Genomic DNA, 72,089 nt, shown 5'->3' on the forward strand with positions numbered 1-72,089 from the left:
ATCACAGATATCCTCAAAGCCATTCCTGCCCTGTTTGACAGGTAACAAAAACGAGCTTTTCAAGGATCCAGGGGAACATTAAATACATGTCCTTGATTTTTGCCATCCTATGGTTTTGCCGAGGGTGCAAGATGTGATTGGCGATGTACATGTGGCTCTGTGATCTCCAACAGGTTGAAGCGCCCCTTCCATAAATTGTGATGGTGCAGTAGCGGGCGGGAAAAGTAACGTTTTACCAGCTAGCCACAATGGCGGCTTTTCACGCCTTACCATCCCAAACCCACCTCATTAATCATGCTTTCCCAGGAAACACCCCCCATGCCATCACTTCGTTGCTTCCTCACATTGGCGCCATATTTAAAGTGCAGCTACAAGTACATCTGCTTCCAGCCTAGGACTGCTGCACAGAAGACATGGCCCCGAAAGGCAAGAAGACTGCAGCCCACTGAGTCAGTGACCACCCCCTGGGATGAGTTCTGGACACCATTGGAACCTGCCTCAATGTCCTCTACCCTCGCTCTGCCTGCAGGAGGACCATCAGTGTCACCACTCTGGCCTAGGAGGCGGTGGTAGAGGTGGTCAGTGCCAATGCTGTACAGAAGAGGTTCATCATCCAATGCAGAAAGAGGATGAATGATCTCATCCATGCCGCCAGGGTAAGGCAACCATCTCATCACTCTAAACTCACACACTCACAAGAACATCACATATTCATCTCATTCACTGCCAGCTCAAGGGACGTTGCCACTCACTCTCTCACACACACCCTCACATGTCCATCTGGCCTCATCTCCTCTGGAGACTGCCTCCTCAGTGCTCACCGTTTTGAGGCCACTTGCACAGATCAACATGTGTCTCCACACACACTCTGGGAGGCCCCCCTTCCCCAGTAAAGCCCTATCCCAGCAGCCTCTTCCCTTGCCTGAGGCCACATATCCCCATTCGCCAAGCAAGCCCTAACCCTGCAGCTGTTGAAAAGCCACCCCCGCCTTACGGTTGGTCCCGTAAGTAGAGACCTGTCCACGAGTCCCCACTAAAAGTGATGTTGTACTGCTTGCGACACCTGGAGCTGATGACCATGAGTGCTGCCTGAAGCAAGGCAGGCAAACAAGCCTCAAAGTCCCAAGCTAAGTGCAGCTCGCCAAGTGCATGGCGCTTATGATCAGTTGTGAAACACGCCAGCATGCAATCACGCTGATGTGCTCAGATGATGCAGCGTAGGGGGGATGATTCCAGTGAGTTGGGCTTATAATGAAATGCCGATGTTATTACAATGAAGTCCCCAAAGTGCGGCGGCAGGAAATGCAGCTCGCCATTGACGGGCAGAGCGGACGATTGCAAACTGGTTTCATGAAGTGATTTTTGGCCTTCTCGCTATATTATCCACTCATGCCTGCCATGATGCCAGTGCTAGCGGGCACGGAAAATTCTGCCCACAGCCTCTGCAGATAACACTTGCTATGTCCACATGGATAGAACTATCTCCTCCACGACAGTTGTGGATATTTGTTGGCCACATGAACTGAGATGACAAATTGATTAATTGTCACGGTTAGCCTGGCTCATCTGCGCTTAATTCATGTTCTCCAATGCCTCTGACCTGCGGCCTCTATTTCTAAACCCGTGTGAATTCATTTAGCTTTAAAATCCTTAAACACTGCCAGAATAGTTTTTATGAAGAAAAGTTAATCAGAAGTTTTAAAACTTTGCATGTGCCTGTGTTGATATCCTACCTTTGCTAAAAGTAGTTGGACAAACTAACACAAATTAATGCCTTTTTTAAAACAACAGCATAAAGCTTCTTATCATATTACTGGCTTAATGAAATCACTTCGCTGGGTCTTTCCTCCTTCCTCTTTAACTGTTTATGGTATCCCTTTACTATGGAGTAGCTTGTTCAATATCTGTATCTGACAATACTACCACAAATCATGTCATCACACTACATGGGGCCTCAGCCAGCTCAAGGGACATTGCCACTCACTCTCTCAAACATACCCTCGCATGTCCTCTGGAGACTGCCTCCTCAGTGCTCACTGTCTTGAGGCCACTTGCACAGATCAACATGTGTCTCCACACACACCCTGGGAGGGCCCCCTTCCCCAGTAAAGCCCTAGCCCAGCAGGGAATTTTTGGGAAACTTGTGGAAAAATATGGGTCTATATTTCCTGTTCATCATATTTCTCCTGTTGACTTTCCTGAGATGCAGGGACCAAGAAAATTAGCATTTCAACCTCATGTCTTCAGCATCTACGTACATCCTTTACAAACTTTGAACTCAATCATCTCTGCAACCTGAACTTTTGTTGTTTTTGCCCTGGTAATAAAAATGTTGGAATGTTGGGTGCACACTTCTTGAATATTGCTGCAGTTGCACTCATCCAAGTGAGCGGTGAGATTTCCATCACACTCCCAATTTGATCTGTAGATGGAGAGAAGGTGTTCAGGGGTCAGGAAGCAAGCTGCTGCCTGCAGAGTACTCAGCTTCTGTCGTGCTCTTTTAGTCACAGGTGTTATATGTTTGGTTCTGTTCAGCTTCAGGTCAGAATAGAGACAGTTTAGGACTTGGAAAATTTGGTGTTATTGAACATCAAGTAGCTGAGCTTTCTTTTATTCGATATGGGGGTCATTTGCTGATATTTGTGTAGTACAAACATTACATACCACTTGTCAACACAAATATGAATGTTATCCAGGTCGTGCTAGAAGCTGGCATGCTTCATTATCAAAGGAGAGGTGAATGGGACTGTATATTGAGGAACTGACAGCCAATAAACCCCACTCAGATCTTATGATGGAGGAAAGGTCATTGATGAATGGTTGATCCCGGGATACTGCCCTGAATAACTCCTACAGTGATATTCTGGGGCTGTGTTGACTGGTCCCTGTGAACCACACCCTTTTCCATTGCAGCATGTTCCTGATGGATTTCACTTTGACCCTCATTAACTTCAGCTTTGTAAGGTTCCGTGGTGCTGACTTGATGTTTACAATAGTTACTTTTTACCTCTCCAGTGGCAAATACCTCTTATGCCTATGTCTGGGCCACCATCTGGGGTTGCGTTCTGGTGGAACCCGTCCTGAGCACTGTGAGAAGATTAAAGGTGTGTAGGATGTCACTTGATGATACTATTGATGACTCTTTCCATTACTTAACTGATGACTGGGAGGAAGCTGATTGGGCTGTAATTGGCTGGGTTAGATTAATCCTATTTTTCATGACTAGGTCATACCTGGACAATTTTACATGTTATCAGATACATGCCAGTACCATAGCTGTAACATGTTGGCTAAGGGACTAAATGTGATAGGGCTAGAGAGCTTTGCTCGGAGTTATTGGTTGTGGAACTGCTTACCTCTGTTTATAATCTGCTGCTTTTAGTGTTTAACGTGCATGTAACTTCAATTGGTTGGTATCTCTAAGTTATGTATGGTGTTGCTCCTTCCCACCCTCAGGATAGGCCCACTAGAGGTGGGAAACAGCATTACAGTGTCACATGGGAGCAATCCTGGGAATCCTCAATATTGACTCCAAACTGCTTGATTTTATCAGATGTAGCTGTCACCGACAAGGTCAGGAAAGACTGAAACCCTTGTACCCTTTCCCTTACTGTCCATAATCAATGTGATTTTGGAGAGGAAAGTATATGTAGTTCTTAGCCCCCAGAATGTCTGGTCATTTTAGAAATAACAATAGCAAGATTTTGTGGGTTTAAATAAAGACGGCTATTTAATAACACAATCAACTTGAACATCTAAACACTACGTTAATCGCACCCACACACACAAAAAAGTTAAAGAAAATAGTATACTTTTACAGGTTGTAAACTAAAAGAATAGTTCATAGCTCATGTGTTGGACTTGTGGTAGAAGAAGTCACTGCAGGTCAAATAAAGAAAGTAGTCTTTATCAACTCTCGAGTCTTTCTGGGTCTGCAGGTAAAATTTGTTATCTCAAGCCAGTTTCAGTCACATGATCAATACTAGTATAGTCCACCCAGAATGGCTTAAAGCTGAAAGCCATTGCTATACAATGAAGATAATTGATGAGCTCTTCACACTTACTCAGGGTGAATTGGTTTCTCCATTGCATTCATTGTTAGCATATCATCTTGGAGACATGGAGTCTATACTTGTGTTCTGGGTAAATCCTCAAGCAATAGCAAGGGTGAATTCCATAGACCGTATTCATCCTGATATGTCCATTCCAGTGACAGGTCCCTACCCGAGGTGATGCAAATAGAAACTTTCCGGAAGCTTCAGGTAGTCTTTGTTGAAGTTGCAAAGGTCACCTGATCCTTGGTGGCAATCTTAACAGTTCATCAGTGTCCATTTTAATTAAAAGGCAGTTCCAGAAACTTCTATATAAACACAGAGTCCAGATTTAAAGTTATAAATGTGATGTGCTTTTGCTAGGCAAAACAGTAGCACAGATGGATGGGCATTTTTGCTGTCAAATGGGCAATTTTACATATTTTGGGGAACATTGAAGATGAAGGAATATTTTTAGGCTTCCATGTTTTTTAAACTGCATGTTAGATTAATTGACAATCCAGATTGATAGAATAACTTGGAGACAGCATGACCTGGCGTTTAAAAATTGACAAGGAAATTCAACTCAGTCAAATTGATTTAGCATCGTAATCCAAATCCAATCAAGCACATGGTTAAAAACATATTGTAGGATTTTTACTTCTATCTGCAAGATGTTAGTCAAGCTTATTCAAATTTTTACCACAAAATATTACTGAAAACTAGATTAGGCTGTGCAGTCAGACAAATGAAATGCATCACTTTTAGTTATTATGCAAGTGATTGGGATTCATCTGTCTTTCTACCTTCTCCTTGACTTTTAAAGATCCAAAATTTGGAATCAGTTGAATGCCAAGTGTCCCGCTGAGATGGCATGAAGAAAAGAATCCAAAAGAAATTTGTTTCTCTTCCATATTGTCTAATTTCTGTAGGTTTTTTTTTAAATGGACAAAGGCTAATACATCAAATCCCTGGAATGTGACACTCCTTGCATTGTATAAACATTTCAGCCAAGTCAACACAAAGGATACTAGACAAGACATCTGCACCAATCAGCTATGAGCAAAGGGAGAGCTATTTCTGTCTCCTCATCGCCAATGGTATGTTAATGGTTCCTTAGTTACCTGCTCAAAACACAATGGGTTTTAATAAGGGGCCTTGTTAGCGGAATGACACAACCTGAAACCACCCTGTCACATGACTGAGATATGAGCTGTTTAAATTGCTTTAATTATACAGTTTTTGGATTCAGTCTGCTGTTTAACGTCCGACTGGCAGGCCACACAGAAGCAAGCTTTGGCCAGGTTAGACAACTGGCCCCCATCTACCCTGACTCTGCTGGGACGATTTTGTACTATCATCTACAGAACCAATTCAATCTCTGCATGCCTACTTCATCTCGGGACATCAACACCACCAGAAAAGCGAATCTTACCCCACTGGTCTTCAGCCAGCCAATCTCTGTGAAAGAATTCCTTATTTGGCTTTGATTCTGGACCCTGGATTCATGTGAAACCATCCTTTTTATTTTCATCATGCTCTTTACCCTGAACCCATTTATTTCCCTTATCGCTCTTTTAATGTATGAATGCAAAAAGGGGTAGACTTTGCAAAATCCCTTCCTGCATTTTGTGTGTGTGTAAAATAAACTACCCCTCTTATGTTACCATATCTCGAGTTTGTTGTGGGGTTATTAATAGAGGATTGGATCACTCCAAACCGAAAAAAGGGGGAAATCAGAAATCAAAAACACCTTTCTGTTTACGGATGGGTACTGAGAGGAGAGATCAGGGCTGTTCTAATTTAAAACCCTTCCTGTCCACAACACAAGATTATACTGCCTGTTCAGCACCAGTGATTGGACAGGAAACCACCAAAAGACTACCAAAAAATGCAAGCACACCCTTCTCTCATTAAACCACCAGAAATCTGTTCATGACCCCTCCTTCAGCACAGAGAGCTAGCCTTAGATTCTGCAGTGTCTCTGTAGTATTTGCTGTAAAAAGCATTGATAACTGCCTGGGAGCAGATCAACCTCTTTTGTTCTCAGCAGCAGAATTTGCTCATGTGGACTGATGATTGAAGAAAACTTGCAAAGAACATTATGGCCTGAATTTTATGTTACGAGGGTGAGCACGCGCCCGACCTGAACGCACGTAAAATTGCATGAAATGACATCAGGCGTGCGTCCCAATGTCATCGCACACGCTTGCAATATTGAGGTCAGTGGGCACACGTGGGAGTCAGAGCCGACTATTAAAGGGCCAGTTAAAGCCAGTAGAAAGCCTATTGACCGAGATATTATGTTGCCTGTGCGATTTTTAGTATGTCACACAGGCAAAATGGGTGGGCGGAAATCACGTTTTAATAATGTCCTCATCCACAGGTGGGATAAAAGGACCCCAGAGCAGCAGCACTTTCTCTGTCATTGCCAGTCCTTTGCTGTGCAAGTACAGAGTGTCCTAGAGTTTCTATGCATCTCATTTGATTGTCAAGCCTGTCTTTCAGCATCTCAGGCCCTCATCTTCTCTGGGAGGTTCCCCTGAGTATTACAGCACGGAGCTCCTTCATTTTCAAGGCACTGGTCCCCTGCAACTCATCTAATGGGGATAGTGTATCCAGTGGAATCTCCTTAAAAGAGGGAAGGGAGGGACAGGAGGCGGTCACATGAGTGTGGGCAACATCCCAGGGGCAGACCTTTAAGAGGAGAGGCACGAGCTCAGTTGTTGCAGGGCCAGCAGGGAGGCTAAGGTGGGAGGGCACGCTGAAGATGCCACTATCCAGCGGCTAGAGTGCTCAGGCAGTGCTCCAATTACCTCCAGATGTCCGAGGTCCAGTGCAGGAGGAGGCTCCGCCTCTCCAGGGACACAGTGACAGCAACATGGTCACATGATAGGTCTGGAAATCACCTCCAACTGTGTGGGCAGACACCCCATGTCAGTGGTTTTGAAGGTCACAGTGGACCTCAACTTTTATGCCTCTGGTTCTTTTCAGGGCTCAGTGGGGGATCTGTGCGGCATTTCTCAATCAGCTGCACAGTTGTGTTAAGCTCGTGGCTGATGCTATCTTTAGACATGTCTGCACTTTCATTCAGTTCTGGACAGACAAGGTGAGCCAGGCAGAGAGAGCATGAGTGTTCGCAGCGATGGCTGTGTCCCCCCGCATCCAGGGTGCAATAGATTGGACTCATGTGGCCATCAAGGTGCCAGCAGATGAACAGGGAGCTTTCATAAACAGAAAGGGGTTCCACTCAATGAATGTTCAGATCATCTGTGACCACAGGACACAGATTCTCCAAGTTTATGCCTGTTACCCCAGGAGCTCACACGATGCTTACATCTTGCAGCACTCACAGGTACCAAGGCTGTTCATGGCTCCTGTACGAGTGGATGGATGGACTGTGGGTGACGAGGGCTATTTTTTGATAAGGTGGCTGATGACCCCACTCCATCACCCAAGAACTGAGGCCGAGGAGGATCAGGGATCATGCCTCCACAAGGACGGTGGTGGAGAGAACCATTGGGCTGCTGAAGATGCGCTTCAAACGCCCGGACCGGTCAGGGGGAGCATTGCAGTATCCTCCAGAGCGTGTCTCCCTCAGAGTCATCACATGCTGTGTCCTGCACAACCTGGCTCTAGCAAGGGGGGACCCACTGGTGGGTGAGGAAAGTGAGGCAGCTCCACAGGCCAGGGAGGATGAGTTAAGTGAAGGCTCAGAGGAAGAGCCTGGGGAGGTGCAGGGTGAGGGCCTTGAGGCAGAGGACAGGAACCTTCATGGAGGCAGAGACACCAGGGATGCTTTGATCCAGCGAACCTTCAGCTAGGCATCTGAGGCATCAATGCCTCGTCAAGCCAATGGCACTGTCTCCTTTGCTAACAATCATTAAATGAGAACCCAATCCAGTACACCAGCACCACACAATGCCACACTTTTACAAGCCTGTGCTGCATCTGGCACCTCAAACCATCAAACCATCCAGCAAACTCAGCCCAAATAAATGTTTATGTTAATTCCCATGAACATACAGAGAACAAAGTGTCCATCCCGAATACAAACGTCAAAATAATTAACGCAAATAATGTCACCCGTGACATGACCATGTTGTGCTCAAGGTGCCTTCAACCTATGTCTGCGGGTGCTGCGTCTTGGTGAAACCCCCCACCCCACCTCGCTGTCAGTGGCGTTGGAGGCAGTCTGCTGACTCTGCTGTCCTGGTGGCCCTGATGACCTTGGTGGACATCCCCTGGCCACCGGAGCCTGAGCAGGCTCCGCCTGGGAGGGTACATCCAGCCCCAAGGCTGAGCACTACTCATTCGTTGAGGCATCATCAGATGCAGTGGTCACAGCAGAGGAGCGGAGGAGCTGGGCCCCTCACCCAGAGTGCCCTGAGAGGAGCCCACAGGGACAACAGGCAGCTCGTTCGCCAGCGTGAGGTGTGTTTGCACCTCCCTGCTCACCATTGATGGACGGCCATACAACAGAGAGGCTAGGTGCCTTATCCATCTCTCATACTAGCAGTGACCTCCTGAGGTCAATGCCTGTGTTAGGGATTGCAGGTCCGAGTGCAACCCCAGGAACCCCTGAGTCTGCTACTGAAGCTGCCTCTCCATGAGAGTTGCCACACTCCTCCCATTGAGGAAACTGTGCAATCGGTGTAAGGGTCAATGCAGAACTCATGCCCCACATGGACTCCTCTATAATGGAGAATATGGCACATGGACCCTCATGGGTCTCCACAAGATCTCCCCTGGTTCAGGGAGATGATGTTACGCTGGTGCAAGTGTGATGTCTTCCCCGAGCTCAATGGGGGGTCCTTGGGATCGCCAGCAGCTCCTGTGGATGGCACATCTTCAGGAGAAAGGCAAAAGATCAGTACATTCAATCATCAAAGGCACTATGCATGCTAGGCAGGCTGAGGAGGCAGTGGAGACCTGCTGTATGGTGCCATCTGCATTGGAGCTTCATTGGGCTCTCTGGCTACAACAGTTCAGTTCCTGATGAGAGGAGCCCATTATGTTTCCAGTACCCACCGTACGTGCATCTGTCACCTGCACTCTTACCTTCACCTGAGACCCCCACCTCACCACAACCAGAGGAGCGGGCTGGCCAGTGGCATTCTAGCTCCAGTGCATAACTTTCATGCTTCGTGTGGATGCACAGATTTGGCACTCCTCCACCCGTTCTGCGGCAATATGACTGCTCTTCTCCTGACAGGGAAAAGTAGAAAGCCTCAGTATTGCTCTGTCTCCCTAAAGGCCCTTTCTGGTCCCCCACTCCTTGCCACCCCCCCTGTGCCACCCCCCACCCCCCCCCCCCCCCCAACCCACAGCCGCACTCACTCAGGAATTAGGCAGGCCGTGTCACTGTGATACATCTTACCCTGCAATGGACTGAGTCCAGCTATGCTGACATCCCAGCCTTGGCAGGGAAGGCAGGCGTCAGTGCCAGTTGGCATACACACTCTTAGACCCCTGAATGTTCCAAGCAACAGGCACCTGACTAAAGCTCTCCACACAGGTCCATGCACTTACCCTTGCTGATGGCAGATCATCATTGAATCTTTTGTGGCACTGAGGCTGCCTGTGGCACACCATATCGTGCCTACTGACCTGGATGGTGACCTCTGTCCAGGCCTTCTTGGTCAAGTGGGGCGGCCTTCTCTTGCCATCCCTGGGCATTAAGTTATGTCGCTTGGCACTGACCTCCTCGACCAGCACCCCGAAGCACTCATCTGAGAAACGGGGGGCAGAGTGCCCACCCAATTTGCCTTCCTGCCTTCCATGACCACCAGGTGCTGAGGCCATGACTGCACACCAGGACACTTCTAGGATTGCTTAAAAACAGCTCCCTCAGCTTCCCCCACAACTCCTGGCAGCCTTCAGGGAGCACCTCTTCCATTTTTGAACGCACGGTAAAAACAACCGGCAGTCGCATTTCACACTGGGTGGGCCTTAATTGGGACCAACATCCTTGCGGGGAGGTTTGCTAGTGCTGTGGGAGAGGGTTTAAACTAACTTGGCAGGCGGATGGGATCCTGAGAGGAGGTTCAGCAAGGGGAGATGCACAGCCAAAATTAGAAGGGAGAGAAAGTGAGTCTGGAAGGCATAGAAATTATAAGCCAGTTAAGGCACAAGGGAGTTTGGCAAGGTTGGATGGTATTTATTTTAATGCAGGGAGCCTGACGAATAAGGCAGATGAGTTGAGGGCACAAATTAACACATGGAAGTATGATCACAGAGACATGGTTGAGAGAGGGGCAGGATTGGCAGCTCAATATTCAAGAATATAGGGTCTTCAGGCAAGACAGAGAAGGAGGTAAAAGAGGAGGGGCTATCACAATATTGATCAAGGAATCAATTACAGCAGTAAGGAGGGATAACATCTACGAAGGCTCCTCAAATGAAGCCATATGGGTAGAACTTAAAAACAAAAAAGGAGCAATCACATTGCTGGGAATGTAATATAGGCCCCCAAACAGTCAGAGAGAAATAGAAGAGCAGATATGTAGGCAAATTTCAGAGAAGTGTAAAAATAATAGGGTAGTAATAGTGGGGGATTTCAACTTCCTCAACATTAGTTGGGTTAGTCATAGTGTGCTAGGTTTAGAGAAAGCAGACTTCTTAAAATGCATCCAGGAGAGCTTTTTAAACCAGTATGTAGAAGGTCCTACAGGAGAGGGAATAAAGCCAGGCAAGTGGTAGAGCATTTTGCAGATAGTGATCATAACTCTGCTAGATTTAAGGTTGTTATGGAAAAGGACAAGAATGGGCCAGAAATCAGAGTTCTAAATTGGGTGAAGGCTGATTTTAATAAGATCAGATGTGATTTGGCCAGAATGGATTCGGAGCAGCTACTTTTAGGTAAATGTGCATCAGATCAGTGGGACTCATTCAAGAAGGAAATAGGAAGAGTACAGGGCCAACATATTTCAGTGAAGACAAAGGGTGGGACCAACAAATCCAGGGAACCCTGGATATCAAGGAATTTACAGGATTGGATAAAGAGAAAAGGGAAGGCTTATGGCAGATACCAAGGGCTCAAAACAGCAGAAACCCTGTTTCGGGGAACTTAAAAAAGAAATTAGGAGAGCAAAAAGGGGGCATGAAAAAACATTGGCAGGTAAAAACAAAGGAAAATCTAAGTTATTTTACAAGTACATTAAGAGTAAGAGGATAACTAGGGAAAGAGAAGGGCCCATTAAGTACCATCATGGTAATTTGTGTGTGGAACCGGAAGACATAGGTAGGGTTCTAAATGAATACTTTGTGTCAGTGCTCACAAGTGAGAGGGACGATGTGGGTATGTAAATCAGGCCGAAGGACTGTGATATATATAACTAAAGAAATTAGCACAGAAAGGGAGGAGGTTCTAAGTGGTCTGGCAGGCTTAAAAGTAGATAAATCTCCAGGCCTGGATGAAATGTACCCCAGGCTGTTGAGTGAAGCAAGGGAGGAGATAGCAGGGGTTCTGGCAATAATTTTCAATGCCTTTCGGGCCACAGGAGAGGTGCCAGAGGACTGGAGGACAGTCAATGTGGTACCGTTAGTCAAGAAGGGAGGAAGGGATAAACCAGGGAACTACAGGCCAATCAGTCTAACCTCAGTGATGGGGAACCTATTGGAAGCAATTCTGAGGGACAGAATTAATCTACACTTGGGAAGCCAGGGATTAATCAATGACAGTCAGCATGGTTTTGTTAAGGGGAGGTCATATCTGACCAATTTGATTGAATTTTTCGAAGAGGCGACCAGGTGTGTAGATGAGGGCAATGCATTTGATGTTGTCTACTTGGGCTTCAGCAAGGCTTTTGGGTCCCGCATGGAAGACTGATAACGAAGGTAAGAGCCCATGGGATCCAAGGCAATTTGGCAAATTGGATCCAGAATTGGCTGAGTGGCAGGAAGCAGAGGGTGACGGTCGAGGGATGTTTTTGTGACTGGATGCCTGTGCCCAGTAAGGTTCCACAGGGATCGGCATTGGATCCCTTGCTGTTTGTGGTATATATAAATGATTTAGACTTGAATGTATGAGGGTTGATCAGTAAGTTCGTGGATGACACAAAAATTGGTGGGGCGGTAAATTGGGGAGGGTAGCCTTAGATTACAGGAGGATATAGACGGGCTGGTCAGATGGGCTGGTCAGTGGCAAATTGAATTTAATCCAAATAAGTGTGAGGTGATGCACTTGGGTAGGACTAACAAGGTACAGGAATCCACGATGGATGGTAGGACCCTGGGAAGTACCGAGGATCAAAGGGACCTTGGTATGCATGTCTACCGGTCCCTTAAGGTAGCGGGACAGGTAGATAAGTTAGTTAAGAAGGCATATGGGATACTTGCCTTTATTCGCCGAGGCATAGAATATAAGAGCAGGGAGGTTATGTTGGAATTGTATAAAACACTGGTTAGGCCACAGCTAGAGTATTGTGTGCAGCTCTGGAATCCGCATTATAGGAAGGATGTGATTGCACCAGAGAGAGTGCAGAGGAGATTTACCAGGATGTTGCTTGGGCTGGAGAGTTTTAGTTCTGAGGAGAGATTGGATAGACTGGGGTTATTTTCCCTGGAGCAGAGGAGATAGAGGTGTAAAAAATTATGGGGGGGCGTAGATAGGGTAGACAGGAAGGAATTTTTCCCCTTGGCGGAGGGATCAATAACCAGGGGGCATAGATTTAAGGTAAGGGGCAGGAGGTTTAGAGGGGATGTGAGGAAGAATTTTTTCACCAGAGGGTGGTGGGAATCTGGAACTCACTGCCTGAAAGGGTTGTAGAGGCAGAAACCTTCATAACATTTAAGAATTATTTGGATGTGCACTTGCGATGCCAAGGCATGCAAGGCTATGGGCCTAGTGCTGGAAAATGCAATTAGAATAGTTAGGTACTTGTTTGACCAGATCAGACTAGATGGGTCGAAGGGCCTTTTTCTGTGCTGTATGAGTCTATGAAAATCTGAAATGAAAGCAGAAAATGCTGGAAATACTCAGCAGGTAAGGGAACATTTGTGGGGAAAGAAACAGTTAATCGGGAAGAAACGTATTTATGTAGTGGCTTATGAAGCAGGAGCCGATGGGGGAGCTGATGGTGTTGTGGTATTGTTGCTGGACTAGCATTCCAGGGACCCAGTGTAAAGCTCTGGGGACCTGGGTTTGAATTCTGCCACAGCAGAAAGTGGAATTTAAATTCAATTTTTAAAAATCTGGAATTAAAAGTCTAATGATGATCATGAAACCATTGTTGATTATTGTAAAAACCCATCTGGTTCACTACTGTCCTTCAAGGGAAGGAAATCTGCCATCCTTACCTAGTCTGGCCTACATGTGATTCCAGACCCGCAGCAATGTGGTTGACTCTTAAATGCCCTCCGAGCAAGGGCAATTAGGGATGGGCAATAAAGCTGGCCTAGCCAGCAGCCCCACATCCCATGAATGATTTTTTAAAAATTGGCAATGGTATCAGTGAAAAATATCATGTCGGCTGCATAAGTAACTCCCTGTGGCATGCCTGTCCCTGGGGAATCAACATAGCACTGGACTATGTGAATTAATTTCTCCCCCAAATGCTTCTTTTCATCAGACAATGCTTACTACATGTTCACGACATGCTTTATGTCATCAGTTCAATTAGAATTCATAAGAATGCCAAGGGGAATTCTCTTTTGGTTTAACTAGACTTGTCCCTTCAGTAAGAATTCCAAAACAAATAATTCTGAGGCTGGAAATAATTTTTGGAATTGTATAGGAAATCTAATGCTACATGAAAAAAAATCTACATTGCTAAAGGTTTACAGTCAAATAGTTAAACTTTAAAAATATATGAATACGTTTCAGCGGCACCTTAGAAAGCGGTGTAGGTCACTACAATGACATTTGGTTAATTAAGTCACCTGATGCGACGTTCCTTTATGTAAAGGTTAAGGTAAATGAAATGAAAGATTTCAGTCTGTATTTTTCAAGCGGAAGTGTCTACAATGGAGCATTGACTCAAAACTCAGATGTGGTGGAGACTTATATCACCACCGTCAACACCTCTTTGTTCTTTTGTCTATGACATCTTTTGGCAATCTCCACCTATCACTGGCCCTCTATCCAGCTCTACCTGTCCCACCACCCCTTAAACCAGCTTATATTTCACCTTTCTTCTAGTTTTCTTCTAGTTTTGTTCTGTTGAAGAGACATACAGACTCGAAACGTTAACTATTCCTCTCCACAGATGCTGTCAGACCTGCTGAGTTTTTCCAGGTATTTTTATTTTTGTTTTTGTTGTGGTGGAGACTTGTTGCATTTGACCTTGGATGGCCTATCACAGAGGAAGGAAGAAGTGGTCAACCAAACTGCCTAAGCAAGAATTTTTGGTGAAAATATTTAGTGGTGCTGCTGGACCTTGTGCACAGTTGTGCTCTGGGAGTGCAAATGCAGGCTCCTCGACAGTGATTCTTCCTTGGCCTTCTCCACTGATGTTTAAATACTGGAATGTAGCAGGTGGCTTCAGCATTCAGTGTTCAATCAAAATAAAGGATGGGAAATAATGTGAGGGTCATATTTCTAATTATTTATTTTGCATATGTCAGTGGCCTCATTTTAGGCCACAGGTCTGCCCATTGGGAGAGTAGCAGACACATAGGCATAATTTTCCGGTCGGCGTGCGTCCCGACATCACTGCGCTCCACCACGATATTTTGGAAGGCGGGTGCGCTGTGAGTTCCAAGGCATGCCCACCATTAATTAACGGGCCAGTTAAGGCCCTTGAGGCAGCAATTGAAGATAATTTTTCACAGCCCATGCGATTTTCAGTGCGTCGCACGGGTGTAATGGGCAGGCGGGTAGGCCACATTTTTAAAAACCTCATCCACTGGCGGGATAAGAGGGATGAGTGGGCTCGCTGATGTGAATAGTTAGAACTTTAGTTTTTAACTTACTGCTACTTGCTTGTGTGAACAAAGCAACTTCATTTCTCTTCAGAGCTGCTTTAAAAGAAAGAACAGGCTTCAATTCAGGGCTCTGGAGGAATCATAACACTTGGGGCCTTCCAAGCATCAGGCATCCTTTCCTTACCCTGGGAATGGAGATTGTAGTCTCCGCTGGAGGCACCTCCTCTCGGGAGGAACAGAGGGGCAGAGGAGGAGACCAGGAGTCCATAGGGGAGCCTCCAGGGAAGCCACCTGTGGGAGGACAGGCGCAGGGACAAGGGGCACAGGGCCAACAGGAAGTCCAAGATGGAAGGGGGCTGCAGAAGATGCCACTATCATGCTGCCAGGGTTTACAGGCAATAATGCAGCTAGCTCAATATGTCTGAGGTGCGATGCCGAAAGAGGCTCCGTCTCTCAACGGAGACAGTGACCTCCATCTGTCAGATGATCGGCCCTGAGACCAGCTCTGACTGTGTGGGTGGACACCCCATGCCAGTGGTGCCGAAGGTCATGGTTGCCCTCAACTTCTATGCCTCCAGCTCTTTCCAGGGGTCGGTGGGTGATCTTCGTGGAGTCTCCCAGTCAGCCGTCCACAGTTATGTGAAGCTGATGACAGAAGCTCTGTTCAGGCGTGCATTGACTTTCATTCACTTCCGCTCAGACGAGGCCAGCCAGACATAGTGAGCCAGAGGCTTCGCAACGATTGCTGGCTTCCCCCACGTCCAGGGTGCAGTCGGCTGTACACATGTGGCTAACAATGCGCCAGCAGGTGAGCCCGGTGCCTTCATCAACAGGAAGGGCTTCCACTCCATGAACATGCAGATAGTGTGTGACCACAGAATGCAGGTTCTGCAAGTCTGTGCAAGGTATCCAGGCAGCTCCCAGGACACATACATCCTGAGACACTCCCAGGTGCCGGGGCTCTTCAGTGTTCCATCGGTCTTCTCAAGTTGCGCTTCCGTTGCCTGGACCATTCAGGGGGCGCATTCCAAGCGATAGCGATTGCATGCTGCGCTCTCCACAATCTAGCTCTGGAAAGGGGGGACACAGTGAAGGAAGAAGATGTAGATACAGACACCCTGGCTGCAGACGATGAGTCCAGTAGTGAATCCAAGGACGAGCACTGTGAGGAGAACATTGAGAGGATAGACGCCGACCTGGCGACCTCCAGGGAGGCAGTGACACCCGGGAGGCTTTGATCCAATGCTCCTTTAGCTAGCCTACCAAAGATGAACAACCAACACATGCCAGGGCTGCAAGCTCCATACTTGATACCTGACAGCAACATTTGCTTTGTCAGCAACATGAACTATGTGCCATTTCAATAAAACTCAATGACAAACAAGTCACCCATAACATCACGGGTTCCTCTTCACCTGCAGAACTCATGAAGCACCCAAAGGCTTGTTGAGAACCAAAACATTTGATGATTGGCAACTTGCATACAGAAATCAAAGTACATTTAAAGGTGTTGAACAGCACACCGATTTAAGAGCAACTTAAACGTGGGGCAAAAGAAAACCACTAGTGTTGTGGTGTTGTTGAAAGCCTGTGTTGTGCCTAAGGTGATTTACGTTTAAGCTTGCAGGTGCTATGTCTAGATTCCCCCCTCACTGGCACCGGCATTGGAGGCAGCCTGCTCAATCCGCTGTCCTGTTAGCCTTGATGATCTTGACGGGCATCCTCTGGCCCGTGGAGCCTATGCTGGCCCCCACTGGGAGGGAGTGGCTAGTGGCACGGCTGGCATCTCCCCAGTCCCTGCAGTCTCATCAGATGCCGTGGTCACTGGCAGAGGGGCGGAGGAGCCTCTGGAGCGCCCTCAGAGGAGCCCGCAGAGATGACTGGCAGCTCGTGCGCCAATGTGAGGTCGCTTTGGACCTCCCTGCTCGCCTTTGATGGGTGGAAACCTAGCTGGGGTACAGGGTGCCAATCCATCGCCCACACCGACACTGACCACCTGAGGTCATTGCCAGTGTGAAGTCTTGCAGGTCCGAGCGCCTCCCCAGGAAGCTATGATTGTTCTCCTGGAGGAGCCTCTCCATGAGAGTCGCCACTTTCTCCATGGAGGAGGCGTTGCGCTTGGCCATGAGGGTCATTGAATAGCTCATGTTCCGCACGGGAAGCCTCCAACACGAAAACCATGGCACGCATTCCCTCACGTATTTCCACCGGATCCTCCGGCACACCCTGCTGGACATCCAGTATCTGCTGCCTCAGGGACGACCCCAGAGGCTCATCATCAGCCACTGACTGAGCATGTTCCTGGTTCCCAGCATTCCTCCAACTGCTGGCGTCTGGCACTCTCTGCCTCCACCTGCACCTCAAGCGAGTGTGAAGTGCCCTCGCCGCTGTGCACTGAGATGCTAGCCGACGATCTTATTCACACCGAGGTGCTGGTACCTGCACTGGTGCCTGCCTGGCACAGAGGGTGTGACGCTGGTGCGTTCATGTCTCCTGTGCCCTCAGGGGTCAGTGGCAGTTCCTCTGTCTCCTGCATCCAGGCGTCCTCCGGTGAGGCTGAAAGGAAGAACAAGGACATTTAATTAGTTGAAGTCGTTACACTGTTAATGTGCATGCCTGGCACCTGGATCAGGATGCGCTCCTCCTTCCATTATCAATGGGGATCCCATGTTGGAGGCTGAAATCAATATACAGTCACCAGTGGAATGTTTGCACTGACAGACATTGTGACCTCAGTGCACGGCCCTCTTACCTCCCAGTGGCTCCCCAACCTCGCCGCGGCCGGTTGACCTGGGCGCATGGTGCCTCTCCAGCTCCAGTGCCTCCTGCTCGTATCTGGTCATTATGAGAAGGTGGGGCTGTCCTCTGCCAGTCTGCAGCCGCTCTGCATTATTGTGGGCTGTTTTCTCCTGAAAGGAGAGAGGAGCATTGATTAGTTCACCCTGTACCTGCATTGCCATTGCAGCCTTGCCACCCCCACCTGAAAGAAACATTGCAGGGCTCATCAGATTCCCGCTGACCTCGGGAGCCGTGATTTACGCTGGGCGGGCCTTAATTGGCCCGCCTGTGTAAAATGGCAGCATGGAGCCAATCACGGGCAGTGATCCGCTCTGTACACGCCCACACCCCCTCCTGCCCAGCCCTCCCGCCATAGGAAAAGTCCTGACCATAGAAAAGTGTATCTTTGAGCAAACACCTTCCATACTCAGCCAGAACTATTGAAACATCAGTGGAGGAATGAGAAAAAAAATATAACCCTCTGTTTTGTAATAAAAGATGTTAAGAAGAGCAGTGGAAAATTTGGAATACTCTCATTCTTAGGCATGGGAGCTGTAATTCACAATTACCCTACACCTGGTTCTATTGAGGCAGGCAGCAGGCATGTTTCAGTCTGCTTCTGACTGGTTGCATGCTAAAAGTTGTCCGAGCAGTGTGGCCAGCGTGTGTTTCAGTTAGCCCTCAGGTTTTAAAGGCAGCCTGCGTTCTTAAAGGGCACTCATGGTACAGAAGCTGTTGCTGAAACCTGTGGACAGCGTGGCTACAAGAAGTACGCCAAATTGAGCAGCAGGCAACAGTAAGGGTTCTCAGCGCTGATGCAGTGCTGGAGACAGTACAACAGGTTTAGCAGAAGAGAGAAGCAATGCTTTCACAGAGGGCCAGCAGGCCCTCAAGGCAAATCCTGAGAAGGGAATGGGAGAAGTTAACCAGGAAGGTCACTTCCTGGAATCTGGCTCAGAGGAGCTGACAGCAGTGCAGCAAGAAGTTCAATGACCATGGGCCGTCAAGCTCAGTGAATGCATCTCCCCAGGACATCTCCTACCCATCACACCAACAACTGCTCAATGCCACATACCCCATCACTTACCCATTAGCAGTAGCTACTCATGGCTGGAATTCAAAGCCTCTGAGTCAGATTTTTCAGTCCCAATTTTGAACCACATAGAGTCAGGCAGAAAAAAAAATGGCAAATGGGGTGTGGATCTGGAAGTCCCACTCCCACTTCTGAAAGGTAAATTAAAATGGTGTTGGCCCTTTACATTTCATTCTGAAATGTTGTAACTCTTTTCAAGTTAAAACAATTAACTAAATTAACAAAATAAGGGATAAATCAAGCACAGCCCCTAAGTCAGGTCAGCTGTAAAACCAAGGACAAAGTTTAAAGGAAACTTACAAACATCAAACCAAAATGTGATTAAAGGGGTCAACAAAACACCCCAGTCCCCACGGTGCCCACTGGGCACGGAAGGCCTCGAGAGTTCCGGCAGACACCACGTGCTCCCTCTCCAGGGACACCCGGCCGCGAACGTAGCCGCGGAAGAGGGACAAACAATCGGGCGGGACTCCCCCCTCGATCACCCGCTGCCTGGACCTGTTAATGGCCAACTTGGCCAGGCCCAGGAGCAGGTTCACGAGGAGGTCCTCCTCCTTCCCGACCCCCTTCCGCACCGGATGTCCGTAAATCAGGAGCGTGGGACTGAAGTGCAAACAAAACAGTAACAGAAGGTTTTTTAAATAACTAAAAAGGGAGTGCAGCCTATCACACCCTATGTAAACGTGGTCCATGGATTCCACAAGACCACAAAAAGAGCAGGTGTCCTGGGAGTCCGTGAACCTACACATTCTTCGATTGTATGGGAAAGGCATTGTTTAATTTTAGTGTAACGAGGACAGCGTTCGATCCAATACTAACAGCCGCAGGTTGCTGTGTATTACTGAACGCATCGCTGAATCCGGTGTGCTGAGAGCACACCTGAAATGTTGTAGCCTGAGTTATACCTATTTTTACTAAAGTGAGTAATAACAGCACTGTGATTGGAAAAGGTAAGTGACCATTAAATAATGTGGTTGCCAGGTTATTACTTCTGACAACCAATAATCTGTCAAGTGAAAGAACAGCATTGTAAGAGGGGGAAACTCTTCAGGTGCATTAGAATAGATTATCCACTGGATAAAGTACTATTCTACAGTGTACAATATTGAAAGTGCAGCATTGTGTGAGATAAGTAGCTAATTGTTGAAACCTTTCCCATAGCTTTCATTTACTCTTTACAGAGCAGCTCAGCCATCCGTTTGGCTCTTTGAAAGCTTTAACAGATGTTTGAGCTTATGGCTCCCTTATAAACCAGTAATGGATTCTGCACTGAAGGGTTTATTTATACAGCTGCCCTGGGGAATGTGAGCTTGTTTATTTTGATGGATTTATAAATTTCTGATAGGATAATGCTTTTCAACTGCCTATTCAAGTAGTGTGTGTTTATTTTTTCCAAATTTATGAGTTTTTCAAATGCTTCCAAATGTTATTAGAGGGCTTTTTAGCTCTGTTTATAAAGTGGATACTGGGTGATTGGGTTGGGGGCTGAGGGGGATGAAGGGGGTGAGGGGTGAAGAAGGTGATGGAATTGTTGGTTTGGAAGGCTGAAAGAGGTGAAGGGATAAAGGGCATGAGGAAGTGAAGAGGGTGAGGGATAATTGTGTTGGGGATGAAGGAGTTCAAGGAGGTAAAGAGGGATGAGGGAGGTAAAGGGGGTAGGGGATGTGAAGGGACATGAGGTTAGGAAGTCGTGATGAGGGGAGCTTTATATTGGCCTGCAGAACAGAGTCAAGTGCCTTGAAAACTGAGGAGCACCTTTATCCTGCCACTTCGGCTTTGTCCTGCCTCCGTCTCTTTCTCCAGTGGCAGGCCCATTTCCAGGCCATCACTGCCTTCCCCAAATGAAAGTCACACCAGGACAGAGGTGGGATCATGACTTCCGGAAAATTCCTGATTTTATGATTCCTGCCTCCATGATGAAAATCTGGCCCTCCATCTCACCCTCACACATGTCCCAATGTTGCCTGTCTCTCATTCACCTCTCGCTGCTTCCACATACATCCAGTTATTCAGCTATGATAGGCACAACACTCAAACACTTTTGACACAGTCATGGATATTTTCCTACTCTCTTGCAGGGCAAAGTGGCCCATAGCAGGAGGAAGTAAAGCAGAGCCAGAAAGGAACAGGACAGGCACAGGACAGCTGGTCTTCAAATTCCTAGCAGCCAGGGATGTGCCCCCAGGATAGTGAAATTGTGGAGGACACAGCAGACCACCATAAACTTGAAAACCAGTTCTGATGAGTACTGAAGAGCCCCCAACAAACAGCAGAACCAATGCTTCAGAACAGCAATGTTCTTTCTGGTTGAGTGGCTCTCATTATAGGCACATTGTCCTCAAGTGGTTGACAGAGGCAAGTAATAGGTCAGATTTATAGAGGTTATCTCTTGTCACAAAGCAGCATCTGTTTCATCGTGGTGGCCAAACAATGGTGGCAATGGCTGACTGCCTCAGGATGAAGGCATCGTGGGCGTTATCAGGATAACGAGTATTCACCAACAAGATGTTCTGTATGTGATCACACACTACTTGCATATTCATTGCGTAGTAGCCATTGCAATTTTGGTATATTTCCCCATTTAGTTTAAACATGGGGCCCGCAGATCCGTGTGCTTGCAGTCAATGGCTCCCTGTCTCCCTCCATTGGAAATCCCATTACACTGGCAAAGCCACATGCCCACCCCTCCAGCTTCTCCGTGGCAAGGGAGGAAATTATGAAGTGCCCTCTACTAGCATACCGGGTCTTTGTCACATTCCTGATGCAGCGATGGATTGCTAACATTGAAACATTGGCCTAGGTCACCTGCACCCGCCTGCAAGGATCTACTTCCTTAGAGCTGAGGGCAATGGTGACCTTGCTGGCAACTGGCAGTGCCATACTTGCCTTTCTGTGTGGCTGTGGAACCTGTTGGTAGAGTTGCTACAATTCAGTGGCCATCTTTTTGGTCAATCCTAAGCATCTCACATTTTCTTTCTGACTGAGGAAGGAAGAACAATGCTCCCTGATGATTCTTGGTGGGTAGGGACTTCTGTTGAGAACCTTCCTCCTTCTCACTCTGCGCATTCCCTCTCTGTTGCCTCTGCTTCATATTATTGTCATGTTGCAATGCAGGATGGACTGCAGCTATGACCCCCAAAACTCCAGCAGGCTTTCTATACATGGGGCAGAAAACTCAGACCTCCCTGTTGGAGTACAGGAACACTGTCTTTATGATCTAACAAATCACCAAAACTCTTCCAAGAACACTACAGTTTTTTCCACAAACATCGCAAGAGCAAAAGCAAGTCAAAAGCACCTCAACTGCAAGTTGGATGGATGTCCCTTTAAATAATACTAGTGGGGGATCCCTTGTTCAGCTGTGAGCGAATAGGAGTGGCGTTACCTGAGTGTCATCAGTCCACATTGGTGTAACATGCATCAGAATCAGTCAATGAGGCTGATTAACCCCACATTTGCCCACTCTGCTTGTTTCTTGCATGTGCATGGTGAGGTCATACTGCATTGGACATGATGGAGGTGACTGGAAGCATTCCGGATGCCATTATTTATCTTCAAGGCTTGTGCTACAGAGCCCAATTGCCCGACCAAAAGCTCAGTCTCAGATTGACTCAGAAACTAGTCTCACACAGACTTGCTGTGTCTCATTAACAGTTGTTATGAGCTCACTAATATACGAAGCTTCAGCTTAGCTTAGTTCACTCCGGTCTGTCCATCTTGCATGACTGCTTGAATATCAAGAAGATTCAGAATCTAAATTGTTGTGGCATAAGATCAAAGCACCAAGAGAAGTGACATATAGCAATTAACAGAAAGTACATGTCAGCTTAGATAAGGAATTAGGCAAAGACAAAGGCTCACTGCCAAGACATCCGAGAATTGATTCCAGAGATTCAGTGACAGGAACAACAATGACTAACATTACTATTAGTCAGCTACTCAAGTCGAAGTTATAAGTTTTTATGCTTAGGTCAAGACTCAGCTACTGACCTCAAATTTCCATGGGCCCAGTCATGCAATTCTGGCCCAAGTATGATGGGAATGCAGCAGAGAAGAGGGAAAGGTTGCCCAGGAATTGGATAGGCCGGGTACTGGATCAAGTTGTGAGTTTCTGTCAGGGCCTGTTTGGGATATCACCTCCTTCCATCTGAAACATGGCTCCTTGTAGTAATCTGATGTGTAAAATACCATTAAGACAAATGTTGTAATGTAAGATCAGATGATCTTGCTACCCAATAGCAGAGTAGCACAGGCTACCTCTTTAGTCAGTAGTCTTGAGTCAGAGTCTGAAGAGTAAAGACAGAGATTTGAGTTGTAAGCACACAAGTGTAGCTGTTGAGAATGTGTTTCTTCTAAGAATGGTCTACAGATCTTCTCTGCTTTGGTACCAGCTCGGTCACCCTGAAGCGTGCAACCTGGATCCTTTAGCCCCAACTAATCAGGGCACTGGATTCAACAAAATAGCAACGAGAGTAAAAAGCAAGAAAAGACACGAAAGGATGAGGTAAATAGCAAAAAAGAATGAAGGAAATCAGAAGAACCGAAATCAGGCCGTACCTCGCACGGTAGTTGTAAGTAAAGAAAAATTTCCTTCCTGATTGTCGAAGCGATCCCCTCAGAACATGCCGCAATTTGGAAGAGTGGAGCCTTTCGATCCAACCTTGGACGACTGGTCTGATTATGTTGAACGTCTCGCGTTCTTCTTCCAGGCAAATGACATTGCTGGGGAGGAGAAGAAGCGCGCGATCCTCTTATCCAGGCGTGGGAGTAAGATATATGGATTAATTTGAAATTTGTTGGCACCCAGATTTGAAAAGTTTTGATGACTCAGTGAATCTCGTGAAGAATCATTACCAGCCCAAGCTGTCGGTGACGATGCAACTGTTCAAATTTAACTCAAGGAATAGAGCCTCAGGGGTGATAGTTGCTTGTTATATGGGAAAGTCTGAAACAATTAACTGAATATTGCAAGTTTGGTATATCTATCAATGATATGCTTAGAGATCATTTGTTATGCAGTATAAATGAAGATCCGACTGTCTGAAACAAATTTAGATTTTCAGAAGGCATTGGAAATTGCTCTGGCAATAGAAGGCGCAGTGTGAGACTCGAAAGCCATGCAGGGAGCACAAAGTGGCGCCGCCCTCCAAGTTTGGCGTGGAGCCTCAACCAGAAAGAGCACAAAAGTGCAAAGCTTCACTCAGAAGCAGGAAGCAGCCACCGCTAGCAGACAAATTAAAAGAGATAATTTAGCAGCAAAAACATGGCATAATGGTAACAGAGGTGGAAGCAGACAGCCTTGTAATTAATCACAGTTTAAAAAGATTGAATGTTTTTTCTGTCATTGAAATGGACACCTCATGAGACATTGTAAAGATAGAATCAGGCAGACTTTCAGACAAAAGCAAAAGCCCAATGAGATTAACAACGATGAAAAGCCTGAAGTAATAGATTCAGATACTTATTCGTTATATAATTTAATGGTAGGAAGAACAGTACCTATCTATGTAACCATGTGAGTGAATAAGAGACCTATCGGAATGGAGGTGGATACTGGAGCAGCCACGACAGCGATAGGTGAGCATACTTTTGAATACCTGAATCATGGGGAATGTAAAATAAATTTGGAAGAAACTGATGCCAAATTGAAAACTTACACGGGAGAAGACACACAAGCCAAGGGCATATGTAAAGTCACAGTGCATTATGGAGGTCAAACAGCAAGATTACCCTTGATGGTAGTAGCAGGTGAGAGACCTAGTCTCCTTGGACGAAACTGGCTGAAGGAAATTAAATTGGAATGGGCTGAAATCTTCCAACTGAGAACTACTGGGTTATCAGAGCTACTACAAAAACATGCCTCAGTTTTCAAGGATGAACTTGGAAAGATTGAGGGGCTTTAAGCAAAAATTCATGTAGACCCAGAGGCAACACCAAGATTCATAAGGCAAGACCAGTACCTTAAGCCATGTAGGAAAAGGTAGACGCCAAACTGGACGATTATAAAAACTGAGAGTGATACAACCAGTGCAGTTTTCAGAATGGGCAGCACCAATTGTAGCTGTTCTCAAACCTGACCAAAGCATTTGAATTTGTGGGAACTACAAATTAACAGTCAATAAAGTGGCTAAGTTGGACAGACACCCCATACCAAAAATTGAAGACTTGTATGCTAAACTGGCAGGTGGAACTGACTACACGAAGCTTAATATGAGTCATGCTTATCAACAATTGGAATTAGAGAAGGCCCCTTCAAGGTTTGTCACCATTAATATACTCAAAGGGTTTTACCAATCTAACCATTTACTATCTGGCGTATCTTCAGCTTGTGCCATATTCCAAAGAACCATGAAAGTTTACTACAGGGACTGCCCCACATTGTAGTTTATTTGGATGATGTTCTCGTGACTGGACTCACTAAAAAGGAAAATTTGATAAACTTGGAAGAAGTTTTGAAGCGTTTTTCGCAGGCTGGAGTGTGGTTAAAAAAAGAAAAGTGCACATTCCAAGCGCAAGAGGAAACTTACCTGGTTCACAGGGTAGATTCACAAGGCCTACATCCTGTTGAAGAAAAAGCGAAAGCCATTAGAGCAGCACCAGCAGCAAAGAATACATCTGAACTGAAATCATTCTTGGGGATGATCAATTACTATGGACGCTTCTTGCCTAATTTGCCGACAGAACTGGCACCCCCTGTATTACTTACTCAAGAAAAAAACAGCGATGATCTTGGCAAACGTCACAGGAAGAAGTTTTCACAAAAGTGTAACAGTTGTTACAATCACCTACACTTCTAGTACATTTTGACCCAAAAAAGAGTTGGTATTTACGTGTGACACATCTCCCTATGGAGCGGGAGCAGTGCTTTCCCATCGAATGGGTGATCAAATGGATGACAGATCAGAACGACCTATAGGATATGTATCGAGAACATTCAATACAACAGAAAATGGGTCCTCTGAAATAGAAAAACAAGGGCCTGTCAATCAGTTTTGGTGTTAAGAAGTTTCACCAGTATGTACACGGTCATTATTTTACTATCATATCGGACCACAAGCCATTATTAGGATTGTTCAGACAAGGCTACACCCACTATAGCCTCAGCAAGAAAACAAAGATAGGCATTGATCTTGGCAGCGTACAAATATACTTTCATTGCCAAATTGCAAACGCAGATGCACTCAGTTGTTTGCCCATGCAAGTAAAAGGTGAGGATGTTCCAATTCCTCAAGAAGTCATTTTATTATTGAACTTCCTGGACTCATCACCAATATGTGCTAGACAGATTAAAGATTGAACAAATCGAGAACCCAATCTTATCCAAAGTACGAGATCAAGTTCTTCATGGTTGATCACAAGAACAAAAATCTGATGAAATGAAACTGTGTTTCCAGAGAAGATACAAAATAACCAGCCAGGAAGGTGTCTTACTGTGGGGAGCACGAGTGATTGTTCCACCAAAAGGACAAAAGCCATTGCTGTCTGAACTTCACAGTGCACATCCCGGAATTTCCAAAATGAAGGCATTAGCACGCAGCTATCTATGATGGCCTGGGATGGACGGAGAAATAGAAAACTTAGTGAGAATTGGAAGCAATGTCAGTGAATACAAAAATTACCTTCAACAGCTCCGTTATGTCCCTGGGAGTGGCCAGGAAGGCCATGGGTGCGATTACACATCGACTATGTGGGACCTTTTACGGGAACAATGTTTTTACTTATTGTCGATGCTCACTCAAAATGGATAGACATATATGAAGTGAGGTCGCCGACATCTTCCGCTACAATAGACAAGCTACAACAAAGTTTCACAATCAATGGACTGCCTGAAGTGGTCGTATCAGACAATGGAACAGTATTTACTAGTGCTGAATGTCACCAATTTATCAGCCTCAACAGTATTACCCATGTGAAAACTTCACCATACCACTTTTCTTCAAATGGACTGGTTGAGAGAGCAGTTCAGATGTTCAAATCTGGTATGAAGAAATTGTCTGGAGATTCTATAGCAACTAAATTAGCATGTTTTCTTTTCCATTATAAAACCACCCCACATACGACAAGAGGTGTCACATCTGCGGAATTGTTGATGAAGCGTCATCTCCGATCGAGATTGAACCTAATAATGCCAAACATAGGTGGGGAAAGGTGAAAAGGAGTCAAGGAAGTCAGAAAATTGGACATGACTGTCACAGTTGTGACAGGACATTTAACGAGGAGAGAAAGTATTTGTGAAGAATTTAGAGAAGGACCAACATGGTTGTTTGGTGAAATAAGTGCAGTAATGGGACCTCTTTCCTACCATGTGAAAGTGGAAGATCGAGTCATATGGAGATACGTGGATCATATAAGAAGAGAAACAAAATGCTTCCACCAGCTTTCGTGAGTGAATCAACGTCTCCTCTTGAAAGAACTCAATTGGGTACAGATGTGCCTAAAGGGCCGACTGTACTTGAGAGAGTCGAAGAAACAGACTTGCAGAAACCTATTGAAGAACCAGATGCTCAGACAACTACAGTGAGGGTTGTTCCAGATCAAACACCAGAAGCCATAGAGCTGAGACATTCTACACTCATGAGGAAACCCCCAAAAAGACTGACTTTGTAAATTATTTATCTGTGTGAATAATTTGATATTTTGAGAAAAATTGTAAAATATATTTCTGAGTAAAGGGAGAGGGATGTAGTAATCTGATGTGTAATATACCTTTAAGACAAATGTTATAATGTAAGATCACATGATCTTGATACCCAATAGCAGAATAGTGCGGGCTACCTCTGTAGTCAGTAGTCTTGAGTTAGAGTCTGAAGAGTAAATACAGAGTTTTGAGTTGTAAACACACAAGTGTAGCTACTGAGTTCCTTTTGTAAATAAACAGAATGTGTTTCTTCAAAGAACGGTCTACAGGTCTCTGTCTTGGTACCAACTCGGTCACCCCAAAACAAGCATGCAACCTGGGTTCTTTAGCCCCAACAAACCGGGGCTTTGGATTCAACACCCATGTCCTTGAAGAGGTAGGACAGGGTGGAGGGAGGAAATTTCATGCTGGGTGTTTCCATGACTCCAGCTTCACTAACATCAAGCAACTTGGATGCTGAGATTAAACGGGCATACAAGTCTGCTTAACAATGTAAGCAGGCTCCAATGTGGAGTTCATGTCTGGGTTATGGTCTGGAACATCCAAATTTTGAGACTAGTATGATAGGGCAGCTGAAAGTAAAATTTATTGTCTGATGATGCCAACTGGAACATTACTAGGTGGCCTGTGCTGGTATTTCTGCCTCTCGCTCTGACAGACATCCAAACTGCGCCCAGAATAGCATAATACATGTCATGCTATGTTAATAAGTTAACCTCCCACTGACCCCAGATAATCTGGCAGGGTCAACAGCGGAGGTCACTGTCACCTGCTCTACCAACAAAGCTGGTGGTATGGACCCAAGGAATTTCTAATATATGATTTTGAACCTAAACTCAAACTACACCATATTGTAACCCTGGACATCAAATGTAATCCTATTAAACCATTATTAATAGAAAGTTAACTAATGTTGACAGTCCTCACTGCTTACACCATTCATGGTTATCCCATCCAGCTGTCTATATGGGGCAAAAAGCATTAAACATTACCGTAGGCATCTGGCACCTCCTAAAATGTGTCCATATTTCCTGATTTAAAGGCTGTGCTGATTTCAGGTAAAGTCCAGTCTTCAATCAGCTTTTTGCACTATTAACAAAAGCAGGAAGTAATCTAAAGTGGAACCTTTGGCAACTTTATTCCGATGGTTTTACCATCCATCACAGAGAGCAGGCAAATCACACTAGCACAATGCTCACATTCTAGGCATTGGGGACTGTATCTTGAAACTTATAATTAAGTTGCTGTTGCTGTTATGTTATTTAGATTCTGTTAATGGACATTAGGAGTCAATTTACTTTTATTATAAAGCTCAATGCTTAACCTTATAATTACATTTATCACATCTATGCAAGTATAGATAGTAATATTAGTAATGCAGCCCAGCTTCTACTTTAGTTTTTTATGTCTCTGGCAAATAAGAATAAAGTTGCTCTTCACACAGCACTGGACTCTAGCCCTGATGTTGATTAATTTAGCTCAGTCATCAATTTATATTTTTGAACTGAGTTATGTAGTAGCAGTTCAAAGTAAGCCAATGGCAGATGGTGTACATGTAAACTCTAGACATAATATAGGAAACCTCAATCTAATTCTCGGAGGTGAGCATATCAGTAGAGGGATGAAGAAGAATTTAATATTCTGCCACTAATTTAAGCTACCTACTGGGATTCCCTAACACAATGCTTTCAAATCACTGAGGTTTTGTGTGGGATTCATATCACATTAGTCACAGCTGTACAAAAGAATTGACCTAACCTAAAAGCACCACCTGGGGTTGGTGGGGGGGGCGGGGAGTGGGTGGGTTTCCCCTGTGCATCCCTGGTGATATCACCCTATATCTACCTCAGAACTGAGTGCCTTAAGTTAGTGTATACAAATGCACAACAAAGCTGCCAATGTTCCCACCCGTAAATGCTGTGTTGAGAATAAACATGAGTACTATATCATTGTGAAAACTAGTGTATGGCTCAGAACTTCTGATCTCTGGAATGTCATATCTCGGAGTACCCCCAAGATGTGCTGGGAGACCCCTCAGAAGTCCCCACGCACTGACTACGCAGGAATTGCCTGGGAGATTTGGATTTCCAATAAGTAATTCCCCTGGGTCTGGAACCCTATGAAACTCTGAGTTGGAATCGGAGACTCACTTAGCAGAGTAGTTACCCAGCAAAGGTTAGAAGGATGAAAACCATTTCTAACTCCTGGGTAACTATACAATTGAACATTGAACCCCCAATTCCCCACTGGACCACCCGGCCACCCCACTACCCTCAAGACCATCAACTACCCCCCAACCCAACTAACCCCCTGACCAACTGACTACCCACAAACCTCCACCCCCCCCCCCCCCGATTAGACCCCCCAAGATCCTGACTACCCTTTCGACTACCCGACTACCTCTCCAACCCAACTGCCCCTGAGCTTCCGACTGGCCCCAGCCACCCAACTACCCTCCTGAGCCCCCGACCCACCCTACTCCTTCACCCACTTACCTGCCACCCTACCCATTTACTTGCCAACCTACCCCCTCACCCACCTGCCACCATCCCTCTCACCCACCCAGCTGCCACCCTACCCATCGCCCACTCACCTGCCACCCTACCGCTAACCCACCTGCCACCCTACCTTCTCACCCACCCACCTGCCATCCTACCCCATCACCCACTTACCTTCCACCCTACCCTTCACCCACTTGCCACATTACCTCATCAGCCACTTCCTTTACACACTTACCTTCTCTCCATAGTTTCTTAAACTGGCTTTGGGAACTTTTAACTTATTGGAATACAGCAGCTGGAGATTGAAAACAGCGTGAGAGGAGAGACAGTCGGGAGATTGAGAACAATGTGAGTGGAAAGACAGTGGGGAGATTGAAAACAGCGCGGGTGCAGAGGCAGCCGAGAATCTGAAAACAGTGTGAGTAGAGAGACAGTTGGAGATTGACAACAGTGACAGTGCAGAGGCAATTGGGAGATTGTGAACAGCACGAGTGGAGAAGCAGTCGAGAATCTGAAAATAGCGTGAGAGGAGAGGCAGTCAAGATTTTGAAAACAGAGCGAGTGGGGAGGTATTCGGGAGATTGAAAACAGTGCTGATGGAGAGGCAGTCGGGAGCGTGAAAACAGCGCAAGTCTTAAAACACATGCCTGTGTGATTAAGAAACAGATAACTTTTAGTTGTATTTGTGGGTGGTACTAGCATTTAATAAGCACAGTAAATTGTAGTATACATAGGAATTGTTCTAAATTAATTAAGAAAATATTTAAAATAAATTAGTAAATGAATACTGTTGCAAATGCTTTATATAAAGTTTAAGACAAGTCAATGCAGCTCAGCCACGTGGAACATTTATCCTGCGGGATGTGGGAAGTCGTGCAGGCACAAAGTGCCCTCCGTGACTATACCTGCAGGAAGTGTCACCAGCTGCAGAAACTTGAGCTTCGAATTGCGGAGCTCGAGTGGCAGCTGGAGTCATTGTGGTGCATCTGCAGGTCTGGCAATTACCTGGATAGCACATTTAGAGAGGTGGGCACACCACAGCTAAGACATACACAGGCAGACAGGGAATGGGTGACCACCAAAGTATCTAAGAGAAACAGGCAGGTAGTGCAGGAATCCCCTGAGGCTATTTCGCTCTCTAACCGCTTTTCCATTTTGGATGCTGGTGAGCGAAATGGTTTGTCATAGGGCTGTAGCAAGAGACAAGTTTGTGCCACCACAGCTGCACAGGAGGGGAGCAGGAAGAGTGAAAGTGCTTTGGCAGTAGAGGATTCCATAGTTAGGAGAGCAGGCAGGCATTTCTGTGGCCGTAGACGTGACTCCAGATTGGTATGTTGCCTTCCGGCTGCCAGGGTCAAGGATGTCAAAGAATGGCTGCAGGACATTCTCCTGGGGGAGGGCGAGCAGCCAGAGGTTGTGGTCCATATTGGGACCAATGAATAGGTAGGAAAAGGGATGAGTTCCTGAAAGCAGGTTTTAGGGAGTTAGGAAGGGAATTAAAAAGCAGGACCTCAAAGCAGTAATCTCAGGATTACTCCAAATGCCACATGCTAGTGAGCATCAGAATAGGAAGATTGAACAGTTCAACATGTGGCTGGAGGAATGGAGTAGCAGGAAGGGCTTTATATTTCTGAGGCATTGGGACTGGTTCTGGGGCAGGTGGGACCTGTACAAGAAGGACGGGTTACACCTTAACAGGACTGGGATTAATGTCCTCATGGGGAGGTTTGTTCGTGCTATTGGAGAGAGCTTAAAGTAGATTGGCAGGGGGATGGGAACATGAGGGGAAATTCAGAGTGGAGAGGAGAAAAACTGGCAGTGGGAAGTAGAGAACTATCAACTGATAACGAGTATATATCAGTGAGTAGTATCAAGGTAAAGGGAGTGCTTCGAGGGTCTGATAGAATTAGAGTGGGCAATAGTAAGTCATTAGATGGGGTCAGAAGAAGGGGGAAAGTAAAAAAGCTTAAATCAGGGCTAATGTGCGTGCATGTGAACGCACAAAGTGTGGTTAATAAGATTGGTGAACTGCAGGCACAGGTTGACAAATGGAATTATGATATTATTGCTATAACGGATACCTGGCTCAAAGAAGGGCAGGGCTAGGCATTAAATATTCCTGGGTACAAGCTGTTTAGTAGAGAGAGGAAAGGAAAAAAGGGGTGGGGGTGGGGGAGTGGCAATATTGATTAAAGGTGGCGTTACAGCATTGGAGAGAGAGGATGTTCCAGAAGGGTCAAGAACGGAATCTCTCTGTAGAGGTAAGGAATGAAAAAGGTGCAATAACATTGATTGTGTGGTATATAGACCATCTAGTGGGAGGGATGTGGAAAAACAAATTTGCAAAGAAGTTACAGAGAGATTCAAGAATTATACAGTAATTATAATGGGGGAGTTCAGTTATCCAAATATAGATTGGGATAGGAATAGTGCAAAGGGACAAGAGGGGCTAGAGTTCCTGGAATGTGTTCATGATAATTTTCTGCAGCAGTATGTTTCTGGTCCAATGAGAGTGCATGCACTTTTGGGCCTGGTTCTGGGGAATGAGTTGATCCAAGTGGATCTAATATCAGTGGGAGGGCATCTAGGGTACAGTGACCATTGTATCATAAGATTTAGGTTGGTCATGGAAAAAGACAGGGTACAATCCAGAGCAGGGGTAATTAATTGGGGAACAGCTAATTTCAAAGGAATAAGATTGCACCTGAGTCAAGTGGGTTGGAATCAAATGTTGGCAGAAAGGACGATGGCTGCACAATGGGCCACCTTCAAAGAAAAGGGATCACAAGAAATGTCAAGGTATATTCCCTTGAAGGGGATAAGGTAGGACAAATAAATCCAAAGCACTCTGGATGACGAGAGAGATAGAGGTGAAGGTGAAAAGGAAGAAATGCGTGCACAGCAGATGTCAGGTAGAAAATACAATGGAGAATCAGGCTGAATATAGAAGGACCAGAGGAGAAGTGAAGAAACTAGTAATAAAAGCAATAACAGAGCATGAAAAGAGCCTGGTAGCTAACATAAAAGAGAATCTCAAGGTCTTCTATTAGCATGTAAATAATAAAAAGGTGGTAAAAGAAAGATTAGGGCTGATTAAGGACAAAAAAAGTGTGTGGGGGCTGGAGAAATAGTGGAGGTATTGAACCAGCACTTTGTATCTGTCTTATAAAGGAAGAAGATGCTACCAAGGCTCAGGTGAGAGAGGAGGTAACTGGTGCACTGGAAGAATTTACAATTGAGAAGGAGGAGATGTTAGAAAGACTATCTATATTTAAAATAAATAAGGTACCAGGACCAGATGAAATGCATCCAAGGGTATTGAGGGAAGTGAGTGTGGAAATTGCAGAGGCACTGATGATAATCTTCCAGTCTTCCTTAGACACAGAAGTGGTGCCAGAGGACTGTAGAATTGTGAATGTTACACCCTTGCTCAAAAAGGGGTGCAAGGATAAAGCTGGCAACTATGGATCCGTGAGTTTGACCTCAGTGGTAGGCAAACTTCTGGCAACTATAGTTTGGGATAAAATCAGTAGTCACTTAGATAAGTGCAAGATAATGAAGGAAAGCCAGCATGGATTCATTAAGGGAAAATCATGTTTAACTAACTTGCTGAAGTTTTTTGAGGAGGTAACAGATAAGGTTAATAAGGGAACGGTGTTGATGTGGTGTACATGGATTTTCAAAGGGTATTTGATACAGTGTTACACAACAGGCTTGTGCGCAAAATTCTAGGTCATGGAATAAAAGGGAGAGTAGGCACTTGGATAAGAAATTGGCTGAATGACAGGAAACAGAGAGTAGGAAGGAAGGTTGGAGGAAGGTTTGTAGTGGAGTTCCCCAGGGGTCAATATTGGGACCCTTGCTCTTCCTGATATATATTAATGACCCAGACTGCGGTGTGCAGGGCATGATTTCAAAATGTGCAGATTATATGAAGATTGGAAATGTCAGCTGTGATGAGGATAGTCTTGAACTTCAAAAGGACATAAACATGTTGGTGGATTGGCCAGACAAGTGGCAGATAAAGTTCAATGCAGAGAAGTATGGGATGATCCATTTTGGCAGGAAGGATATGGTGAGACAGTATAAAATAAAGGGAAAGATGTTAAAAGAGGTGCAGGGACAGAGGGACCTCAGTGTATATATACATAGATCAATGAAGATGGCAGGGCAGAGGGAAACCTCGGTTAAGGAAGAAGGAAGACATGCCAGAAGCGTCATTTTGGAAAGTGACATCATCAGAACAGATGAGATGGAGGCGAAGGAACTGAGAGAATGGGATGGAGTCCTTATAGGAAGCATCTGTTCCGATGATGCCACTTTCCAAAACGGCGCTTCTGGCATGTCTTCCTTCTTCCTTAAACGAAGCTTCCCCCCCACTGTGGTTGACAGGGCCCTCAACCATGTCCAACCCATCTCCCACACCTCTTCCCTCACATCTTCCCTTCCCTCCCAGAACCAGGATAGGGTCCCCCTGGTCCTCACTATTCACCCCACCAGCCTCCGCATTCAAAGGATCATCCTCCACCATTCTGCCAACTCTAGCGTGATGCCACCACCAAACACATCTTCCCCTCACCACCCCTGTCAGCATTCCGTAGGGGCCGTTCCCCCCAGGACACCCTGGTCCACTTCTCCATCACCACCTACACCTCTACCTCCTCCCACAGCACCTTCCCATGTAATCACAGAAGGTGCAACACCTGCCCCTTTATCTCCTCCCTCCTCACCTTCCAAGGGCCCAAACACTCCCTTCAGGTGAAGCAGCACTTCACTTGCACCTTCTTCAATTTGCTCTACTGCATCTGCTGCTCCCAATGTGGTCTCCTCTACATCAGGGAGACCAAACGCAGACTGGGTGACCGCTTTGCAGAATACCTCTTGTCTGTTCACAAGCATGACCCAGACCTTCCAGTTGCTTGGCATTTCAACACTTCACCCTGCTCTCATGCCCACAGGTCCATCCTTGGCCTGCTGCAATGTTCCAGTGAAGCCCAACGCAAACTGGAGGAACAGCACCTCATCTTCCAAACAGGCACTTTACAGCCTTCTAGATTTAACATTGAGTTCAACAACTTCAGACTATGAACTCTCTCCTCCATCCTCACCCCTTTATTAATCCCCTTTTTTCTACATTCATTTTTATTTTTCATCCACTTATTTTTATTTTTATTCAATTATCTATGGTTTTATCCTCTTTTCTATCCCATTTCTATCCTTTTTCCTCACTACCACCCCCTCCCCCACCCCATCTCCCACAGGGCCATCTGTTATTTGTTCCATGTTGTTCTTTCACACAATGCTACCCTTGTTCTCCTATAATCACCTTCTGCTTTCTTATCTTTATGCCACTATCAGCACCTTTTTTAGCACTAACCACTACCATCAACACTCCCTTTGTCCTTCACTTCATGACATCTTTGTCAATCCCTCCTTTGTCCCCACCTATCGCTGGCCTTCTATCCAGCTCCACCTGCCCTGTCCCCTCTTAAACAGCATAAATTTCAACACATTTCCACTTCTCTTCAGCTCTGTAGAAGAGTCATACGGACTCAAAATGTCAACTCTGTATCTCTGTCCACAGATGCTGTTAGACCTGCTGAGTTTTTCCAGCATTTTCTGTTTTTTGTTTCAGATTTCCAGCATCCGAAGCATTTTGCTTTTACCTGGCTTTAATTAATGCAGGCTAGCTTTAAGTAGTGCTAGCCTCGCACAAACTGGAGCCCCCTGCTGTGGAGCACAGCCATTCAGCAGCATGTTTGCAGCTGGGCTGTGTAAATTTTTAAGTGCATTATGTTAATGCTGTGTTACTGTAAGTGCCGTTACTTTCTTGAAATGGTCAAGATAACCATCTTCCTTCCTAATGCTGCTTAATGTATCATAGAAAATGGCAATGAATATCAATCAGAGTCTGCATAGGCTTACAGACAGCAGCAGGGACTGCTGTGAACAAGGTCAGCCAGGCCCCAGTAACCTACCTCATGAAGATTTTGTCTGGATTGTGAGAGGCCTGAGCTTCAAACTGTCTCCTCATTGAATGATATGCTGCAGAGTCATGGTGTGCATCAGGTTAAAAGCTATCTGGGTAACAGGATATTTTCTACCAGGAACTAGACTGGTTTTAGGAATCATTGTCACGGACAACTGCAGTAAACTATTTACTGGATCACTGAGAATTTGGAAACAGCACCCCTGGGATATATCGGAAGGCTCAGAATATATGAGAAAGCTGGAGAACCATTCAGTTCATATATTGAAAGAATGGATAGGTTTTTCAGAGCAAATAACATCTTGGAATTCAAAAGGTAAAAGTGAATATGCCATGACTTAGAATGATGCAATTCTTGAGCATTGGAAAGCAATGTTGCTAACAAAAGTGTATGGCACACTAACAAACCTTCTTGCTCCCGAAAAGGCAAAAATCATCATGAAGTTGAGAGAACAATTCAACACTTGAGAGTTAGTGGAAAACTACAAATTTAGAACGAGAAACCAGAAAGGAAATGAAACAGTTGGTGAATACATTGTAGCATTGAAGAATTTATGGCTATACTGCAACTTTGGCACATTCTTAGACTGTGCATTACATGACAGATTTGTGTGTGGATTAGTGGACCAATCAGCTTTGCTAAACACACAAAATCTTACATTTGAGTGAGTGTGTAAGATTATTTTTACCATGGAGATGGCACCAAAGAATGTTATGGAATTTTTCCCTATGCAAGTGACTATTACAGCTTCTGTCCACTGTCAGAAGGTTTCCACCAAGCCTAAAATGGAGAAATCTAGGCAGAAGAATGCTGGTGATAGTGCTTTTGTGACATGTTATCACTGTAAGAGCTACCACATGGCACACACATCAGTACAGAAATGCCAAATGTTTTAATTGCCCAAAGAAAGGCCATATTTCTCCTGTTTGCCAAGTGAAGGGCAAAGCAGGAATAGAATTTGTTCCCATAGGAATGGAAGACAGCAACACAGGTGTTCAGTTCACAGTCTTGAAGTGAACTTGAGTGCTTAAGTGAAGAAGAGCTAAGAATGGACAGCATTTATGTCACTAGCAATCACTCAAATGCCAGAGATTTTTATGCAAAGGTGTTGGCTAATTAGCAGCACATCAACAGGCAATGATATAGCTACAGATTGTCCCATTATGAATGGAGACATGTATGAAAGCAAATTCAATGATGTACCTTTAACTGAAAGCACAGTTCAGTTGAAATCCTACTCTGGTGAGGTGTTAGAGGTGCATGGACAAATGGAGTGCAATGTCCAACATAAGAACAGGTCCCTCAAATTACTCGTGTTGTAGGAAGTTATGTCAACAAACTGATGTTAATGGGCAAAGACTAGCTTTGTAAGCTGACATTAAACTGGAAGCATGCTTGCCAAATTGAGATGACCAAAAGTTTAATCAGCTATTGGATTGTTGCAGCAACGTGTTCAAGGACAGCTGTGAAGGCATAATTTGTGAGGAAGCATACATCCAAACCATTCCTGATGCAAGACCAGTATATTGCAAGGCTAGTCCAGTTCCTTATGCTCTCAAAGCCCAAATTAAGGAGGAGCTAAAGAAGCTAGAGAGAAATGGTGTGCTAGTGAAAAGTGATCACGGTGATTAGGCAACACAAATTGTAGTTGTGTCCAAGTCAGGCAAAACCGTAAGACTTTGCAGAGACTTAAAGTCACAATCAACCAGTGAATGATGAACAGTATCCACTGCTGACCTCTCAAGTTTTGTATGCAGAATTAGTGGGATCCAAGATATTCATGAAGCTGGATTTGTCCAATGCTTATCCACAGATCAATGTGGATTGAGACAGTCAGCAGCATTTCATGATAAACACACATGGGGTTATACTCCTACACAAAGATTTCCTATGGTGTGAAGTTTTCTCCAAAAATCTTCCAAGCTACAATGGATAAGATTTTGTAAGAAGTGCCATATGGCTTGTGCAATCAGGATGATGTGTTGATTGCAACCACAACAGAGGAAGAGAACTTTCAAATTTTGGATGAAGTATTAAAAAGACTCAATGATCATAATGTGAAGTTGAAAAGGAGCAAGAGGGCATTTGTGCAATCTGAGGTAGTGTACCCAGGCCTTAGAATCGATGCAATAGGGCTACAGATAGTGAAAGAGAAGATAAAGGCTTTAGTCAATGCCCCAGAGCAAATATGTATCTTGGGGAGATGGTGGCATAGTGGTGATGTCACTGGACTAATAATCCAGAGGCCCAGCTTAATGATCTGAGTACACCAATTCAAATCCCACCATGGCAGATGGTTAATAAAACCTGGAAATGAAAAACAGTCTCAATAATGGTGACCAAGAAACTATCATTGATTGTTGTAAAAGCCCATCTGGTTCACTGATCCCCTTTTAGGAAAGGAAATCTGCCGTCCTTGCCTGATCTGGCCTACATGTGACCGCAGACCCACAGCAATATTGTTGACTCTTAACTACGCTCTGAAATGGCCTAGCAGGTCACTTCAAAGGGAATTGGGGATGAGCAACAAATGCTGGCCTTGTCAGCAAAGTCCACATTCCATGAAAGAATAAAGACAAAAAAAAGCTGAGATCTTTTCTAGGCCTGGTGCTTTCTAGGCCAGCTTGCAATTGCTGCCTGAGCTTGCAATGATGCTAGTTCTACTATATGGGTTGAATTTTGCCATTGGCGAGCAGGGGGCGGGGCCGCTCGCTGGTGCACCGGATGACATCGGGGGGAACCCCCAATGTCATCCCACCCCATTTAAATCTTCAGGAAGGCGGGCCCGCAGCAAAATCAGCTGCGAGCCCGCTGACCTGTCAATGACCAATTGAGGCCATTGACAGGATCATTAAAACAATTAAAGGACCTGCCTGTCCAACCTTAAGGTTGGTGGGCAGGGCAGGAGCCCTAGCGGCAAATAGAAAAAAACATGAAACCTCATTCACCAGCGGGACGAAGTTTCATGTAGGGATTTTAAAAGTTTAATAAAGTTTTAGTGAAATTTATGAACATGTCTGATCTTATGTGACATTGTCACATGAGGGGGACATGCTAAGGATTTTTAATTTTTTAAATTTTTAATGTTTTCACAACCGTCAGCGATCTCCCTGAGGCAGCACTTAGCCTCAGGGAGATATGTGCATGCGTGAAAGAGCGCACTGTCGCATTTGGGGAATCCCCCCCCCACCCACACAGGAAGCGCATAGCGCTTCCCACCGGGCATCACGATGGGCGGGCCTTAATTAGCCCGCCCACTCAAAATGGCGGTGGGGCCCGCTTCTCCAGTGGGGATCAACTCCCCTCCCGCCGGAGATTGTGCCGGGCTCGCCCACTCGGTAGGCAGAAAATTCTGCCCCATGAGTTGTGGAAGAGAAGTGTGAAATGGAAATGGTTTAAAGCGTAAGATGTTTATGATGCACGTAAGAGAATCTTGACCAGTGATGCACCACTTCACAACAGGAAGATAGTACGTGTAATGACTTGACATACCGAACAGGGTTCTACTTGAAAAAGATAACTTTATCTGTTACAGAGAGCTTTTCAGAAGCTACATGCTTGAACCAGGTCCTCGACAAGAAAGTCATGCCCCCCGATTACCCGCATTTAGGGCTCATTGGTCAGAGTCTGCAAGAACAATCAAGTGACCCCTGATAGGCAGTAGGTGTCTGGTCCCTGGTTACCCCAACATCTATAACAGATTAACCTTGGAGTCATTAGGCCTTTTCATTTTTCTAGCAGCAGAGATTGCATCTCGCTTCGCTGCTGTATCTCTGGTTTTCACGCCACACCCGGTGGCAGGTTCCCATTCCACATGAAGAACAACGTCATTTTGTACGTGTTGTAAAGCCTGCAAGTCTCTTGCAGCACTTTCCATGGCTTGTGCTATTTCCACGCTTCAAATCGATGTTGACTTCTGTATGTAAACGGCACTGAATGGCGTCATCGTGAACTCCACAAACTAATCAGTCCCACAACATATCATTGAGTGTGTCTCCGAAGTCGCAGTGCTGAGTCAACTGCTTCAACTTCACTATATAGGTTGAGATGGACTCTCCAGGGTCCCTTACTCTGGAGTTAAACTTAAACCTCTGCATTATTACAGATGGCTTCAACTGAAACATGTGACTCCAGACCCACAGCAATGTGGTTGACTCTTAACTGACCATTGAACAAGGGCAATTAGGGATGAGCAATAAATGCTGGCCTAGCCAGCGACACCCACATCCCATAAATGAATAAAAAAAAGAAAATGCATTTTCACGACGTCTACCAATTTGTTAAAGGACTTAGAATTGGGCGCATTCGGGGCCGTCAGATGTGGATGAGATTGTATGTCTAGCTACCACAGACACTCAAAAGGATTGCTTTCTGCTTCTCCTCCGCGGTTATTTTGTTCGCCACAAAATAAAAACCAAGGCGCTGTACATATTGGCTCCAGTCTTCCGTAGCCACGTCATAAGGATTGATTCTGCTGAAAAGTGGCATGACTGGTGAGCATACTTGTCTTTTTTCTCTAAAGATCTGATGTGCTCACATTCACAAAGCGAGGTGCAGCATTGGAGTTATTTTATCCTCGTCGCCAAATGTAATGATTCACGTACCAGACAGGTTTCTGCGTGAAACAGATAACTTCATTACAGAAAGCTTTTCAGAAACTACATACTTGAACCAGATCCTCGACTAGAAAGCCACGGTCCCCGGATTACCCAAGCTTAGGGCTCATTGGCCAGAGTCTCCAAGAACAATCACGTGACCCCTGATAGGCAGTAGGAAAAGTTATACATTCAATTACTACAGTATGTAACACTTCAAACAATGGAGTTGGGCAGTGATCTGTCATGTCATCATGGATGATGGACAAGAGAAGCCCATAGCAGTTGTGTTGTGTAAACTGACCAAGAGTGAATGCAACTGGGCAAAGATAGCGAGGGAAACACTTGGAATCATCTTCAGAATAAAAAGGTTTCACCAGATTTTGCCAGGTAGAAACTTCACACTAGTATCGGATCGTAAACAACTTGTAGCTACTCTGGGACTTTCTGAGCTATTCTGAGCCTTTCTGAATTTGCAGTACAGACAATGGCAAGATCAAGGGTGCAGCGGTGGGCTGTGCTTCTCGTACAGTACAGCTACAATATGAAATATCACTGTTATGTCTTGTGGTTTCCAGAAGTTCAAATTAATCACACTTTTTATACACAAATGCTGGAGTTTCATCAAACATTTCTCAGATCACACCATGTGTTGTGGATTGATATATTGCTGCTCGGTACCCTGGCTGCAAAGCAAAAGTAATTGATAAGGCACTCTGGATAGCTGTGCATACATACACATGAACATATATTTCCCAAGTCATATTGAAATAATATAATAATATAACATCCCTCTTTCTTAAAAAAGTGCCTCTATATATCAGCATAATTGTTCCAATCATTAACTTTTTTATGTCTACTGAAACTTTTTAAATTAAATTCAACACCTTAAGAGTCTTTTATAGTTTGTTTTCTTTTCTCAATGACATTATTCATGATATTGCTTAGGTGGCAAATTGTTGTGCCTCTTCTCTGACCTAAAGCAGCGCATTGCAGTCAGTCATTGGCCTGGCAGTACTTCTCCTCATCTCTGTGTTACGATTCAGCAGTTTATGTTTCTCTTCCAACCACTCAATGCACCTTTTTTCCACCAGTTTTTCAGCTTCCTGCTGTAACTGTTCTGCTTGGCTTCTTGCATTCTGTGTTTCCTCTCTTAAACGCTCTAGCGTTTCTTGCAGCTTGTTATTGGTCTCCAGTAAATCATCACAAAACCGCTGAAAATACTCTCCAATGAGCTGCCTAGGCCTCTGTTCCCCTACAAAACTTTCAAAGGCTTTGTGCCCTTCTTCAAAATGCTTGATCAGTCAAAGTGTCTGGAAAATATCAAATGTCTGGTGTAGAATCTACCAAGACCCAAACGGGACACCATGAACACAATGTTTATACAAATGAAAAAGGTGGTGGCAGCAGGGGTCTGTGTAAAACCCAAGCATTATAAACAAACTTAACGCTGAATTAGATTGAGAAAAATCAATCCAAATTAGTGCCAGAAAGGGTGAAAAATCTGAATCATGCAAAAACAAAATGGCCACCACTACAGCAAAGAACCCACAGCCTCGGCTCTGGATGAATTGGGAGGCTGGTGATGTAGTAGATGCATTTGAGAAGTTTTCACCAAAGTACAGATTGATCTTTAGTAGCTTTCTAAAAGGCAATAGAGAAGAGGAAAAGGCCAACTACATCATTTTGTGGTCAGGAGAGAAATGGTTTGATTGGAGATGAATGAGTATGGCAGTAAAAATCCAGAAGAAAGCTGAGAAACTTATCTACAGCGAAAATCATTCCATTTGATTCACCAATATGTATTTCAAAGGTTAGGCAGAAACCAGGTGAGCCTATTGATAATTTCTTAATGAGATGAAGAAATGGAGCCAGCATGTGTAAATTCAGAAGAACAGGTGAAAGACTGGTGGACCAACTTATTTGGGCCTCTGCACACCCTGATGTACAAAAAGCACTGATTGGAAAGGATAAGCTCACAATAACGCAGGTTGTAGACACACTGCCAGAGCACATAAAGCTGTGAGTATACAAATGAAGATGCTGACTACCCAAATGGCTAGCCTTCAGTTAAAGTCAAGGGAAAGGCAACAGAGTTGATGCAGTGAAACAGCAACAAAATAATGCAGACCAAACAGAGAGAAAGATGTGCAAGAGCGGTGAATAACTACAACTCATGAACTCATCAAGACAGAAGGAAACGTCCCAATGTCACCATGTTATACCTTGTAGTTCTCAGCAGTTCAAAATAATCATGCTTTTAGACACAAATGCTAGTGTCTCATCAAATATATTTCTCAGATCAAACCATATGCTGTGGACTGATACATTGCTGCTCGGTACCTGACTGTAGTACAGAGGTGATTGATTTGGCGCACTGGATACTTTTATATACACACACGTATGAACATATAGTGCCTAAGTCATATTAGAATATTATAACAATCTCAGTTTGAAAGAGAATGCTATCACTGATGGAATGCCATATTTACTTGATGCAGACTCAGAGGTGGCCTGTGAAGCTGTAATTTTCATAATTGATGTAGCAGATAAAGACTTTCCAATGACTACAACTGAATTTGCAGCTGAAACTCAGAAAGACTTAGGGCTGAACTGTCCACTCCCATTGGCGGCTGGTGCCATGGCAGGCGTGAGCAGACAATATGAAGGGAAGGCCAAAAATCGATTTCATGCCATTGTCTTGCAATCGTATGTTCCGCCCGTCAATGGCGGGCCGAGCTTCCCGTCGCCGGACATTGGGAGCTTTGTTTCAATACATCTGCATATCATTATAAGCCCAGCTCAACAGAATCATCCCCCCGTGCTGGATAATCTGAGCACAGACGCGTGATTGCGCACCAACGTGTTTCACAACTGTACATAAGCAATGTACACCTGGCAAGCAGCACTTCGCTCCAGACTTTGAGGTTTATTTACCTACCTTGCTTCAGGCAGCATCATGGCGGGGGTAAAGGACATCATGGCGAGCCTCCACAGTGTCCCAAAAGTGTTCCAGGGATGCATCACTGAATCAGGGGGCTGCAGTCTTTTAGGACCATGCCTTCTGTGCAGTGGTCCTGGGCTGGAAGCACTGAGAGGTGTGCGTACAGATGCACTTTAAACAAGTCACACATGTGGGGTGTGGGAAGAGTCATGGAAGTATGTGGAACCAAAAGATACTTGTTTGAAACAGATAGAAAATTGAGAAATATCTATGTAGATTACATGATCCCAGCAATTATGGATGAACCAAAACATGAGCATGATCTGTTTGAGCACAAGCTCGCACCGGAGTGTGAGACAGTTCAGAATTCAGTGGCTGAAGTATCAAGTTCTCAGGAAGAAGCAGGATGTTCTTTGAGGACTGAACTGAAACCAAACAGTCCAAAACCTGACTCTACATCATTGGTAGGACAGATCCAGTAAAGGTGGCAGAACAGTGGTATACAGTCAGGAGGAAGTTGTCCTGGGAATCCTTAACATTGATTCTGGACCCCATGATGCCTCATGGTGTTAGGTTGAATATGGGCAAGGTCCCCTCTGGCTGATTATGACCTCTGCACCCCACCCCCACCACCCTCTCTTTAGCTAATGAGTCAGTACTCCTTCATGTTGAACACCAATTGGAGGAAGCATTGAGTGTGGCAAGGGCACAGAATGGCTCTGAGTGGGGGACTTCAATATTCATCACCGTGAGTGGCTCAGTAGCACCACTACTGACTGAGCTGGTTGAGCCCTAAAGGACATAGCTGCAAGACTGGGTCTGCAGCAGGTGGTGAGGGAACCAACAAGAGTGAAAAACCTGCTCATCCTCACCAATCCACCTTTCGCAGGTGCATCTGTCTATGACAGTATTGGTAAGAGTTACCACCGCACAGTCCTTGTGGAGATGAAGTCCTATCTTCACACTGAAGAAATTGTCCATTGTATTGTGTGGTACTACAACTGTGCTAAATGGGAGAGATTTCAAACAGATCTGCAACTCAAACATGGGCATCAATGAGGTGCTGTGGGCCATCAGCAGCAACAGAATTGTATACAACCACAATCTGTAACCTCATGGCCTGGCATCTCCCCCACTCTACCATTACCATCAAGTTGCGCATCATCGCTGGTTAAATGAAAAGTGCAGGAGGGCATGCCAGGAGCAGCACCAGATAGACCGAAAAATGAGGTGTCAACCTGGTGAAGCTACAACATAGGACTACTTGCATGCCAAACAGTGGAAGCAGCATGCAATAGACAGAGCTAAGTGATCCCACAACCAACAGATCAGGTCTCAGCTCTGTGGTCCTGTCACATCCAGTCATGAATGGTGGTAGGCAATTTAAAAATTCACCATAGGAGGAAGCTCCATAAATATTCCCATCGTCAATGATGGGGGAACCCAGCCCATCAGTGCAAAAGTTAAGACTGAAGAACTTGCAACCATCTTCAGCTAGAAGTGCCGAGTGATGACCCATCTCGGCCTCCTCCTGAGGTCTCAAACAACACAGATGTCAGTCTTCTGCCAATCCTTTTCACTTCATGTGGTATCAAGAACAATCTGAAGGCACTGGATACGGCACAGGCTATGGGCCCTGACAGTATTCCGGCAGTAGTACTGAAGACATGTAGTTTAGAACTTGCCGTGCCCCTAGTCAAGCTGTTCCAGTACAGTTGCAACACTGGCATCAACCCAGCAATCTGGAAAATTGCCCAGGTATGTCCTGTACACAAAAAGCAGGACATATCAAACCCAGCCAATTACCGGTCCATTAGTCTCCTCTCAATCATCAGCAAAGTGATGGAATGGGACATCAGTAGTGCTATCAAGCAGCACTTACTCAGTAATAACTTACTAATTGATGTTCAGTTTGGGTTCCACAAGGGCCAGTCAGCTACTGGCCTCATTAAAGCTGTGGTCAAAACGTAGACAAAAGAGCTGAACTCCAGAGGTGAGATGCGAGTGACTGCCCTTGACATCAAGGCAGAATTTGACCAAGTGTGGCATCAAGGAGCCCTAGAAAAACTGGAATCAATGAGGATCAGTGGGAAAACTCTCCACTGCTTGGATTCACACCTAGCACAAGGAAGATGGTTGTTGTCGTTGGTAGTCAATCATCTAGCCCCAGAACATCACTGCAGGAGTTCCTCTTGGTAGTGTCCTAGGACCAATCATCTTCAATTGCTTCGTCAATGAGATTCCCTCCAAAACAATGTCAGAAAAGATGATGTTTGCTGATGATTGCACAATGTTCAGCATAATTCATGACTTCACAGGTAGTGAAGCAGCCCATGTCCATATGCAGCAAGACCTGGGCAACATTTAGGTTTAAGTAGATAAGTGTCAATAAACAGTCGCACAACACAAGTGCCAGGCAATGACCATCTCCAAAAAGAGAGAATCTAACCATTGCCCCTTGACATTCAATGGCATTACAGTTGCTGAATTCCCCACTATCAACATTCTAGGCGGTTACCATTGACCAGAAACTGAACTATACCAGCCATGTTGTTATGATCCTCAACTGAGGTTACCACTGGACAAGCCTGATCCCAGGATGGAACCCAACTGATAGATCCTGACTTTTATTTGTTTGTTTAGATACGTGGAGAGTAGCTACTGAATAGAGTCACAGGAGTCAGCTGATGAACATTTAGTAAAAGAATAAAACATTTATTCAACAAGAAAAGATGAACTATTTTACAATACTCCTTCACGTACAGCTATGCCTTTACAGATATATACAGATTTGTAAGGATAACACAAGTACAAAAGCTATCTTATACTGTAATGTCCACAGTAAGTACACAGTACCAAAGGCACCCTGTAGTCAAACACACAACACTCTGAAACCAAGTGACAGATGCCACCTCAACCAGGTGTTATGGACCTCTCCTCAACTTCCCGCAGACACTTGTCACACCGTAAGCCAACCAGTCTCACTGAACTCCATCTTTCACACAAGGTTTTGCAATCTCCACTCTCCAAGTACTCACTTTGGAATCTTCTCACAAACCAACACTTTCTCTCAGAGCCTTCCACAAGTGTTCACCTCCAGGGTTTCAAATTCTCCTTCCAATGTTCCTCTTCCCTGGGTCACCACATGCAGTTAAGCTATCTTCCATGCACTCTCTCACCGATTGAGCTGAAAACAGCACACCATTGCTTCACATGCCTATAATAAAGAGTTACAGACCTTCAATTGTCTCTTTGGACGTTCTTGCCTCTTGCAAGCTGTTCTCACTTTAAATCTGCTTTCTGCAGTTTTTGTCTCTTTCTTTCTTTCTCTCTGCCCCTCACTCTCAACTTCACTTAAAGGGACCTTTTCCAGGTTCCTGTCCTACCTTTGACGAGAAGATCCTTTTTGGACTTTCTCCTCTTCCACTCACTGGATTTTTAGGGTTTTTTCTTTAGCTTGGGACTGGCTACCTGTCCCCTTTGCTCCAGTTTCTCCTGGCAGCTACTTTCAAAAAACCAACTGAACTCCACAGCTTCCAAATCAAAACTGCTGTTTCTCTTCTTGCGTGTGTGTGTCTGTGAGATGGACCTGCCCCTATGACCCCCTGTTGCTCGGCAGCAGTCCAATTCTTCCACTCTTGTTCATTTACCTTTACTTTAGGAGTCATAAAACTCATTAGAAATGCAGGCACCTTTTTAAAGTGAAACTAAAACTCAATTTGACCTTTCTTAACACACAGATACAGAAATACAAATCAAACCCAAACACCAAAGCTAAAACTCATTCCTAACACTCAAAAAATACAAATATAGCTAACTTAAACTATCTCCATTTCCTAACAATATAAATACTGTGGCTACAAGAGCAGGTCAGTAGTTGGGAATTCTGTAGCAAGCAACTCATCGCCTGACTCCCCAAAGCCTGCCACCATCTACAAGGCACAGAAGTGTGATGGAATGCTCTCCACTTACCTGGATGAGTGCAGCTCCAACAACACTCAAAAAGCTTGATCATCCAGGACAAAGCAGCCAACTTCATTGGCACCCCATCCACTACCTTAAATATTCACTCCCTCCACACCAATGCACAGTAGCAGCAGTGTGTACCATCTACAAGATGTATTGCAGCAGCTCACCAAGGCTCCTTCAACAACATCTTCCAAACCCGCGACATCTACCACCTAGAAAGCCAAGTGCAACAGATGCATGGGAACACCACAACCTGCAAGTTCCCCTCCAAGCCATACACCATCCTGACTTGGAACTATATCAACGTTCCTTCACCTGTCACTGGGTCGTCAAAATCCTGGAACTCCCTTCCTAACAACACTGTTGGTGTACCTGCACCACCTGGACAGCACTGGTTCAAGAAGGCAGCTCATCACCACCTTCTCAAGGGCAATCAGAAATGGGCAAAAAACGCTGGCCGATCCAGCAATGTCCACATCCCATGAAAGTATACAAGTGAAACCTGAGATCAGAAGTTCAGGGAGACTTCGTAAACCAGTTACTAAATTTGATTTGTTGATATCGTTCAAGGAGAAAAAGAAAGAATACCCACAATGCTTTTATTTTTGTAAAAAGAGAAAGGAGCGTAATGAGGCGAAATCTCTTCACTCAAAGGGTTGTGAATCTTTGAATTCTCTAGAGTGTTGTGGATGTGCCATCACTATTTAAGGTGGAGATGGACAGACTTTTGGTCTCTCATGGAACTAAGGGATATAGGAAGCAGGTGGGAAAGTGGAATTGAAGCCCAAGATCAGCCATGATCATACTGAATAGCGGAACAGGCTTGACGGGCATATGGTCTTCTCCTGCTCTTATTTCTTATAATCTAATATATTTGAACATTATGCTAATAGTATAATGACATAATAAATGCCTTTTTGTTGTCCATCTTCCTTTCTAGTGTCACCCAATAAATTACAGGCCGCATATCACTATGATTTAAATTAGTGCTCAGCATCAATTCGGCATGCAGCCTGCAATACTTCGACTGGGCACAGGTTAATAATGTATTGCAATCCCTGTGCTTATCATTGCGGGGGGAGTGATCAAATTTTTAGCCCTAAATGTATCTTAACAGAATTGCTTTTCTGAATGTGGCAGGTGTGTTACAATTCTCTCACCATCATCAATGTAATTTTTATTCAGTTTATAAACATCACAGTTGGCAAAGGAGCAATACCAAATTACACTAGAGAGAAACTGGTAATAACTGAAATCTTTTCAGAAAATTTCCGGATGAAATGTTCAAGCATTTATGAAATATAAATCACACAAGCTGTTTTGTATTTCAATATTCTCATTTTCAGTATTGCTGTTACGGTTTTCAACTGCAGTGTATTACTTTCAGTGAAACATTTTAATCACATTAATTAGCAGCAATAAGCAGCTATTGTTATTACAATTGCCACTAATGACTTCCGCTCCAAGTCCAGATGGCTGGCAGTGGCTGACAGCACCGAATTGATATATTTTCCAATTATGCAGAAATTAATATTGTATTCAATTGCATTCCGAACACAGGTTGACCTCACTGTGATGAGGTGAAATCCTTCTAATCCCCTGAGCAGGTTCCTGGAACAAACACAGTTCCAGCAGTAGGTCAATCCATCAAAGAGCTTGCCCAGAACTCAGCATACTGCAACACTGGAAATAAACATCATCACAAGCTTGACAACACACATGGAGAGACATGACAGCAATACGCTTGCTGCTTAACATATTGCAATATAACAGAAAACTATTAAAGTACTCAAAGTTACTGGTAATCCGTTGTCATTATCGAGCATTTCTTTGCTCACTTGAGGCCTTATTTCATCCCCTAATTTCACATATTTAATGACCACTGTCTCTAGATAGCTAACTTGGAAGGAAGACTGTTTACTTCAAATGAAGTAAGAGCCTGAAAAAGGTCCACTGGTAATAACACAAATCCTGAAATAATGCAGGAAGCCAATTACTTTTTTCTCCTTTTTACATAATGATTCTGCAAGCGCACTGAATATATTACAAGAAGCAGATGAGCAACTAAAATCATTAAAGTTCCTTTCCACTGAACCCATAAAATTTTCATTCAAATATAGCCAAATGATGTTTTAGTGTAACACAAAGAGCTTTTATAACCAGTCATAGAATTTTCTTTGGTTGTAGAGTGGAAGTGTTAATCAGTCACATTATTCTGGTGACTATTTCTACTGTGACATCTGCAGTGCTAATAATGCCATAAATATCTTCTACAATTGACCATGAATTGAAATTACTTATTTAAGTCAATATGAAATGATCAGAGTAACAACTTAAACTGAGGTGTCCAAGTGAAACAAGATTTGGGTGAGAATCGGGGCCTGGACATGAAAATGAACCCAGAAGTTAAATTCTCTCTGGGTGTTAAATATTCCTGAATACAAGGTGTTCAGAAAAGATAGAAAAGGGAGAAAAGGAGGAGGTGTGGCAGTATTGGTTAAGAAGAGTATTGAGTGCTCGAGAAAAAGGGTGTTCCAGAGGGTTCAAGGACAGATTCAATTTGGCTTGAGCTAAGGAACAAAAAGGGAGCAATTACATTGCTTGGTGTGGTATACAGACTGCCAAATAGTGGGAAGTATGCAGAGGAACAAATCTGCAGGGAAATTACAGAGAGATGCAAACATTACAGAGTAATGTTTAATTATCCGAATGTAGACTGGGACAGTGGTAGTGTAAAGGGTGGAGAGGAGCAAGAGTCCCTAGATTGTGTTCAGGAGAATTTTCTACAGCAGTATATGTCCAGTCCAACAAGAAAGGATGCACTGGTTCTTGGGAATGAGGTGGGCCAAGTAGACAGTGATCATTGTATTGTAAGGTTTAGGATAACAGTAGAAATCACAATGTGCAATCCAGGGTAAGATTAAGTAACTGGGAGAGACCCGGCTTCAATGGGGCAAAAACGGAACTGGGCTGGATAGACTGGAACCAAACTTTGGCAGGAAAAACTGTAGCTGAACAATGGGCTACCTTCAAAGAAGAAATGGTTCAAGCACAGTCAAGGTATATTTCTTCAAAAAGGAAAGGTAGGGCAAACAAATCCAGAGTACCCTGGATTAAAAAAGGAGATAGAAATTAAGATAAAGAAGAAAAAGTGTACTTATGACAGGTGTCAGGTAGAAAACACAATTGAGAACCAAGCAGAATACAGAAGGTTCAGTGGGGAGGTGAAAAAGCAAATAAGAGAAGCAAAGATGGATTATGAGAAAAGACTGGCAGCCAACATAAAGGGGAATCCCAAAGTCTTCTATCGGCACATAAATAATAAGAGGGTGGTAAAAGGAGGAGTAGAGCCGACAAGGGACCAAAAAGTGATCTACACATGGAGGCAGAGGACATGACTGAGGTGTTAAATGAATACTTTGCATCTGTCTTTACCAAGGAAGCAGATGCTACAAGGTCATAGTGGCAGTGGTGTGGGAACCAGGAGATAATATTGGAGAGGAATACAGGGTGCACAAAATACTGGGAGAGACAGATAGCACTAGTATAGAGAATAGTGAGTGACCAGCTGGAGTTGGAGTAAGGGAGAAAGTCCAGAAGTCTAAATCAGGTACTGTCCACGTATGTGAATGCACAGAGTATAGTAAATAAGATTGGGGAGTTACAAGTACAGATTGCCATGTGGAAATGGCTTAACGAAGTGGAGGACTGGGTATTAAATATTCCTGAATACAAGGTATTCAGAAAAGATAGGAAAGGGAGAAAAGGAGGAGGTGTGGCAGTATAGGTTACGGAGAGCATTGCAGTGCTGGAGAAAAAGGACCTCCCAGAGGGTTCAAGGACAAATTCAATTTGGCTAGAGCCAAGGAACAAAAAGCAAGCAATTACATTGGCTCAGACTGCCAACTAGTAGGAAGTATGTAGAGGAACAAATCTGCAGGGAAATTACAGAGAGATGAAAACATTACAGAATAATGTTTAATTACCCGAATGTAGACTGGGACAGTGGTAGTGTAAAGGGTGGAGAGGGGCAAGAGTTATTAGATTGTGTTTAGGAGAATTTTCTACAGCAGTATGTTTCCAGTCCAACAAGAAAGGATGCACTGTTGGACCTGGTTCTTGGAAATGAGGTGGGTCAAGAGGACAGTGATCATTATATTGTAAGGTTTAGAGTGACGGTAGAAAAGCACAATGTGCAATCCAGGGTAAGATTAAATAACTCTGTCACTAGATGGGTTCAAAATTGATTAGGAGGAAATGTTGGATAAACTGTCAGTACTTAAAGTTGACAAGGCACTGGGGCTGGATGAGATGCATCCTAGAATTTTGAAGGACGTAAGAGTGGAAATTTCAGGGGCACTGGCCATAATCTTTCAGTCTTCCTTAGACGCAGGGGAGGTGCCAGAGGACTGGAGAATTGCAAACATTATGCCCTTGTTCAAAAAATGTTGTAAGGATAAGTCCAGCAATTACAGATGTCAGTTTAATTTCTGTGGTGGGGAAGCTTCTAGAGACAATTATTCGGGATAGAATCAGTAGTCACATGGAAAAATGTGGGTTGATTGAGAAGAGCCAGCATCCATTTCTAAAGGGGAACTCATGTTTAACTAACTTGCTGGAGTTTTTTGAAGAGGTAACAGAGAGGGTAGATGAGGGTAATGCTGTTGCTGTGGTGTACATAGACTTTCAAAATGCACTTGATACCGTGCCACACAACAGACTTGTGAGAAAAGTTATAGCTCATGGAATAAAAGGGACAGTAGCAACGGGAATACAAAATTGGCTGAAAAATAGGAAACAGAGGGTAATGGCCAATGAATATCTCCTGGGCTGGAGGAAGGTTTGTAGTGGAGTTCCCCAGGAGTCTGTATTGGGACCCTTGCTTTTCCTGATATATATTAATGATCTAGACCTTGGTGTGCAGGGGACAATTTCAAAGTTTGCGGATGACACTAAATTTGAAAGCATTGTAAACTGTGAGGAGAACAGTGTAGAACTTCAAAAGGACATAGACAAGTTGGTGGAGTGGGCAGATAGGTGGCAAAAGAAGTTCAAAATGAAGAAGTGTGAGGTGGTGCATTTTTATAGGAAGAACATGGAGAAGCAATATAAAGTAAGGGGTACAATTCTTAAGGTTTTGCAGGAGCAGAGGGACCTGGATGATTATAAATGCATAAATCAGTGAAGGTGGCAGGACAGGTGGATACAGCTGTTAATAAAGCATACAGTATCCTGGGCTTTATTAATAGGGGCATAGAGTACAAGAGCAGAGAGGTTATGATGACACTAGTCATAAGACACTAGTTAGGCCTCAACTGGAGTATTGTATACAGTTCTGGCCGCCACACTATAGGAAGGACGTGAATGCATTGGAGAGAATGCAGAAGAGGTTTACAAGAATTGTTCTAGGGATGGTAGATTGGAGAGGTTGGGACTATTCCCCTTGGAGAGGAGATGGCTAAGAGGAGATTTGATAGGGGTGTTAAAAATCATGAGGGGGGTTGGATAGAGTAGATAGGGAGAAATTGTTCCCACTCATAAAAAGATCGAGAATGAGAGGCACTGGTTTAAAGTGATTTACAAAAGAAGCAAATGTGATGTGAGAAAAACTTCTTCCCACAGCGAGTGGTTCGGGTCTGGAAAGCACTGCCTGGAAATGTGATGGAGGCAGGTTCAATCGAGGTATTCAAGAGGGCATTAGATGATTATTTAAATAGAAACAATGTGCAGGGTTATGGGGAAAAGGCCGGAAAATGGCACTGAGTCATAATGCTCATTTGGAGAGCTGGTGCAGACACGATGGGCCAAATGGACACCTTCTGTGTCAGAACAACTCTGTGACACTACAGAAACTGTGGAAAACTGTCACTGAAAGATGGCCTGATTCACTTCAGTATGTCCATACCATGTGAAACCATGCTGGCCTTATCGTGAAGGGCTAGAGTTCTCCTGGGGTATTATTTTTAAAGACAGGCAGACAATCTTATCATAATATTTGCAACCTGATATTCTTCAACAGCTTCATCACTCAGCCTTGGGCATAGATCAAATGAGAAGACCTATAACAAGGACAGTCTGTTGGCAAGGTATGAACAATGATATTGAAGTCATCCTCAAAAAGGTGCGAGGCATGTCAAGAGCATATATGAAGTCAGCACAAAGCACCACTGATTCCACATGAATTTCCTACCCATCCTTGGTCCAAGATCGTATCTGACCTCTTTGGCATTGACTTTATCGTCATCATCGACTGCTTTACCAAGTACCCCATGATTCAACAATTGCACAATACGTCAAGCATAACGGTCACGCACAACCTAAGTGCTATTTTCAGTTTATTTGATGTGCCTAGAGATCAGTATGGATTTCAAACCCTAATTTATTGGTAAGCCATTTCAGGATAGGTGTGAGAAGTGGAATATCGATCACGCTTCTTCTTCTCATTACCCTTGATCTAATGGCCTAGCTGAATGAATGATTCGCATGATGAAATCGCTAATTCTTAAATCTAGACAGACCAAGCAAGATCTGAACATTGCATTGTTACATTTCAGAATGACACCTTTAAGTGCAACTATTCAATCAATGGCAGAGCTTATGTTTGGCAGACCAGCATTTATTGCCCAACCCTAACTGCTACCCCACCGCCCTTTCCTTCCTGCCTGTCCTTTTGAAAAGTCACATACCCCTGAATATTTAGTTCCCAGCTTTGATCTCCTTGTAACCATGTCTCTGTAATGGATATAAGATCATACCCACTAACCTCTGCTTTGCCGTTGATTCATTCATTTTGTTCCAAATACTACGTGCATTTAAGTAAAGGGCCATTAATTTTGCCTTTTTACCATTTTTCCCCTTTTGACCCTTTTTGCTGCTGTTTTTTATGTTTGTACACTCTGTCCCTTCCTGTCACACTCTGGCTATCATTACCTAAATAGCTGCCCTGCAATGCTACCATATCCTTTTTTTTTGTAAGCCTACATATCCCCTTTCCAGAATCCTCCTCCCCCCATCCCCCACCCCTCTATTTAGTTTAAAGCCCTCTCTACAGCCCCAGTTATTCAGTTCACCAGGACACTGGTCCCAGCACGGTTCAAGTGAAGCCCGTCCCACCGGAACAGCTCCTTCTACCCCAGTACTGGTGCCAGTGCCCCATGAACTGAAACCCATTCCTCCCACACCAATCTTTGAGCCACACATTTAACTCCTTGACTTTATTTACCCTATGCCAGCTTGCCTGTGGTTCAGGTAGTAATCCCGAGATTATTACCTTGGAAGTTCTGCTTTATAATTTAGCTCCTAACGGTTCAAATTCTTTCAGCAGAACTTCCTTTCTAGCCCTACCAATGTTGTTGGTCCCAACATGAACGATGATAACTGGATCCCTCCCCTCCCACTTCAAGTTCCTTTCCAGCCCTGAGGAGATGTCCTTAACCCTGGCACTGGGCGGGCAACACAGCCTTCGGGACTCACGCTCACAGCTGCAGAGAAAGTATCTATCCCCTTAATTATACTGTCTCTTATCACTATTACGCTCCCATTTCCTCCACCCACTTGAATGACTCCCTGTAGCACGGTGCCGTGGTCAGTTCTCATCCTCCCTGCAGTCCCCGCTCTCATCCACACAACTTGTAAGATCTTCGTAACTGTTGAGCAGTTGCAGGGGCCGAGGCTCCTCGAACGCTACCCCCTGGGTCCCCAAACTGCTTCACCTGCAGTCACACCCTCCTGTCCCTGATCACAGACCAAATTTGAATGATTTAATCTGAGGGGTGTGACTGCCTCCTGGAGCAAAGTGTCCAGATAACTTTCCCCCTCCCTGATGTGGCGCAATGTCTGCAGCATGGACTCCAGCTCCTTAACTCAGATCCGAAATTCCTCAAGCTGCAAGCACTTGGTACAGATGTGTTTGCTCTGGATCACCTTGGTGCCCAGCAGTTCCCACATGTTGCAGCAGCAACACATCACCCATCTTGTCATCGCTATCATATTTTATTCAATTTATTAATTAATTACTCTAGTATCCCCACTCTTTACACTTTATTATAATTTTTTTTTATACACACCAGTATCGATCTTATACTTAACAAGCTAATTTTAGGAAAAAGAGAAAAAAAGGACTAGAGATCTAAACACAAACTAAAGACCTCGCTTTACTTTAAAGACTAGAAATATTCACCAATTCTACTCACACATCAGCTGCTTTCCACGCTCTTTTCTCTCTCGCACTTTTTAATGGTCTCACATTCTTCTCTCTACTGTTAAAGGCCCCACTCCTCTCAAGGAGGCAGAAAGGCAAGGTGGTTTAACCAGGCAGCACCAGAATAAATCCAGCACTACCCATCCAGCAGGACCCACAGACCCTGGCTCCCTTTCCAAGAACTGTCTCAGGCCATTTGTATCAGGAGAATGAATTTAAGTCAGATGGAGGAACTCTTTTTGCTGCTTGGGTTGGATCTGCAACTAAGGAACCCCAAAAGAACTTGCATCTATATAGTGCCTTCCATGACACAAAGACACCCCAGAGTGCTTTACAGTCAATGAAGTACTTCTGAAGTGTTGTCACTTTTGTAATGTAGGAAATGCAGCACACAATTTTGCACACAGCAAAGTCTCACAAACAGCAATGTGCCTATGACTAAATCATCTGCTTCTTCAGTCATGTAGCTTGAGAGATAAATTTTACCAAGGCCACCAAGCAGAAGTCACTCTTCTTCAAACATACCATGGGATACTTTACGTCGACCTGAGAGAGCAGATGGGGCCTCAAAGTCCACCAAATACACAGCTCCCACTGTGCCACAGACAATGAGCACAGCTTTCAACATTTGTGCCACAGATTCATTCCAGGGAGCCATGGGACACTTTTATGTGCTGCCCTCAGCACATTAAACAATGAAACATCCCTTCCACACAGAATACTGAGAGGGCTGTCACTTGTTTTAGAATTGTTGGATTCCCCAGCATTGACATTGTATGCTCCAAATGTAAACTCACATATATATATGAAGCACAAATGCATCCATTCTTAAATGTGCAGGCCATTTGTGACAGGCAAAGCTTTTTACATAGGCCAGGGTTTTCCCCGGGGCGATTTGGGAGCCGGTCCCGGTTGCCGAGAGGAAAATGACACGGGAGGAACCCCCAACGTCATCCCGGTCCATTTAAATTTTTAGGAAGGCAGGCGGACAGCGAAATCAGCTGTGCGCCCGTCGACCTGTCAATGGCCAATTGAGGCCATTGACAGGCTAATTAAAGTAATTAAAGACCTGCCCGGCCAACCTTAAGGCTGGCGGGCAGGCCAGGAGCCCCAGCGGGCTCCAGATTATTCATAAAACTTCATCCACTGGCGGGATGAAGTTTCATGTCCGTTTTGTAAAAAATTAATAAAGTTTATGTGTTCTTTATTAACATGTCTCATCCTGTGTGACATTGTCACATGAGGGGGACATGTTAATAATTTTTTAATGTTTCTATTTTTAAAGTTTTTTCCACTGTCACTAATCTCCCTGAGACAGCACTTAGTCTCAGGGAGCAGTGCGGTCTTTCATGTGCGTGGGCGAAAGAGTGCACTTTGACAGATGGGGAATCCCTTCCCCCCTGGAACAGGAAGCGCATAGCGCTTCCCGTCGGGCAGGCCACTCGGCGGGCCTTAATTAGCCCGCCCACTTAAAATGGCGGCGGGCCCCGTTTCAGTGGCGGGGGTCGGCCATCTGCCGGCCATCGAGCCGGTGGGGCCCACACGCCATCCAAGGGAAAAATTCTGCCCATAGAATTCACAGCATGGAAATGGGCCATATAGCCTTAATAGTCTATGCCATAGTTTATACTCCACACAATCCTCTTCCCATTACCGCTTGTCACCCAGCCCTAAAGTCCACCCTTTGGCCTCATGTATGCATTAAGCCAGAAGTAAATGCAACAATACTGTCTGCTTCAACCACTCCATGCGTGAGCAAGAAATTCCCCTAAATTCTTTATTTAATCTGTTAATGGCTATCTTATAATTATGTCCCCTTATTCTGGATTCAACCAGAAATGAAAAATACTTTCTTGACATTCATACTATCAAAAACAAAAACAGAATTACCTGGAAAAACTCAGCAGGTCTGGCAGCATCGCGGAGAAGAAAAGAGTTGATGTTTCGAGTCCTCATGACCCTTCAGCAGAACTGAGTAAAGTTAGGAGAGGGGTGAAATATAAGCTGGTTTAAGGTGGGGGGCGGGGTGGGGGGAGAGAAGCTGGGGGTGGGGTGGTAGTAGGGACAAGCAAGCAGTGATAGGAGCAGAAGATAATCAAAAGATGTCACAGACAAAGGAACAAAGACATGTAAAAGGTGGTGATATTATCTAAGAGAATGTGCTAATTAAGAATGGATGGCAGGACACTCAAGGTACAGCTCTAGTGGAGGTGGGGTGGAAAGACTGACAGGGCATTACAGGTATAGATTTAAAAATAATGGAAATAGGTGGGAAAAGAAAAATCTATATAAATTATTGGAAAAAACTAAAGGGAGGGGGAAGAAACGGAAAGGGGGTGGGGATGGGGGAGGGAGTTCAAGATCTAAACTTGTTGAATTCAATATTCAGTCCGGAAGGCTGTAAAGTGCCTAGTCGGAAGATCTTCCAATAAAACTTGGAAATGGTTGGTACTGGTCTGAACTGGAGTTCTATTTTAAGGTATACAAGACCAGTTCAGACCAGTACCAGTCATTTCCTTTACATGTCTTATGTGCAGAATTTTCTGCCTGCCGGGCGGGCAGGCCCAACCCAATCTCCGGTGGGTGGGGAGCCGATCCCCGCCGGGGAAGCAGGCCCCCGCCACCATTTTATGGGGACGGGCCAATTAAGGCCCGCCCAGCATGACATCTGGCGGGAAGCGCTATGTGCTCCCTGTACGGGCAGGGGGGGTTCCCCAAAAGCAAGAGTGTGCTGTTTTGCGCATGCGCAGAAAAGAGCACACATCTCCCTGAGGCTAGGTGCTGCCTCAGGGAGATCGCTGACACTTTTGAAAAGATTAAAAATAGAAAAAAATAATTCCCTAACATGTCCCCCTCATGTGACAATGTTACATGAGATGGGACATGTTCATAAATTACAGTAAAATTTTATTAAACTTTTTAGAGCCCTGCATGAAACCTCATCCTGCCCCTGGATGAGGTTTCATGTTTTCTCTATTTGCCGCCGGGGCTCCTGGCCTGCCCGCCAACCATAAGGTTGGACGGGCAGGTCCTTTAATTGTTTAACTGACCCTGTCAATGGCCTCAATTGGCCATTAACAGGTCGGCGGGCCCGCAGCTGATTTTGCTGCACCCCCGCCTTCCTGAAAATTTAAATGGGGCGGGATGACGTCAGGGGTTCCGCCCGACATCATCCCGCGTCATTTTACACGTCGGCGAGCGGCCCCGCCCCCTGCTCACCGACGGCAAATTTCTGCCTTATGTGTTTATGTCTTGTTGATATCACCCGAAAATTTCAACACCATACTTCTAACCCAAATAATTTTCTTAGATAAACAAATAATTTATATGACAGACCTGGGGGTGGGGCACGGTAAATCAGAGAGTCAGGATGAGATCAGAGGGAAGTTGAAATCATGGGGAAGGGTGGATGATCACGGGTGCTGGCAATTGTGGGGGATAGTCTGTGGGAGAGTGTGGGAGGTGGGGTGGTGGTGGTGGTGAAGGATTTAAAGGTTTGCTTGTTGAGCTGAAAGGAAATAATCCTGCTCCTTCTGGCCCACAAGTAATGCTGTAAAGACACTTCCCCCATGGATCTAATCCTTCTCACTTCCTTCTACCTGCTGGGTTCCCTTGTTGATTGTGGGTAAAAATAGAAATCCTGTTAAATTGGAGGCAGTTTTCAATGAATGGCCATACTCCTGGGAGCAGGTTGGTTGCCCATCTCTCATCCCACCTCCATTAAAGCCAGAAGTGGGTGAATTTGAGATGGATTGTCTTGTTTCAGATTTTAATTTTGTGCTCATTTCAATCCCACCTACTTAAAAGGATTAAAATTATCCCCAATGTATTGGGCGCATATGAACTAACTGTAGCCTAATAAAATATTGTATTAAATCATTTTGGTTCAATATATCTGAATTGTATATGGTATTGTATAATTGCACGGTGCTACATGTTAATTTTTTTAAATTGCAAAATTTGTCTTCCGTGGATATTTTGAACTTATGCCCTTCATGTAAGCGACACTCGTTCCATAATTTGACTTTAGGCTTATGTTTCATTTACGTCCCCTTCTGCAATGCCCTAAGGGCAGAATTTTTTGTTCGGCGTGCGGGGGCAGTCCCTGCATGCCAACGCTAAAAATGACCAGCGGTGACATCGGGCGTGTGTCCCGACATCACCCCGTGTCATTCCGATCTTTCACTCAGTGGGCACGCGCCAGAGTCAGCTGCGCGCCCGCCTTACTGTCAAAGGCCTGTTAAGGCCATTAATAAACTAATTAAACTGAATCTCAACATCGCCCGTCCAACCTTAAGGCTGGCAGGCAGGCGAAGAGCCCAAGTTGCCTTAGTGTTTTGCATGACACCTCATTCACAGGCGGGATGAGGTTTCATGAAGGGTTTATTAATTAAATAAACATTTCTCTGGCAATTCATAAACATGTCCCAGCCACGTGACACTGTCACATGAGGGGACATGTCTGAATAATTTTATTCTTTCATTTTTTGGAACTTTAAAACTGAACTTAATCTCCCTGAGGCAGATCCGTGCCTCAGGGAGATTTCTGCGCTCTTTCGTGCACATGCGGAATGAGCGCAGGTCCCAACTCTCCCTCTTCCCCCCGCCCGCACAGGTAGGGCGTGCGTTTCACTGGGCAGGCCTTAATTGGCTTGCCCATGCAAAATGGCAGCGCGGAGCCGATCACGGGTGGCCATCGGCTCTGCGCCCGCCCACACCCACTCCCGACCAGCCTGCCTGACTGGGAGAAAATTCTCCCCTTTCATAGGTTTATGAAAAAGGCTCACTTTAATGAGACTTTTTTGTGGTTTTACTTTCATAAATTTAATTTTTAAATGAAAGCAAGATGGAGTGGGAGAAAACTTCATTGCCACTTTCCATTGTATTCATCTGTTTACTCATGTCTAACTTTTAGTTTAAATGAATGGCCACAGGAAAATGTACCCACCGTGTTGGATATGTGGAAGCAACTCTGTGCAAGTGCAACTGAGGCTGAGTTGTTTAACTTCCACAAAAAGAACTATAAAAATATTTGTCTTGGAATAGGAACAGAGGTATTAGTGATAGATGTGGACTTGGTTATAGTACCTGTGCTTCTGTAGCTGGGGTGGGAGGAAGTGTTGTCTGTGGAGGGCTGCAGATGATGGTGGGAAAATGTAAGGATAGATGAATTGCATTGGAGTATTGCCTGACTGTTTTTGAGAATCAGGCAGTATTTGTCCAGAACTTTCCCCAAGAGGCAGCCTCTAAAAGTGAGAAGTGTGTACGGTTTAATGGTGGTGCAGCCAGGAGGTGGGTGCAGCCAGAAATCAGATGACCTTTTCTTGTTTCTTGGTTTCTTATCTTCTTACGTCTTTGTGTAATTGCTGTGAGCACTCTTCTAGGACTCAAGGAAATAATTTGAAACCACTAGCAGATTAATAAATTGGTGGGGTTTTAACAAGCCACTATGGAATTGTGATTTCATTAATACTGAAAGGTTATATTTGACATATATACACATTGCCTATATTAATAAAGATAATAATAGGCCTATTTATGAAGAAATATAGAGTTGAATTTATGAATTGTAATAAAATAGGTGTTCAATAAACTTTCTGTCAATCTAATACGTGGGACAAATATTCTTGGCATAGCCAGTACAAGATCTTAAGGACATCAAAACATGCATAGAGTATGTGAAGGAGGGATAGTTGGTCTAAATTCAATTCAAATCATAATTCAACAAGGTTTATAGAATGGTCAATAACTACTGATATATATAAATCTAATCTTTGTATGTCGTTAACTTGGATTGCTGTACAGCAAAAGGAGATGTAAAAATAAGCATTGAAAAATAACACATTTCCAGAGGTTAGAGAATTAAAAAGAGCTATAGATTCCTAGCAGAAGCAATTTCTTTTGGGACTAGGGGTGAAAGGTTGAGCTCGTTGGCTCCCATTTTCCAATATTATAAGTGCTCTTAGAACTCCAAAATGGAGTCAATGGTGTGCGCACACATTTGTAGGGTGAAACATGGCAGACATCATGGGCTAACTTTTCACAAACTCCCTTCAAAGACAGGAACAGAGGTGGGGGCAAGGGGGGCCCAACTAAACTGTTACCTGTCGGCATGTCAGTTGCAGGACACCATTTCTGTTGCCAACCATTTTCCTTTTGCAGGGAGGCAAATACGGGGCCCACAAAGGCCACCCAACTCCATGAGACAGGCACAAAAATAGACTCATTAAGAACAAAAACAGAGCATGTTGGAAAAACTCAGCAGGCCTAACCTGCTGATTCTTCTTCAGAAGAACAGTCACACAGACTCGAAACATTAACTTTGTTTTTCTCTCCACAGATGCTGTTAGACCTGTTGAGATTTTCCAGCATTTTCTATTCTTGTTTCAGATTTCCAGCATGCACAGTATTTTGCTTTTAGGCACATTAAGAACTTTGTTAAAGGTATGTTTAAGAAGCCAATTGGAATTTTTCAGTCAGCCCCTAATTTCCTAACATGGTAGAGGACAGATCAACTGGCAGGCATCCAGCAGCAGGCTGTGGTTCCAAGTCCCTAGCAGGCCTACAGACCTTCCCTGCCGGTCTGGCTGGGAGTACAGCCAAAAACCACCCTGAAGAGGGATATCTTCCCCCCACAACTTTGCAGTAATAGCCTGGCTGCTTTCTCTGTTTTTTTTATTTAAATGTTTTTAAAAGTGAGTGAGAGGGTACCTTCTTGTTGAGGTGAGATCCTTAATTTACTTACTTTACACTGCAACCAGGTGCTTCTCTGAAGCGAAGGCTTCTGATTGGTCCTCCAGCTTCAAGAGCCCATTCACTCCCCCTTAATTGCACAGGAAGCCCTGTCTGTATGCTAATTAAAGATTCATGCACATGAAAATCTGAAGTTTAATCCTACTGGAGGCTGGTTTCTGACATGAAAACAGACCCGACTCCTTTTTCCAACCTCCCGTGGTGAAATTCAGCCCCCTTTTGGTGAAAGCACCTGCACAGTGAACACCCATTGGAAGTATGCAGAGAAAATAGATTGTGATATCAGAGTGCAATAAAACTCTGAAACCAGTGCTGCCATTTTGGACCTCAATGCTCCAGCCAATGCCCTTTCTTAACATCACACAGACGTTCCTGACCCTTACGTAAACCAATTGTCTCAGTAAAATGCATCAGCAATATGAAGAATCACTGTATCAACCTTATTTAAAGCTATCAACTGCTTACAGGTTAGTTGCTCATTAGTTTTTTTTTCTGGCTGTTGCTATGATTCTGTATATTTTCTATAGTTGTTTCAAGTTGCCAAAGTCTACAGAAAGTGATGGGACAGGTGCTGAGGGAGTCTTTGTTGACATCAAAGCTCTTGCAAGCTAAATAGGCAGGAAAAGCTTACGACACATGACAGGAGATAGTGGTTTTGGTGACATTATCTGTCTGTTCTGTCCTCAGCCTTATTTTTTTTTTGTTTGCTGCCCTTACGAGCAGACCGGGTCTGAGGGGTTAGGAAGTTATTTCCCAGGCAGCTTCGGCCAGCAAAGACCGCAGCTAGTATGGATTACTTCGAATAGCTCTTTCTGTCTGAAGTGAATTTTTTTCTCTTGACAGCCTGTTTTAATCTTTTACTGAGGCAATTGGTTTACGTAAAGGTCAGGAACATCTGTGCTAGAGACATGTTCTTGGTGGAATAATAGGCCTGTCCTGCGGTTTTCAGACAGCAAGCTGCGATGGAAGCTTTTTTCTAAGGGGCCAAATTTTCATCTGGGTGAGAAGGCATGTTTCAATGCACAAATGGCCACACTTAATTCTTCATTTTGAAGGAAATCTAATTTTCCTCCACATTCCTGACCCAACACCATTTCCCCTGGCCTTTTTGCAGTTTGGGAATGCATAGTGACACCCGTCCCTGCTGATGTTGGGTTCCACATTTTAAATGGAGGATAAAAATCGGAGTTCTGCCCGTACACCATTTTTGACTGATGGTGCTAGGCTTTGGAAGTCCATTAAAAGCCTGTCAGCTTTGACAGTTTGTAAAGAAAATGGAAAGCCTGCTGAGGAGTCTTGAACATTCTGAAAGGTAAGTGTAACATGTTTTCACACTTTCAAATGTCACTATTAGGTGTTGTATTGTAACATGGATGTGTTTTTAATGCAGTGATTATTCACTGGGATCTTTCCTTTAAAATTAAGCTGGCCTTTACATTGACAAGCCTTGGGGTATTTGTTCATATGTTCTTACAATGCTTTTCTGATGAAGAAAGCACCATAGTGCAGCAAAATTTCCTGTCAGCCTGTGCTATTATTTTTTCTATTGCGATTTAAATTGCTGTGGGCTGATGCATAAAAACCTGGTTTTGACATGTGAAAAAATCTAATCACCAGACACCTTACATTGATTTACAGGTACTCTGCTTTGAAATTGAAATAAGCACCTTCTGTTCTTCCCTTGCCATGATCAATGCTTGGCTGAGTTTCAAGCATTAACGTGTTAAGCGTTAACTTAGCACAGTAGTGTTCCATTCATCTGAGAATGAAAGACATTTTCAAGAAGTTGTAAAAACAGATTGTCCTTTTGATGTTGATGCATGCTAATAGGATTACAAGAATTACAAGGTTTTTCACATGGCAGAATGCATTTTTTCTCAGCATCAATGACATGGGGGCTTTTTTTAGATGGTGATAGATTTATTTTTTTCCCGAGGCATGTAACATGTTTTCCATTTACATTGCATTGAATCGGAAGACTTTACTTAGTGTATACTGGGTGAGTGACTATGGAGGATACATGTGGGCATAGAGATGGCATAGGGTGACATTGGTAGTCTGAGGGAGAATGAAGGATACATGGGATTACAGAGGTGGCAGGGGGAATCTTAGAGCGGTGGAGCAGATAAAGCAGCGCGAGATGAGGGAGAAGATAAAACAGTGCGAGAGCGGCGGAGGAGATAAAACAGCGTGAGACTTCGGGAAAGAGGTTAAAACAGTGAGACTTCGGGAGAGAGATATTAAAGCAGCGAGATTTTGGGAGAGTGAGGTGAAAACAGCAAGACTCAAACAGGAGTAAGGGTAAAATAAAAGCAAGGGTTCATATACTATTTAGTTAAGATATGCCTGGGGAGCTTAGTCCCCTGATTTGCACATCCTGCGCTATGTGGGAAATCCTAGACACTCCTGGTGGTCTGGATGACCATGTGTGCAGGAGGTGCCTCCGACTGGAGCAACTCAAGCTCCGGATTTTGGAGCTTGAGCGGCAACTGGGGGCACTACGGTGCACTCACGAGGCTGAGAGGTTTGTGGATAGGACGTAGTCAGCTTGCAGCTTAAGGAAGTGCAAGCAGAGAGGGAACGGGTTACCGCCAGACAGAAGAAGGGGACCAGGCAGGTAGTAAGGGAATCCCCTGAATGCATCTCACTCACAAACCGTTTTTCAACCTTGGAAAACGGTGAGAGTGAGGGTTCCTCTGTGGAGGCCAACCAGAGCCAAGGCCATGACATTGTGGGTGGTCCAGCTGCTCGGGGGGGGGGTAGGAAAATGTGTGGAATGGCAATAGTGGGAGGGGATTCGTTATTGAGGGGAGTAGACAGGCGCTTCTGCGGCCGTAGACGTGACTTCAGGATGGTATGTTGCCTCCCAGGTGCCAGGGTCAAGGATGTCACAGAACAGCTGCAGGGTATTCTGAAGGGTGGGGTGAACAGCTAGAGGTCGTGATCCATGTTGGGACCAATGACATAGGAAGAAAGAGAAATGAGGTCCTGCAAGCAGTCTTTAGGGAGTTAAGTAGGAAATTGAAAAGCAGGACTTCAAAGGTAGTAATCTCCGGATTATTCCAGTGCCACGGAGTAGTGAATATAGGCACAGGAGGATAGAGTAGATGAATGCATGGCTGGAGAGATTGTGCAGGAGGGGGGGCTTTAGATTCTTGGGGCATTGGGACTATTTCTGGTGGAGGTGGGACCTGTACAAGTTGGATGGGTTACATCTGAACAGGAACGGGACCAACATCACCGCGGGGAGGTTTGCTAATGCTGTTGGGTGGATTTAAACTAAATTGGCAGGGGGATGGGATCCTGAAAAGTAGTTCAGAGGAGAGAGAGGCTGAGATGAAATTGGAAGTTAAACCACTAGTAAGTGAGTCTGGAAGGCAGAGGAAACATAGGCTAGATAAGAAAGAAGTGAGTTTAGCAAGGCTAAATGGAATATATTTTAATGCAAGGAGCCTGAGGAATAAGACAGACGAGTTGAGGGCACAGATAGGCACGTGGGAGTATGATATCATAGCTATGGCCGAGACTTGGCTAAAAGAAGGGCAGGATTGGCAGGATATTCAGACGAGATAGAGAGGGGGATAGAAGAGGAGTTGGGTGGTCTCAATATTGATCAAGAAATCAATTATAGCAGTGAGCAGGGATGATATCCTGGAAGGATCATCAAGTGAGGCCAGATGGGTAGAAGTAAAAAACACAAAAAGGGGAAAACACTCTGGGTGTGTACTATAGGCCCCCAAACAGTCAGGGAGAGATAGAGGATCAAATATATAATCAAATTTCAGAGAAGTGCAAGAATAATAAGGCAGTAATAGTAGGGGATTTTAATTACCCAAATATTAACTGGGATAGTTTTAGTGTGCAAGGAGTCAATAATCAGGGGGCAAAGATTTAAAGTAAGAGGTAGAAGGCTAAGAGGGGAATTGAGCAGAAACATTTTCACCCAGAGGGTGGTGGGAGTCTGGAACTCATTACCTGAAAGGGTGGTTGAATCAAAAACTCTTGTAACATTTAAGAAGTATTTAGATATTCACTTGCATTGCCATAGCCTCAAGGGCTATGGGCCAAGCGCTGGAAATTGGGTTTGGTTTCGTCAGGTCTTTGCTGACCAGCGCGGACACGATGGGCTGAATGGCCTCTTTCTGTGCTGTAAACATCTATGAGTCTGTAGGCCATGGAGGATACACAAGGGGCATAGAGGTAGCATGGGCGGCATGGGTGATCTGAAGGGGCATTAAGGATACATGTAGGATATAGAGGTGGCGTGGGGTGGCAAGGATAATCTGAGAGGGCATGGGCTGGTATGGGAGGTGGATGCGGAGTGAGCAGTGAGGGGTGAGGTTTAGGGGGCCGTGAAACACTGTTGGAAACTGGGATGCTGTGTTGGAGAACTGAGGTGGGCCTTCTAACTGACCCAGCTCCTCATCCACAGTCCTCATGCACTCCAGTGCAGCTCACAAAATCCATTGCAAACCCGTCCCCAGTGTGATAAGAGAAAAATGGTGTGTGAAGTCACACATGGGGCAGGATCTTTAGGTCAGTGAGCAGGGGGTGTGGGCCTGCTCACTGACACGTAAAATGACACGGGATGATGTCAGGCGGAACTCCCAACGTCACCCTGTGTCATTTCAATTTTCGGGTCTGTGGGGACGCAGCCGAGTCAGCTGTGCGCCCAACAACCTGTCAATGGCCTATTGAGGCCATTAATAAACCAATTTAGGTAATTGACAGGGCTGCCCGTCCAATCTTAGGGTTGGCAGGCAGGCTGGGAACCCTGGCAGGCTTAAGAAAAAGCATGAAACCTCATCCATGGGCGGGATGAGGTTTCATGAGGGTTTTTAAATATTTAATAAAGGTTTGAGTTAAATTGATGGACATGTCCCAACTCATGAGGGGACATGTCAGGGAAATGTTTTAAACATTTCTCTTATAAGTTTTAATTCCAAGCTGATCTCCCTGAGGCAGTACTTAGCCCCAGGGAGATCAGTGCGATCTTTCGCGCGCATGGGCGAAATACCTCCCCGCCCACACATGGAGCGCATAGTGCTTCCTGGTGGACAACACGCTGGGCGGGCTTTAACTGGCCCTACCACTTAAAATGGCGGCGCGGCCCCAATTGGGGGCGCTAATCAAAGGCGCGCCTGCTCGCGCCCATTCCTACACTTCCCACCCCCCACCCCGATGGGGGGAAAACTTTTCCCATGGTTTGGGTGTGCGGCTTTGAAAGCGCAAAAGTTGGTAGGTCATGTTTTCCTGAGCCCAAGGGAAGATTCGACCTAAGATTTCTAAAATATTCAATACATTTCCTAAGATTTTATAATGATGTTAGATAGCAATTTCTTACAAAGTTCAGTCAGGTGGAGGAGGCTGGTGGTTGATGGGAACATGTCTTTTCACCATGGAAGTCCAATCTCTCAGCACCTGCATTCACCAGCAAGATGGCATGAGGGCTCTTTGCTTCTTCCTCACACTTCTCTAAGTCAGATTTTCTTGAACTACAACTCCCAGCACTTTCTCCAGCCACAATACACTACCCATTTAAGAGCTGCGGGCTAACTTGAAATAGTGCAGGCTAGTTTTAAGAAGTACAAGCTCCTAACGATACTGGTACCCTCCGACTGCATGCAGCCAATGAACAGCATGGTTAGTGCTGACTAAATGTTAAGATCATTCAAATGAGCAGGCAGCTCCAAGTTGGCATGCTGCCTGCAATGCAATTAATAGACATGAGTTAATAGTGCATCACAATCCCTGCATCCATATTCGGGGGTATCAAATTTAACCCCCTTGCTCCAGGGTGTAGCTGGACCTGTGAAGAACTTTCATATATCTGGATATGGTTATCACTTATGTAATTCTGGCTCTTCTTTGTCACCTACATTTTGGCCTTTCAACTCCCATCCTAGTTAAAAATTATATAAAAGGATGAAGCTTTTAAAACCTAAGAAAACTTCTGTGTGCATTGTCTTACCATCTCTGCATTTTCTATCTGCTATTTCCTGATTATTAATACCATGATTATATAAAATATAATTTTAGTTTAATGAATGTATATATTATTTTTAGAAAATTTTGCATTTTGTGATTTATTGAATCCACAGCTTTCTTATTATAAATATTCAGAGGCTATTACACAGGAATTATTTATTAAACTGACTTGCTAACTATAGATTTGAATAATGATTTAAAACAATGGCAATCTTTGTGCTCATCAAACTGAGGGATGTTGGCACTCGGACAAGCATACTTTTCTATGTTGGACGTGCGTCAGAATCAGAATGAAACTCCTTCTACTCTGCCTAATTCTGCTCCAACATTGTGCGTTAGGCCTGTACACAGAACAACCCTGAGATGTTCCCTTTTCAAAAGCAGCGGCCACCCTGTCTGACTAAAATGGTCAATTTAATCTTAAATTTTCGATAACTTGCTGCTAGAAATCTCAGGGGTCTATTTTGACCTCTGAGGAATCAATATTGGCTTCTGAGGGAGGGGTGAACAGGGTGGGAGCAATAGACACCTGTTGGAGTCAGTGGGGAAGCCATCCCAGTTTCCAGGTTCCACACCATTAGGATGCAGCAAGCAAGTTGTCAGCGTAAAAGCAAAATACTGCGCTTGCTGGAAATCTGAAACAAACACAAAAAACGCTGGAAAAACTCAGCAGGTCTAACAGCATCTGTGGAGAAAAAAACCAGAGTTAATGTTTTGAGTCCGTATGACTCTTCTTCTGAGCTCTGAAGAAGAGCTATAAGGACTCGAAACATTAACTCTGTTTTTTTTTCTCCACAGATGCTGTTAGACCTGCTGAGTTTTTCCAACATTTTTTGTTTTTGTGTCAGCGTAAAACATGGTCCATATTGGCAGCTCACTGATTAGGAGATGGAAAATTAGATAATGCTGCAGTTTCTTAAAGACTTGGAGAGTTTTTTGTGGCCTAGGTTGAAAAGAAGATGGCCTGGGGTTCACTGAATGAGCTCTGAATAAGCCACAGCCATTTGTCTTCTCCAATACTACTCTCATTGGTGAAGAACCTTGTGGAGACACTAGAGTAGGCAAAATAACTTTGCAGTCAGGAACTGATGGAACACACTGAGGTGGCAAATAGTGTTCAGACCTTCAATTACAATGCTGTTTTAAGCTTTACATGCAAATGGTATTCCTGTTGCTGATGATCTTACAATGTTAGACGACAAGAATATTAATTTTGGTACTTGGGCAAATGCTATTGATTCTATCATTGGAAGGATTCAGAGAGATGTTAGACATGACTGTTGATGCTAGGGGATATAGATTGTTCATTCAGCTCAATACGTCTTCAAGAAGCTACTGCCAAACTAACTGCAAGCAGTTGTTGGACCCTCTTACTTCTATGCATCATCAATGTTGTCTCACTTATCATGCTGAAGTCTTCATCTAATCATGATTCCACGTGTTGTCCCAAGTTATGCCGCATACCATGTAAATGATTTATATTAAATTCAGTCTGTGATTCTCAAAGGCTGGTGGAAGCCATGTTCCTAAGAATATATGATTATTATACTTGCTAAAGAAACTACAATCTTCTGTAAAGGAGGAAAAAGTACACTGAACCCACAAAGATTCCAGTTCAGTGACTTTTTATTCCACTGACGCCAAACATTTTAAGCGATAAGAGTTATTTTAAAGATATTAAAAATATCAAGCGTGCTGGGAGCTTACCCCCTGAACCGAACTGTACCAAACTGACCCACCTTCTGTTTTTAGTGCTCGAAAGCACTGGCTCGAGAGCCATCCAAAACCGCTCTCCAATCCTAAAGCCTGCAGAACTACACTTGACCCAGCCAACAGCCACCACAGGAACCATAAGGTCAGCATCCAGTCTCACGCTGAGAATGCCCCACTGGGAATGCCCTTCAAAATCCAAATTTGGGACTGCAGGAAATGCCCCACAGAAGGTGTGGTCCAGCATCCAGGCCCACGCAGAAGTCCCACGTCGGAAGGCAGGAGTTAGTGCAGCTGTGCCAGCAACCAAACATATCAAACAATTACTGTTTACTAAGCAATTGCATCATTAACAAGGTTCAACTGAGCTACGATAGCCAAAACATTCAAATCAACATTAGTGACAGCATTTTCTTCAGTAATCACAGCCCTGGGCAAATAGTGAGGATTAGGATGATATCCAGCATTCGTTCACGGTGACCTTCTTAGTCTATCATCTGTGCGGGTACTTTCAACAGATGTTGTGGGAGTATCTGACATGTTAGAAACACTATTAACTCCTTGTTTTTCAATAGAACCTGGGCTAGGTAATGGGTCAACCATGTTGGGGTCTATGTCATTCATGTCTTCAGGGACTTCATGAGCAGGAACAGTTGTTGCTTCAGCTGCAGTCTCACTGCAAAATGTTTCTGTATCTTCTTCAGGTACTGGCGTAGGCCTCGTCGCACTCAATGCACCCTCTAAATTCAAGATACACAGGTCACTCCAGGATTCAACATCAATATCCGATTCTTCATCACTTGAGCCACTGCCCAATTGGCACTTCAGGTTTGGCTACACCATTGAGTGTGCTGCTTGTTCCCATAACATCTAAAAGGCTTTTAGCATCAAGCAGCTCCTCTCTGTGAACCTACTTCTGACGTTATGCTGCGGTTACAGGTTTGATGACATAAATGTGACCACTAGTGTCAAGGTGCTTGACAACTTTGTGGGTTTCAGGATCCCAGATATCTTGTACCTTATTTCAACATCCTGAGGAATACTCTTACACTGATTGGGAGATCAACATCATCAGTCTTGTAGTCATGTACTGTTTTTCTTCACTGTGCTTCTTTCTCTGTCTTCTTGGGTGCCATTTCAAACACCTGGTTTAGCCTTATGATGCTCATCCAACCAGTTTTCAACTTGGCCATCACCTTCAGAATGTGTGTCGAGCCCAAGAAGAGGTAATGCAGAGAATAGTCTGTTGAGGAATGTGACTAATGTTATATGCATAAACCAGTTCTGGAAGTTACTCAGGCCACTTTCATTTGCCCTCGACAAGTAGGGTGCACAATCTGTCATGAGGAGCATGGTTGAATTGTTTGCATTGTCCATTATTCTCTGGATGGTAGGAGGTAGTGCAATTCTTGACAATACTATACAGTTTTCAACGCTAATGTATGAACTTGCTGTCAAAGTTGCACCCTTGGTCACTGTATATTCTGCGTGGAACACCAAAATGAACAAGCCAATCACACACTAGAACCCAATCTATAGTTAAGGCCTTCTGATGATGGGTGGGAATTTCCTGTGTAAACTTGGTGAAGACATCTGTTATACGAGGATGTTTTCGCTTTCATAGCTGCTGGGATTGAGGACTGTGAAATCCATAGTGAATACTTCCAATGGCCTAGTAGCAGTCAGGGATCCCATGCTGTGGTGAAGCTGCTTCCCTGCTATGGTCAAAGTACACCTCTCACAGTTCTGACAGTAGTTGGCAACATCTGCCACCATTCTTGGCTAGTAACACAGCTTTCTTGTCAACATAGTTGTCTTTTCCGATGCTTGGTGCCCTGGTTGATCATGAACTGCTTTCAACACTTGAAGCTTGAGACTGTCAGGAAGGATGATTTGCTTCACCTCCATCCTCGATAGAGAACATCATCTTCCCCCCTGATCCTTTACCAACACCTCAACAGTTTATGTGCCTGTTTGGACTCCTTCATATGATAGAGTCAGGTAGGTGGATGTTTAGTTTTCCAATAGAAGTG

This window comes from Cetorhinus maximus, chromosome 4, assembly GCF_964194155.1.
Source record: "Cetorhinus maximus chromosome 4, sCetMax3.hap1.1, whole genome shotgun sequence".
In the NCBI taxonomy this organism is placed as follows: domain Eukaryota; kingdom Metazoa; phylum Chordata; class Chondrichthyes; order Lamniformes; family Cetorhinidae; genus Cetorhinus; species Cetorhinus maximus.